The sequence below is a fragment of the Castanea sativa genome, chromosome 11, assembly GCF_040712315.1.
Source record: "Castanea sativa cultivar Marrone di Chiusa Pesio chromosome 11, ASM4071231v1".
Lineage (NCBI taxonomy): Eukaryota > Viridiplantae > Streptophyta > Magnoliopsida > Fagales > Fagaceae > Castanea > Castanea sativa.
This window is the reverse complement of record NC_134023.1, coordinates 8,127,241-8,199,329: the sequence shown is the minus strand read 5'-3', so window position 1 is coordinate 8,199,329 and position 72,089 is coordinate 8,127,241. Positions and strand designations below refer to the sequence as shown.

The 72,089-nt window shown below is 36.0% G+C and overlaps 4 protein-coding genes, 2 long non-coding RNA genes and 1 pseudogene across 6 annotated transcripts; 3 read left to right on the top strand and 4 right to left on the bottom strand.

Moving 5' to 3' along the window:
• Positions 1-32,457: 32,457 nt before the first annotated feature.
• LOC142615993 (protein EXORDIUM-like 3) lies at positions 32,458-33,463 on the top strand (annotated as a pseudogene).
• Positions 33,464-40,151: 6,688 nt separating this feature from the next.
• Positions 40,152-41,189, bottom strand: LOC142614854 (uncharacterized). Its single transcript, XR_012840579.1, has 3 exons — positions 40,979-41,189; positions 40,746-40,812; positions 40,152-40,456 (listed from the first exon to the last, which is right to left on the bottom strand). It is a non-coding gene; the product is annotated as an uncharacterized LOC142614854 (long non-coding RNA).
• A 406-nt stretch (positions 41,190-41,595) lies between these two features.
• Positions 41,596-45,007, bottom strand: LOC142615992 (uncharacterized). The gene is made up of 7 exons (XM_075788888.1): positions 44,771-45,007; positions 44,547-44,696; positions 43,910-44,175; positions 43,573-43,794; positions 43,359-43,451; positions 41,910-42,011; positions 41,596-41,814 (listed from the first exon to the last, which is right to left on the bottom strand). The coding sequence occupies exons 1-7, from the start codon at positions 44,913-44,915 to the stop codon at positions 41,596-41,598; spliced, it is 1,197 nt and encodes a 398-aa protein (XP_075645003.1). The 5' UTR covers positions 44,916-45,007.
• Positions 45,008-47,026: 2,019 nt separating this feature from the next.
• On the bottom strand, positions 47,027-48,948 carry LOC142615990 (uncharacterized). Its single transcript, XM_075788887.1, has 2 exons — positions 47,114-48,948; positions 47,027-47,033 (listed from the first exon to the last, which is right to left on the bottom strand). The coding sequence occupies exons 1-2, from the start codon at positions 48,946-48,948 to the stop codon at positions 47,027-47,029; spliced, it is 1,842 nt and encodes a 613-aa protein (XP_075645002.1).
• Positions 48,949-50,562: 1,614 nt separating this feature from the next.
• Positions 50,563-53,966, bottom strand: LOC142614520 (uncharacterized). Its single transcript, XR_012840467.1, has 3 exons — positions 53,802-53,966; positions 53,372-53,441; positions 50,563-50,652 (listed from the first exon to the last, which is right to left on the bottom strand). It is a non-coding gene; the product is annotated as an uncharacterized LOC142614520 (long non-coding RNA).
• A 10,842-nt stretch (positions 53,967-64,808) lies between these two features.
• LOC142615989 (uncharacterized) lies at positions 64,809-65,318 on the top strand. The gene has a single exon (XM_075788886.1). It carries the CDS (start codon positions 64,809-64,811, stop codon positions 65,316-65,318), a length of 510 nt encoding a protein of 169 aa, XP_075645001.1.
• A 1,865-nt stretch (positions 65,319-67,183) lies between these two features.
• LOC142615988 (uncharacterized) lies at positions 67,184-68,494 on the top strand. Its single transcript, XM_075788885.1, has 3 exons — positions 67,184-67,240; positions 67,292-67,398; positions 68,098-68,494. The coding sequence occupies exons 1-3, from the start codon at positions 67,184-67,186 to the stop codon at positions 68,492-68,494; spliced, it is 561 nt and encodes a 186-aa protein (XP_075645000.1).
• The last annotated feature ends 3,595 nt before the right edge of the window (positions 68,495-72,089 follow it).

Sequence of the window (72,089 nt, the reverse complement as noted above, 5' to 3'; positions counted from 1 at the left end):
GTAGTGATGTGGTGAGAGCAGGCAGACCAATAAAATGAGGCCTACATCAAACCCAGCAATACTTAAGATCACTAACACCTGTCCCACCAAGTTAAAGAAAATATATTACACATATTTGAGTTGTTTGAAGAATCAGCACCAACAATATAAATAAGAAACCCAAAAAAGGGCTTCAAAATTTACCTTTGAACCAATGGGATAGAAAGTGTCATTATATATAAGCTTCAGCAATTCATTTACTTGAAGACATGGCTTTCTCTATGCTCCTAATCACAACACTAAGGCTACCACCACTTTGCACAGCTTTTACTGCAGCTCGGTGTGCATGTTTGTAAGATTGAAGAACTGACCATCTTGCTTGATTTGACATCTAATCAATGTAATGATTGTTAGAGGACAAAAATGAGTATGACATCAATGGCAGATCATCCAACCAAGTAAAAGAGATACCTCAGCTACAGATAATGGTGGTTGCAGCAGAATACAGATATAAAGAGATTTTCGTCATTCTCTCCAACCTCTGCCTCACTGTAAACAAGGGCTTCAGCAGCAATGCCTGCAAAAAGTACCATGCAGTACCTAACCATTGTATCATCCCAAAAATCAGTAATCACTTGAAATGAGGAAACAAAGCAACGATTTCAGTTGCATTGATGTTGCTTAATGACATGCTAAGTTGCATTCATTTCTAGTACCCATCACTATGCAGGTATCAAAGTTTGGAGTGCAAAGGCTTAGAAGGAAAGTTTGGGATTATCATATTCATGTACAAGTATAAAAGTTTAGCACATCATTAAAAGTATTTCATGCTTTCTGGAAGATGATTTAATAATTAAAAGTGAAAGCATGAAACTAGCTTCAATGTTCACACAGAAGCTTTTCTTTTTTATATAAGCAATGTTCACACACAAGCTAATAGTAAAAGCAATTCAAAAGTATATTTAAACCAGCTTAATTAGGTAAAATAGATTCTGCCAATACAGATAAGATAGCCAGTATTGGGTAAAAATCAACCTATTATAAGTTCCTTTCATTCAACTGTATGCGGATAAACACTTAGGCCACATTTGTATCAGCCTAAAAAAACATTGTCCAACATTTTCCGCCATTTGGGGTCGCTGAAAAACTTAGTCAAACCAAAACCATTTTCCATTGATCATAAAAAATGCCTATATGAGGCTGAAAATGTTTTACATCCTTTAGAATTGTAGAACATTTTAGCAAAACATTTTCAATCTCTAGAGAAAAAAAATAATTTTGAGGTATTGGCCAAATTGTGTCTCACTTGACAGCTCCACAGGGTGTAGGAAATGCACTGAATTATCGAACAATAGTTATTATTATAACCGAAATGGACATGGATTACATAAGGTTGGAAAATTGTTCCCCCTACCTCTAAAATTTTTGGATCCCAATTTATTACTTCCAAGTTCCAACCGAACAAGCTTCGATGTATCATCACATTTACATTTTCCTGAATTTCAATTTATTACTTCCAAGTTCTAACTGAACAGGCTTTGATGTATCATCTCTTTACATTTTCCTTCAAGAACATCCAATAAAATTGGAATGATACTAGCAAAATTTTGGAAATTGGAATTTACGCAGAAAACGGATTGGAGAAGTGACCTACCAAAAGAAAATTAATGCTTGAGTGACATCATTCGACTTGATCATGATCAAGAAAGTGTGTTTTTTATTTTTATTTTTATTTATTGCAAATCAAGTTAGATCAAAGCTCAATCTGGTCAAATACTAGATATTGAAGATGTTGGGATGACGTGGGACTTCTTGTTGTTGTGTTGACATGGCAAAAACAGTTGTCGTGGCGCTTAATGTGGTAGTAAGTGCTGACATAGCAAGTGCCATAGTCTTGATGAGGTAGGTGCTGATATGGCAAGTGGCATTGTCCTGATGAGGTAGGGTTTGTTGTGGTGGCACTAAAGTGGCTCCTATGCTGACGTTGCAATCCTAAATTGCTAGGGTTGACTTGGCACAACAAAAATGTGACGTGTCAAAAAGAGATTGTTGTGTATAGTTTAACACACAGGATGACAAGTTATTAATGCTGCTAGCGTGAGGCATTTGGGTCCGCACCCAGTTGCAAGTTGATATATGTATGTGCAACAAAACAAAAATAAAAAGTGCTGGTTCAATTGAGATCAGCCCAGAAGGCCATGTTGGGTGTGTGATTGGCACTAGCTCGTTTTCCTTCCACTGCCAGGAGGGAGAGGTTGTCGCTGCTCTGTGAATCCAGCCTCACGCAATGCCCTCTTCTCTAGGAGCCACGAGACCCACAGCCTTCGCTCAAGTCCCAGGGCTCAACTCCTGGCTTGGAATGGGCGAGCCAGTTAAGAAGCCAGATTAGCACCCGGCCAACCAGAACCAAGTTAATGTTCCAGCACATTCATGCCCCCACTTGAGTTATAGGTTCACGCTACTGAACCCGGCGAGCTAAAACACATCGTCGAATGCTTATGAAGTGTTGAAGTTTTTATATTTTGAGCGATATGGGATTATTGTTGAGCTAAAACAAAGCAACGATTTCAGTTGCATTGATGTTGCTTAATGACATGCTAAGTTGCATCCATTTCTAGTACCCATTACTACGCAGGTATCAAAGTTTGGAGTGCAAATAGGGTACTGGATAATAATATCTGTGTGATTGAATAACTTCTAGAGAGTGGAAAGGCTTAGAAGGAAAGGTTGGAATTATCATATTCATGTACGAGTATAAAAGTTTAGCACATCATTTAAAGTATTTCATGCTTTCTGGAAGATGCTTTAATAATTAAAAATGAAAGCATGAAGCCAGTTTCAATGTTCGGACAGAAGCTTTTTTTATTATTATTATAAGCAATGTTCACACAGAAGCTAAAAGTAAAATCAATTTAAAAGTATATTTAAACCAGCTTGATTAGGGAAAATAGATTCTGCCAATACAGCTAAGATAGCCAGTAGTGGGTAAAAATACCCTATTATAAGTTCATTTCATTCAACTGTATGCGGATAAATGCTTAGGACCCATTTGTATCAGCCCAAAACAATATTGTCCAACATTTTCCGCCATTTGGGGTCGCTGAAAAACTTAGTCAAACCAAAATCATTTTCCATTGATCATAAAAAACTCCTATATGAGGCTGAAAACGTTTTACATCCTTTAGAAATGTAGAACATTTTAGCAAAACATTTTCAATCTCAAGAGAATAGGGAGCCAGTGGTGAACCGCAAGAAAACCCCCAATGTTGCCACCACCAAGACAGCCGCGAAAGCCGACAATGCCTTTCATCGCATTGACACCAAGATCAATGCTGCTAGTGTCGGTCTAATTTTTCCTTTACACTCTCATAAAAAATTTAAGAAGTCGATAGTAGTTTATATATATATATATATATATATATATATATATAAAAGTTTGGTTGATAGTTTTTATTAATTGTTTTAGCTTTTTTTCACTCCTATTTTGATTCTGCTTACTAGTGTCATTTTCATTAACATCAACCCCATTTTAAGTGTTATTGGATAATGTGGCTAATGTCTTTGTTATTACTTATTATATATGGTCAACGTGTATGTCTTGTAAACAAATAATTTTGTCGGTCAATTTTAGTTGTTCTGTATTAATATTTTTAGGTGGTGAAATGTTTTAATTGTTCTGTCAAAAAAAAAAAAAAAAGTTGTGATTTTATGTACAAGCCAAATGCTAGAAATGTTTATAGAGCATTTTCAATAACAGAACCAAACAAGCAGTTCTATTCATTTTACACTGAAACAGAGCCTTGATTCAATTACTCAATCAACCTTTCCCGCCCTTCATTTCATACCAACCTGTCAAAAGCAGTGCCATCAAGTCGTCCATTAGCAAGATTATTGCCATTTTCTCATCCCAAAACTGAGTTCCTGCCTATAAAATCATACTTTATACGAGCCCTCCTTGCCATAGTAAGAATGCTAATAGCTAAATTTATGCCGACACAAGGCCACAAATTATTAAATTAAAGAATTCATTCGAATATACGCTATACATGTGAAATATATGCATTAATTACACACAAACACACACACAACAAAATGAAAAAGAATAAGATATTATGATCTCAACAGAAGAAACAAGAAGCTAAACACAATTAACAAAGCCCATTAAATCTAATTGTTCATAACATAATTATCAAAGTTAAACTACACCTGTCACGTCCCAAACTCCAAAGGGTCCAAAGCATGAGAAAGACGTCTCAAATACCTGTAAAATTTCCCTTTTTGACAATCTAATTCACATAAATCCTGTCAGTAAGTATCAATATCAAGAAATATCATACTAACTCCATTGAATCTACTCTCAAAGTAAGTCAAAGCTCTAAGCAATAATTACACGGACCATTGGTCACAAAAGAATAGAGGTTTGAATAAATAATTACATATCATTAGCTTGTCCCATCAGTAGGAATAACGTCACAACCACTATAATATACAAAAGAATGAGTCAAGCCTATTCTAAGATGTACATCATTTAAAAACTTCATTACAAAAGTTCAGCCTCCATCAGTAGTTAATCTAACTACTGTTAGCCACCAAAAAAACTGTCTCAAAAGATTGTTGCATATTCTGAATAGTTTATAAAATAATGGAATGAGACAGAGCTCAGTAAGTAGCATAATTAATAGGGGTGGGGGAAATGCAAGTTTCATCTTCAATAATAATAATACGACAAAAATGATTAAGTAATGAAACAAAAAGTTTCTCAAAGTAAATACCTTGAAACTATATACCATAATCTACAATCTATGAGTACTAACAATATAATTTTCAAAGCCATAAAATCTAACATACGGTAAATTATCACAAATATACACTACCACATAGACCGGTCAGGGGATCCACCCATTCACAACTAGCATGATATTGTCCTCTCTAGTATGCAGACTCTTGGCCCCATGGACAGCAACTTCACCCATACCCTTAAGGTTTTTCTCTCCCCCTATGGGCAGCAGAGAGAGCGTGTCAAATAGGACCTCTCTTGCATGTGGTCTCTTGGCCCCATGGGCAGCAGCCTCACCTACATACAATTAAGGAACCTTTTTCCCCCATGAGCAGCAGGGAAGAACGCGTTGTTCAAAGTGAAAGGGCACTGACTTGGATTTGATTCCGTTCTCACAAAGACTACAGAAACCAAATTGGGTGATCACCGAGAAATCACACATGACATGGTGTTAAAATCACATAAAGCTCACTGGTTACATATACTTTGAAACACATAGTTTATGTCTAGGTAATTTCAAAAAAACCTTAAATACTCTAACCTCCACAAAGTTTGTAAGATTTTCAACGTCATTCTTGTCAAAAGATTTTCTATCAATTTCTCAAATAATAGGACAAAATAAGCATCTTTAGATTTCTAATAAACCATAAAATTCATAATTTCCTTATCAAAGATTAAATAAAAGATGCTCATATTTTCCATGTCAACAATTCATGCATTTCCCCAAATGCAATACCAAATAGGATGCATTTTCATATATAATCATATATAAATATATTAAGATTGCGACACAATAGTTTTTAGGACAATATAGCTTCCATAGGTAGTTTCCAAAAGCGTGTCTAACCCAAAAACAGTATTTATGCAACATAGTTATTTTTCAAAAATCCCATTAAAAAGCTATTTACCTTGCAACCACAAAAGCCTAACTCTCCAAGCTCCAAAGAGATTAGCTAAAACCTAAGCAATATCAAGTAAACCTATCATAATAAGCATAGAGCTTGAAATTGTATCTAGCTACAATTTAGGATTTGTCAAATAAGCACTTAATTAGGTAAGCCTAGTATTTAACCTCATCAATAATAATATATACCACTTCCAAAGTTTTTCAACAAATTGATTCACAAGGCATCAACTCTAATCTATAAAGTTAACCCATTTGATATCATCTCCAACATTATGACTAGTTTCCATAAAATTTACACTACATTATTAAGAGACCCACGAAAGCAAAATCAAAATATCCTCTAAGATAAGAAATGTAGGACTTCAACTAACTCCCAATAAACCCAATGGCAATGAAAAAATTAAATTTACCAACCATCACATGTTATAACTTAAAACCCCTAAATTTTCCACCATACATAAACCTTAAGTAGTCATCATTAGCACAAATTATATACCCACTTATCAAATAATTCCACCAATACAAAACCCATACATAAAAACACCTAAATATCACTTACAATGCCCATAAATCACATGGGTATCATTATTAAAACTTAGATAAAAATAACCTTAAGCAAAAGTGTAAAACCCACAAAAAATATTAGAAATTTTTACCTCAAATAAAAGGATGAAGATGCTTAGCGGTTCCTAAGGATTTTTCCAGTGATCTTGCCGGAAAAATGATGGTGAGATGGTGTGGTTTGGAGTGGAGTCTGGTGGGTGAGTGTGGAAGTGAGTGTGTGTTTAAGTAAAGAGAAAAGAAAGAAAATGAAAGAAAGAAAAGAGAGAGCCGGCCAAAAGAGAGAAGAGAGATGGGTGAAAATGAGTGGTGGGGAGTGGGGTTAGGTGGGGCACGTGGGAACTAAAAAATCTGACTTTTTTTTTTTTGGGGGCTGACTGGACGTTATAGCAGGGTGGTCGATACCGTACCGGTACCGGCCGTACTGGCCAGTGCACTGGTACCGGTACACTTCTATTTTGTACCGAAAAAAATACCGGCCGTACTGGCCGCGTACCGGCCATACTGGCCAATTTCGGGCAATATCGGCCGGTACCGGGCGTACTGGCCGGTACAGAAAAAAAAACTTTTTTTTTTTTTTTTTTAGTTTTGTAATTTTTGAATTTTTATAAGGGTATAATGGTAACTTATTTACATTAACTTATTAGTATTATTTGTTTTCTTAGTATGCAATGAACAACTAAGTTTTCTATTTTATATATATATATATATATATATATATATATATATTTTTTTTTTTTTCCTTTTAGTTGATACTAAAGTCTAAAACTATATAAAATTTGTTCTGAATTGAGGTAATGTTTTATGATAAACTTTTATATTTGAAATATTATATGTTTATAAACATAGTTCTAGAGATTTTGGTGTGTGTATATATAATAGCGGTAAACCCGAAACGGTACACCGGTATTGACCGGTATCCGAAATATATCATACCGGTGGTCAAATCGGTACAACCTCTGGTACAGTATTGACTTCCTTGTGTTATAGCACTAGTTGCATGATATTAGCCACAACCATAATGTATTGACATATATTCAATCACTTATGTTAGAAATCAACATTAACTCTCGTCTCTAGAAATTTCTAGAGTTTCACTCAATTTGCTTCTCTCTAGATTTCTCTAGAAACTTCTAGAACTTCTCACACAATCTCTCTCTCTAGAAATTTCTCTCTAATTCTAGACATTTCTCTCTTGCTCTCTTTCCAGAATTCTCTCCAAGATAGTTCTCTAGAAGCTTCCTTGCACTAGTGAATTTTAGCCACAAATTTATAAGGTGTCTAGAAGGTTGGAGAATGACATTAATTTAATGCCAATAAAAAGGAAGAAGCTAGAAGCTTCAAGTCGGTTTCCTAACCGACATACATCTAGTATAAATGGATGGAATGGTGTGAAGTGAGTGTGTGTCATAAAGCACCAAGTGAGAGATGTATGAAGTTGTATGAGGTGAAGTGTGTGCCATAAGTAGCAAGTTTGTAGAGTGAAATAGAGTCAAGAGCTAGTGTGTGTAGGTGTCTAGAAGTGAGGTGTGTGCAAGTGTATTTGGTGAGTAAGTGTCATGTTTGTAGTGCACTAGTGTCAGTGTATGTGAGTCAATAACTTGATATTTGAGCTAAGCAGCAGCCACCAAGGACGACAGAGTCCATGAATGCTAGCCCCAATATTGCTGCAAGGTTAGGCCTGACATCAATCCCTTTAGAAAGAAGAAAAGATACCCCACCAAGAAAAGTAATCAGAACAGAACTGGAGCTTCCTGAAACGCCCCACTTCTTTGGCGAAAGTTTAGTCACTGGAAAAGAAAATGGGAGGAAAGAATATCAAGACACATTTGAGGAAGACTACATGTAAAATTATGAGAATTATGCACTTTACAGGATTAGTGCCGGCTGAAGCTATAGGCGATTAAAGCCACCGCCTAAGGCCCCCACTTGTAAGAGGGGCCCCCAATAATAATAATATATTATATAATATTGGTTTTTCATCTAAAGAAGAAGAAGAAGAAGAAGAAAAAAAAAACCCGTTTCTCACAAAGCAAAAAAGCTAAAGTGACATGAAGAGTAATTCCATCACCATCATCAAATCTTTAGCTTTGCAGTTCTCATCTGAAAAAAAAAAAGAAAAGAAAAGAAAAGAAAAAAAAGGCCGTTTCTCTGAACTGACATAAAGGCTAATGCCATCACTAAATCTTTAGCTTGTAGAAGAAAAGATTACAAAAGGCAGAAAATTGAAAGAAGAGACAAATAAGAAAAGGCAGAAAAAGAGCTTTAAAAACATTGATAACTTCAACACAGGCACAACATGGCGGGCCGGAGAAGACAACACACACCTTTTAAACCAGTTGAAGATTTCAACATTGTCGGTGTAACATTTCATGAACCTAGGGGTGTCCAAGAAGACCTGCCACCCGCCTAACCCGGCCGACTCGACCCGAAAACTGGCCGATCCGACGCCGGCAACGGTCGGTAGCGGGTCTTTGCCCATAAAACCCGATATCGGCGGGTCGGTTGACGGGTTTAAGCATGAAAAATCGATGTTCAACCGACCTGACCGGAAAACGCATTGAAATGTTAGTTTTTCGCCGATTGGAGGGGTTAGCCAGCCTCATTTTGTTCGATCTGTCGAGATTCGCCGAGATCTCATCGAGATCTGGCTTGATCTCTTTGAGATCCGTCGAGATCTCGTCGCAATCTTGCCCGATCTCTTCGCGATCTCGCCCTATCTCTTCGCGATCTCTTCGCCTTACACTGATATCTCGTCGGACTCTTCGCGATCTCGCCCTATCTCTTCGCGATCTCTTCGCCTTACACTGATATCTCGTCGGACTCTTCGAGATCTGGCCTGATCTCGTTGAGATCTGCCGAGATCTCTTCAAGATCTGGCCAAATCTTGTTGAGATCCGGTCAAATCCTGCAAAAACCATAGATTTTGGCAAAATCCGGCGAGATTCACACAGTTCGAACCCGCCCGATACCCGACCGGAAACCGACGACCTCCGACCACCCGAACCGCTATCTCCGGCGGGTCGGCGGTGGGTCCAGATTTAAGAAACCCGAAATGATCAGGTCGGTTCTGGGTTGGGCACAAACCCGACCCGGACCGACCCGTGGACAGCCCTACATGGACCCTCCAAAACTGCACAGTATGAAAATATAGAAAAGAAATGGAGGTAAGCCATTTAAAATGTCAAAATTATAGCGCCTCCATGACCACTCATAGAATGGCATCAGAATCATCATTTGTAACCAGGAGCAAACTTAATGTGAAAACATAATCCTCTTTTTTGTACGCAAACATAATTCCTGAATCAGCACGCAATTGAACACACGAGAACCACTTGCAAACTGACATGACTTTAAATTTTATGAACGTATCAATAAAGACATGAACAAGAGAGCATTAATTTCCACAACTTGTAAAACCCTTTGGAAACTCTTCCAACATATTGGAGAAAGACAATTAGTCAACCCTTTGAACACTAGCCTTTTCCTACAGAGAACTGTTTCCTAATAGCTCATAAGTATCACATAGCATCAACAAAGTTGGTCTTCAAAAATCTGAAGCCATAAACACTTACAAGAGAAGCATTTTCAACAAATTTTCAACACTTTATTACACAAATTCACAACTGTACTACCATGACATGAATTGGGTAGCAAAACTTTCATAACATACTAGACAAACTAACAACTTTGCTACCATGTTATGGACAGATTGCCAAAATTTTACAGCAAGTTACACAAATTTGCAACTGTACTCATGTTATCAAATCAATACCAAGACTTTCAAGCCATATTTACCCAATTTCAAAACTTTTCTACCGTGTTATCAAATGGGTTCCAAAATGTTCACAACATAATAAACAAATTCACAACTTTGCAACCTTGTTATGAAAAGGGTACCGAAATTTCATAGCATAATACACACATCCATACAAGGTTGTCAAAATCGGAATCTTACATAGGATCGTAGGAGGTAGGTGAGATCATGGATCGTAAGATCGGATCGTGAATCGCAAGATCCTACATTATTTGAGAAAAAAAAACAAAAAAAACATATTAGCATGTTAAATAATTACATAAAGTATACATTCATTGATATAATTACCATACATCACTATATCCATTTGTAAGCATCATTTAAAGAGGCCAAAAATCTCAAAACATGACACTCTATTGAAATATTTTTTTTATTTGGGTCCAATTGGCACTCTCTCTACATTAGAGTAGAAAAACTTGGTCTATTGGGATTTTATTTTTCATTTAAGTCCAATTGAGCTTTCTGTCAAGTTAAAAAACATTACAAGAAATAAAGGTCGTTTGGGATCGTTAGAATTGTGTGATCCTACTGATCTTGAATGATTGCAACGATCCTTGGAAGATCCAGATCGTTTTGGGCAGGTGAGATCATAAAATTGTAGGATCGTAGGATCCAGATTGGGGTTTTAACAACCATGCATCCATAATTGTACTACCATGTTATCAAATTAGTACCAAACTTTCATGCCATATTTACTCAAATTCAAAACTAGTATGAGTACCAACATTTCATGTCATATTTACACAAATTCATAACTTTGCTTCTTTTCCTCTTATATTAGTACAATAGCCTTTGAAGCCTATGGCGTCCACTCAATAATGATTGCTATTTACAATCATGTCAAGGGCCCTAGACAGTGTAAGCAGTATTTGACCCCAACTCTTTATTCAGAGACAAAAAACTAAACTAGTTAAGCTAACTGAAACCCAACACAAATTCTTAACTTTGCAACCATGTTATCAAATGATTACCAAACCAAAGTTTTCACAATATATTCAACAAATTTGTAACTTCACTACCATATTCTCAACTTAGTCCCAAAATTTTCATAAAACATACCAAAAAAAATCATTTTGCACCAATTGTTCAACAAACTCCATAACCATAACTACCAAACTAAAAAAAAAGTCCAAAATAAAAAAAAGAATTTTGAAACAAATTATACCAATATTTTTGCATTTGCCAAAGTTGGACAAGAAGCCCCTATCCTTGAGGAACCCATAAGCGCTACACACAAGCTTCATATCATCAACATTGAGACACGTGTCAAGAACCTCCTAGTCCCTCTTGTACCCAACCACTAGGCTCAACTCGGCGAGTCGGGACTAAGTCGACTCAAGCGAGGCAGGCCCATTAACTATCTTAATTGGGTTGTCAATGCACTTTAAGAAGCTGAGTGCTCCAGCAGGGTCCTTGCGCTTCACTGTCTCCTCATACTCCTTCCATTCTCGAAGACCTGCACTCTACCAGCACTAGTTTTCCTTCTGTATTGCTTCAATGGCGAGAGTGTACTAGCAGATGCAACATCTGGAACACTGGGCTTAGTAACTGGAGCTGCACTAAAACTAGATTGGACAACAACTGGGGGCTTGGGGTTGCCAATCTTGGGCTTCTTAGCACTTGCTCTCTTACGCCTCACCTTTTTGGGCTTGTCTTCAAAAGGAGGTGATTTGCCACAAGATCTCTTGGATGCACCAGTGGCTGGATTAGACTCGGGGGCTCTCACTATGGTATTTTTCTCACTCCATTTAATGGGAACATTGCCCCCATGAACCACCCAGCCATTGAGGTCAGTTCGCCACTCAACAAATTCCAAATTCTGCCTAGTAGCCCATGCCAAAGCTGCTCTTGTATTCGGAGTAAGTCAAGCATTGGTAGAAGGCTTATTCAAAGGAGGACTTATCACCACTTGGTCAACTTCTTGGCTACTTACATAATCAACAAAGGTGCTCATCACCTTCCACCAATACAGTCGCATATTTAAAGTGGCATACCCCTCACAGTGCCTACTTGGAACCAAGACTGTCTCCACCTTGCTGGCCCAATACTCCATTGATGTACCATGAACCAACAGCTTCATTGCATCACTCAAGGGACATCTTGTGGCATTGATGTCCGGGACATCTTGATCAAACCCGAATTGCCTCAAAACTCTATGGGGATTATATTGTATTAGATCAAACCCTGCACCACTTGGATATGGAATGTACGAAGGGGATGTGATAAGCAAGAAGTTGGGGATCTTCTCATGATCATTCTATCCAAAGTCTTGGGATCCAGGCCTAACATTTGGAAAAGGGTTTGGACAGCAAAACCCAGCAGCAACATAAGAATAAGGCTTCTAAGTAAAGTAAGCCCCATCATCCAGCAATGTGATTGAAGGAAGATTCTAGACCTTCAACCTCATCCACTTCATAAGCAAAGAAAGACCATCTTCTAAACCAAGAAATTGAAGCTCACCATTAGGTCTAGTAGCTCAAACCACCCAATTAGTCATCTTCACATTGCCAACATCTTTTCCAACATCAACATAATCATTTGAATGCTCCCATATTAAAGTTTGCAACAATACTACATTAACACTAGACTCAACAATGTGGTATAGAGATCCGTCAAGCTCATCGCTACGCAATCTATGAAGTTCATAATAGAGGGTACCTAAACACAAGTACCCAAAGGCAAAGACATACCTGTACTCAATACTATGGCTAGAGGAAATGTGAAAGGCTTCATGAACTGTACCGTGTCAGAATTAAATACGCATTTGCTCATCCACAAAGCTAAGGAGAACTTGGCTCTAATACCTATCTAATACACGGAAGTGCCGCCAAAGGTCTCCAACAGCTTTCTAGCAATAGCAGACTCTTTATCAGACAGCCCTAGCTCTAGTGGATTCACATCTCTCATGCTAGGCAACCAGCAAATTCTTCCCACATCTTCAAGGGTGACTGTGGTCTCACCCCAAGGAAAAAAGAAAGTATGGGTATCAAGATTCCAACGGTAGGCCAAGAATCAAAGTGCTCTCATATCTCTATATATGTTCCATCCACGTGACACAACCACGGCTTCTTTTGGCATTCTTCAGAATTTGGTAGAATCCTTCATCAACAACCTCTTGCTCTACCCAATCGGACCAACCAATAGTTGTGCCGCAAGGACACAAAAACTGAATAGGCATTGGCAAAAGCTCTTTCCGCTGGAATCGCAGGTCCATTATACCAAAAGCAACTAGGACCCATGTTGTCTCATGACTGGGAGCTTCACCCTTCAAAATCCACTTCCTTGGCACACCAGGTGGGCTAACCTTAAGAGCCCCAATTGTTGGAAACAGAGAAGTTGAGCAATACCATGGGTCTTGCAGCAGCAGCAAAGGCTCTCCTCTCCTAGCCTCTACACCAGCACCCACGGTAACAGCCTCAACTTCACCCCCAGCTGCAACCTCACCTCTCTACACAGCCACTCCAATGGTACTAGCGCTACCAAAACCCAACTGTTCTTCTCTTTCAGCCATAACTCATAGAAGCAAAAATATTATTTTCTCATAAACAAAAAAGAGGCAGAGAAAACACTCACTGCCACCCCGGGAAGTAAAAGAAGTTGTGAGTCTTTCTCTCACTTGGCCAAAAGCAACAAGGGAAGAAAGAAAAACTCAGTTCCCCTCTTACCCCTGGTCGAAGCTCTTTGTTTCTCTCACTCTTGGTCAAAGGCAAGGAAAAAGAGGAAGAAAAGGCTCTGTTTCTCTCTCTGCTTTGCCAAGAATCTTAGTCACTCTCTTTGCCTTGATTGAAGTTGGTGTTACTCTCTCACCCTTGGCCGAAAGTAGGAAGAAGAAGAAGAAGAAAAGGCTCTCTCTCTCTCTGCCTTAATCTCTCCATTCTTCGGTCCAATCAAGAAAAAAAGAAGAAGAAGTAAAAAAGGTCAACCTTTTATTGGTAAACGTGAAAGTTACAAGTGACAAGACATGGGGAAGAGACTAGCATTTAGTGCAAAAAACTTGGGGGAATTACTGAAAGTGCTGAACGTGGGAAAGTTGCAAAAGCCCACTACTCACAACTGCTACCAAATTTTAAACTCGCACGTGTGACGAAAAAAAAATTGCTCACATGTGACTCGGGGGGTTAAATGTTGAGGTTCAAATTTTTAGGCCCTAATCTCATTAGCCTACTCACCAAAAATACCCATAAAGGCCCATAAACTATTTTGAGCCCACATAAATATTCCCCACATATTACCCAATCACTCTCCATATTATTACCCAACTTGGGCTCTCACAAATATCCCCATAAATTACCTTAAGCCCTCTCATAAATATTACTCATTATATCCCACATATTATCCAACTTGGGTTTTCACAAAAAATACTTATCACATTACTACCAAAATTGGGCCACAAAATTATACGATTTCTTCAAGAAAAGCCCAAACTCATTTACCTTGTGGGCAAAACAGAGAAAGCCCAACAAAACTCTCTTACAAAGCCCGTTAGAACATTCTAAAGTTGAGCTTACTACTTTTGGCCAAATCCTAGAAACAATTCTCTAAGGATTTTCTGAAGATTGAGGGTGATTTAGCAGAGATTATTTGCTAATTACCTTCTCAAACTCAATTATAAATGGAACTCTCCACTAATACTTCAACACAGACACAAGGAGCCCAAAAATACAGACCCATACACACCAATATACACCAATAGGGAAGAATTCTCTCGTAAACTTCTCTATTATCTCCATCTCTAATAATCTTTAAGCTCTTAGTGAGGTTCTGAGTCTCTGAGCTCTTAGTTTCAAACTTAGAAACTAAGTTCTTCAGCCCCTAGCTCACAAATATCCCTCACACCTCTACTTATAAGCTCTTTTCCATCCCCAGTAGCTTTGCTAAACACTCTTTCTCACCATCCATACTACCCAAAATGACCCTCACTACTCACTACATATACTATATCCACGAGCATACCCTGGCATTATAATGATCTTGCTGTGCTAACTGGAATCTCTCTCTCTCTCTCTCTCTCTCTCTCTCTCTCACACACACACACACACGCACACACACTAAGTTCCTCATTATTTGTTGTAATGGAGCCCATGATGTTTGTTTATTCATTTACCATTGAAGGCTATGATGTAATTGTCACTATAAAGTTTTTCCCTCATGTTATTGTATCAGAGGACTTTAGTCCAGAACCAGTGGATGATGATTCTGAAGATGTAGATATTTCCCTTAATTTGTGAAACAATTAACGGCTGGAAGTTCATTATGCCCTGTTTCATTTTACCGCTGGAATACTTTATTGCTGGAATATTTTACTGTTGGGCTATTTCTTTATTGCAGTATGATTTTTATTGTGCTGACGTGTTTGTTGTAGGAAGTGTTTTTGAGCCATCCCATAATTCTTGTCAGTCCTAACCTAGGCCCAAGGCATAAAATAGGGTGAATTCTTTAAAACTTCACCAATAGCCCTTGGGCCGTGCTTCAAGCCCATTGTCGAGTTTTAATTTAAGCCCCCAACTTAGCACAAATCTTATTTGTCGAAAGAAAGACATTTTCGCCCCTAACACACATCCCACGTGTTGACCTGTGCACAACAATCCTATTTTTGACACGTCACATTTTCATTGTGCCAAGTCAACCCTAGTAATTTCGGAATGCAACATCAGCATAAGAGCGTGCCACCACAATAGACCCTACCACATTAGTACTATGTCACTTGCCATGGCAGCACTTACTACCACATTGAGCACCATGCCAATAGTTTTTGCCATGTCAACATCACCACAACAAGTCCCACGTCATCCCGACGTCTGCAATATCTAGTATTTGACCGAATCAAGCTTTGATCTAACTTGATTTGCAAGCAAAAAAAAAGAAAACAAAGAAAAAAAAAAAAAAAAAAAACTCTAACCTTCTTGTTCATGACCAAGTTGAATGATGTCACACAAACACTATTTTTCTTTTGGCAGACCACTTTTCCTTTCCGTTTTTTTGCGTAAATTCTAATTTCCAAAACTTCGCTAGTATCATTCTGATTTTATCGGATGTCCCCGAAGGAAAATGTAAAAGAGATGATACATCAATGTTTGTTCAGTTGGAACCTGGAAGTAATAAATTGGGATTCAATAATTTCAAGAGGCAGGGGAAACAATTTTTCAAATTTATGTAATCCATATGTCCATTTCGATTGAAATATTAATTAATAACTATTGACCGATAATTCAGTGCATTTCCTTCAACCTGTGGAATTTCAATAGCTAATTTGCTGTCTAATTAGATTGATATTCCTCTGATGTTTCATTCCCAAAACAAAAAAAGAAGAAAAAGAATAAGAAGAAGCAAATCCCTTAGTTGAAGTGCTACACCATTGCTAACGAAATATTTTCATTGCTTCTACTTTCCTTGTTTTTTCCTTTGAAATAAATAAATAAATAAATAACCAAATATCTGCCAAAACTACCTCAAGTAAAATCAATGGGTTGCATGAACAAAGCCTAGCCAAATCTCCACCATAGCTAGGTTGCAGAATGTGATCATTGTATAATCCGTGTCACCTTTTTTCAAATTAGAAGAAAAAGAAATGGCGGATTTTGTTTAACTTGAGGGATTGGCCAGATTGTGTCACTTGAGAATAATTACACTTTTCTTGTAACACTCCATCCTAAACTCGAGTGAATGTGGGGTTTTAGAGAAGGTGGCACCTTATGAAGCTGGTTTCAAAGAGTAGTGACAAACTTGGTATATGTGAAATTTACACTGGGTGAAATCAAAGTGAAGTATAACTTGTAACTGTAATATAAAAAGAAATTTACCTTCTGAGCTATTACTTGGTTTAGATGAATAGATTGCAAGAGGGTAACTTGGACTTTCTCGTGAAGCATTTTGCACTATAGAAGTGTAGAATGTGATCTTAAGTAAACACACTGTTTTGTCTTGCCATTCCTGGGCTTGGTTCATGCAACTCGTTAATAATGCCAAGGCAGTTTTCATTAGATTTTCTCAATGCAATGAAAACAGGGAGAAAAAGAAAGAAGAATGTATTGCTAGTAAGTTTTAGCACTTTACACTGGGTGAAAGGATATTATAGCATGAGAAACATATACAATGATTTATGATTTGATCTTGGAATTTTTGGTAGCAAGGGGCAGATGATGATAAATTTTGAGATCTACACAAGCTCAAAATGTGATTCTTATACACAATCATTATTCAATTAGGCCATTTAATCTTCAATAATACACGCCAAAACATGAAGTCCGATAAATGAAATATGGACATATGGATTACACAAGGTCAGAAAATTGTTCTTCCTACGTTTCAAATGGTTAAATCCCAATTTAATCACGGAACCTCGTCTGACATGTTATTTGTCCAGTTGTACCAAAATCAATTCACAAAACAAGGTTGAAAATTGTCAAGTAGTAAATGACCCAATTGGGGCTTTTAGAGAATGTGAATGTAAATGATTGAGATTTGAGACAGGAAAGGAAATAAAATAAACATGTCTCAAAGGTCCACAATAATCCCACATTGCTCAAAACACAAAAACTTCAACACTTCAAATCATTCGACGATGTGTCTTAGCTCGCCGGGTTCAGTAACGTGAACCTTTAACTCAAGTGGGGGCATAAGAGTGATGGAACATTGCTTTGGTTCTAGTTGGCTGGGTGTGTGTCTGTGGCTTCTTCTCTGGCTCGCCCATTCCAAGCCAGGAGTTGAGGCTTGGGACTTGAGCGAAGGCTCTGGGTCTCGTGGTTCCTAGAGAAGAGGGTACAGCGTGAGGCTGGATTCACAGAGCAGCGACTACCTCTCCCTCCTGGCAGTGGAAGGAAAACGAACTAGTGCCACTCACACCCAAACATGGTCTTCTGGGCTAATATCAATTGAACCAACACTTTTTTATTTTTATTTTTTTATTTAGCTTTGAGATTACAGAAAGCTCACTTTGAAAAAAAGAAGGAAATCCCTTTGGTGAAGTGCTACACCATTGCCAACGAAATAAGCAAATATCTGACGAAGGTTGCAGAATGTGATCATTGTATAATCCATGTCACCTTTTTCAAATTAGAAGAAAAAGAAATGGTGGATTTTGTTTTACTTGAAGTACCCAAAAAATAGAAAAAAAATGAGGGATTGGCCAGATTGTGTTACTTGAGAGATGAAAACAAAACTGGCCAGACTCAGCAGAGTCTGAGAGTTTGGTTGTTTGTGATTCCGGAGAACTTGGCCACTTGGTTCGCTTTGCCTGCTTTATATAAAGTGTAGGAATCTTATATAATGTTCCGATGTGGGACACTTGATGCCTGTAAAGATTGTGAATAGGGCATTAACCTGGTATGTTACTAATTCAAGGTCATATTGAAGACCCTTCAATATCAACATTCCTTTAAAAGAAAATTAAAATAAACTTCAGCAGAATGAATATCTATTCTATTACTGTATCTTTATTATACACAGAGTTCAGCAAAATCCCATAATGCATTTCCTGACAAAAAATAGAAAAAAAAAAGAGGGATTGGCCAGATTGTGTCACTTGAGAGATGGAAACAAAACTGGCCAAGCTCAGCAGAGTCTGAGAGTTTGGTTGTTTGTGATTCTGGAGAACTTGGCCATTTGGTGCGCTTTGCCTGCTCTATATAAAGTGTACGAATCTTATATAATGTTCCGATGTGGGACACTTGATGCTGTAAAGATTGTGAATACGGCCATTAACCTGGTGTGTTACTAATTCAAGGTCATATTGAAGACCCTTCAATATCAACATTCCTTTAAAAGAAAATTAAAATAAACTTCAGCGGAATGAATATCTATTCTATTACTGTATCTTTATTATACACATAGTTCAGCAAAACCCCACAATGCATCTCCTGACAAGCAAGTCCTACTTTATCTGATAGTTTGTACTTCAAAATTGATTTATACAGTATTTTTTTTTTCTTTAACACTACCCAATAATTCAATCCTCAACCACACGTTTTTCTTGAACAATTGTGCGTCGCTACATATATGATCTCACACAAAAGGATTGTTCCCCTTAACTCTGAAATTGTTGAATCCCAATTTATTACTCATTTCTAAACTTTGAGAAAGCTCTCATACATATCATCCAATAAGCATAGTTGATGTCACATTTTAAGATGGAACAATCCATAGACATCCAGGGCAATGATCACACAACAGAGATTAATCATAATCAGAGTGTGTGTGCTTGCACTAATACCAATTATTAGAAAAAAAAAAAATTTAAACCTCAATTGATTTTACTTAGCCAAGTTTGTAAAATGAACGCTGGGTCCCCCAAGTTTGTTGGCTTTAATTAGGATCGAAACTGATGAAAGCACTAGTACTTACATAATTTCATAGGCAAATAATTTGTTTATCAAAAGCTTTATGCCTTTCGGACGAATAATTTCAATTTTTAATTTATTAAAATAAAAAACAATAAAAGTTGATACATGAAAAAAAGTAAAAGTTAGGTTTTAATTTTTACAAAACCTAGCTTTAAGATTTTCTTTTCATTTGATTTTTTAGTTTTTTATGTTTTGGGAGGAGAGAGACATAAAATGGTAACAAAAATACAAATTTACCTTTGTTTTAAACGGAGGTGGGTAATGGGAGACAAACGGAGCTAACCTCAATGGGTAAAATGTCAATTTTTAAATCACAGGTAGGCAAAGTGTTTTTGGGGCAAATCATAGGTGGGCAAAGTGTAATTTTCCCTTAAAAATTTTGAGATCACGGTGGGCCCTTGTATAAGTTGGCAATGTAATTTAGGAAAGTTATGAAATTATTGTAGTTTTTTGTTATGTCCATAGCAATACTAAAAAAAGAAAGAGTAATGCTATAGTTACAAACTATTTTACAATAATTTTACAAAATGTTGATGTGGTCAACCTCTTATTGGTTTTCATTTAGGCTCAACATTAATGTCACTTTCTCATCTACCAATAATTACTCACAATTTCAGCAGTTTGTAAAAAAAATTTGTAAAATAATTTGTATCTCTAGCATTATTAAAAAAGAAAAGACATTTGAACTTCCTTCCAAACTGTGATAATTTAATTAGATTAGATATCATTAGACATTTATGGGAAGAAATTAGGTGTGATTATTATTGTGATTATTATTGTAATTTTGGATTTCTTTCCTTATTGTATTGCATTTAATTATGGGAAACAAATTACGAGGACAGTGTCATATAATTATCTTGCTATATATGTATAATTTTAAAATCATGCCAATAATTTTTTAAATTTATTTATTTAAAAACAAAAGACTTTTGGGTTTTTTTTTTTTTTTTTTTTTTTGTTTTCAAATTGTTTTGAGTAATGCTAAGGATGAAACAAAAAGAATGTCATAGCATTACTCAACAATTGTAATACATTTAATTAGATTAGATATAATAAATGTCTCTAAAAAAAGATGAGATGTAATAAATTAGATAAGATTAAATAGATAAAATAAATTCTTTTCCTTATCCTAGATGAATTATGATTTTTTGTTTTCCTATTTCTTGTAGAACTAAGTCTTTATTATGCCCTTTTGGGAAAGGAGTAGGTGAAAATTTCTTTAGGAGGAGATGGTGATGATTAAGTTTTAATCAATTAGTTTCTATTGAGAGGTTTTGTCATATTCTTTTGCCTACTAGTCTACAATTCTTGTAGAATTTAGCTTTTGTGGAACAATTATAGTTATTGTGTGTTACATATTTACTTCTACACTCATACACTGCATCAGATGATCAAGCTTTCCTTTTTCCATTTATTCCTATTTTTTTAATTTCCTTGTTTTTGTTAGTAAAGATTTTTTTAAAATTAAAATTAAAAATAGAACATCATGAACTTTATTAACATGTTTTTTTTTTTTTTTTTGAGAATGAACTTTATTAACATGTTGGTATATGAGAAGTTACAATATTATTTATGCTTAGACGAATAAAGTCTATTTTAAGAGTGTAAAAGAAAGCCTTGTTCTTTGACAAAATGACAAGTAGCACCATTGCATACATAATCTGTTGGATTATTTTTGATAAAAATATTAAATTTTATTAAATGTTATTTTGAAATAATTGTTCCATTGATGACTATAAATATTAGTGACTAAATGGAAGTTTAGTGGCTGAATGTATATGGCAATACTTTCTTACCAAATACATTTCCTAATAAAAATGTTTTTGACCATTAAAAGCAAGTTATGATGTTTCCGTTTATATATAACTCAATGTTTTAACAGGTTATAATTCCATATTTATATATTTCTTTTTTGATACAAGATAGAATTTTTACTCTAGCTTAATCTAAGTGTATATGTGTGTGAAGCTCTCTCCTGGAGACTTGAACCTCAACTCTTGCCCCCTACACCCCACAAACACTTATACTTGTGGAGTGACTATCGCCCCAAGGGTATGTGGTGATATTCCATATAGTTGTCATATCATTTACATGTCCATCTGCCATATACATTTACTCATGGCACATATATTTTCTATATATACAACACTAGATGTACGGCCATGTTGTAGAGAGAGAAAAGCAACTCTTTTTATCCTAATATATTTTCATGAAATAGAAAATTATGATATATTTTATTTGTCTGTTTTCTTCACTTGAATATATATATATATATATATATATATATATATATATATATATATATATATATATATATATATATATCCCTACTACATTATTTTTGGGCAAAAAGAAGGTACTATATTGAGAGCTTCATATCCTATGAGAGGGTGTAGGCTTGTAAGGAAAACAACAAAGGTGATTAAGTTGTTGTATCATGGGGGCAGCACGCACAGTGTTTTAGTTTACTAGTAGATGCGTGTATCGTCTCAAGACAGTGACTTGGTTCACACCTCAACCCCACTATCTAAAAACATATATGAATTAACGGTAATTTTCTTCTAATGTTATGAAACAACTTTGAAGCATCATCAAGGTAAAATTATTCCTTTTTTTTTTTTTATGGTAAATCTAATTATGTGAATTTTAATCATTTATATGATATGTTGAATAGAATGAAATTCAATTTATTTGTCCATTATTGTTCTTAGAAAAACGATTCAATGTTTACGGGAAATATGGTGTGATCATATTCTTGTTATATATATATGATAAATTGGAGAAATTACTACATATATATTTTTGTCCATGAATAAAATCTTTCTAGATTTTTCTTTGAATTCATTGGTTATATATGTATTGATAAATTGTTTATGGTGGCATATGGAATGGTGGCTAGCTATGGAATAACAATTTCATGGAGATTTAATTTTGAAGCCTTGGAGTTCAATTGCAGAAATCTCAACAAGCCCTCAAATGAAAGGCAATCTTTTTTTTTTTTTTTTGAGAAACACACACACATATATATAGGAGAATGAGATAAGATAAGGGAATACACTCACACGTTAACATCAAAACTGCATGCGGTTGCTTCCTTATGAACATTTTTTTGTTTCGAAGAATGGTTCCTAGTAGTTAGAGACTACTGGTCTAACTACTGGTCCTATGTAGATGCAAATAAATCTACATCTCTTGCGAACGTGATTATGACTAGCCATGTATATGATGATTCTATCAAAAAGCTAATTAAGCTTAAGGTAGTGAAGAAGCAAATAGCTTAGGTTTTTGTTGTTTTAAAAAAATAAATTAAGTTTTAGTGCGAGGTATTTTGCTCATGGGAGTATTCTTGAAGCACCTATTCCTCAAAAATGTTCTTATGCATGGAGGAGTATCTTGCAGGCGCAGGAGGTTATAGAGAAATGTGCCATATGGTGAGTGGGTTGTGGTCAAAGGATCGATGTTTGGAAGCTTAGATGGCTCCCTGATGATCCCAGCTATAGCAGAATTGTATCTCCAAGAGCAGAATCTGGAATTACATAGGTTAATGAGTTGTTCTACCTTGGCACTAGGATCTAGTATCCGGGCAAACTAGCAGCCAATATCCTTCCTTAGGAAGCTGATATGGTGAGCAGAATTCAAGTCAGTGAGAGTTGTGAAGAGGATTTGTTGGTCTGGCCTTTGACAGCGGATGGAGTTTATAGTGTCAGAAGTGCATACCTATTCTTAACAATAGCAGAGGCAAGCACTAGTCCAAGCTCATCCACGGGTTTCGCAAAGAAGCCTGTGGAAGAACATTTGGAAAATAAGGACTCCTAATAAGATTCGGCATTTCATTTGGCAAGGAGCGAAGGACTCGCTTCCAACAAAATAGAATTTGCGAGCTCGACATATCCCTATTGACGAGACTTGTGAACTATGTAATGATCATTAGAAATCGTTGTTGCATTGTCTTTGGTTGTGTGATCAAGCCCAGTTTGTTTGGAAGTAGGATCCAAGCTTTGCTCCTTTGTTCCAGAATAACTATAGGAAGTTTGAAGACCTGATGGAGGAGGAGCTGCACAGATTTTCTAGCTATCAGGTTGCTTTTTTTTTTTGCACCATGGCTTGGAGTTTGTGGCAGAGGCGTGACAAGTTGAGAAAGAAGCAACCAACTGGAGCCTTCATGAGTTGGAGGGTCGAGCAAAGGAGCTTGTTCTGGAAGTTGGATGCAAACAAACAGCCACCTCGGTTTGCGCCTCGGCATGATTAGGTTCGCTGGATTCCACCTTCTGAGCAGAATTACAAAGGTAATTTCGATGCGGCTCTCTTTGATGACTCGGGCTGTGCTGGAGTTGGAGTGGTGTTTCGAGATCATAGGGGTCAAGTTATCGCTGCTCTAAGCCAGAAGATCCCTCTGGTTCAGACCGTAAAGTTAGCTAGAAGAACAGTTTTATCTGCAGACACAGATGTATTGGTAGAATCCTTATCTAGTGATTTGGACGATGTATTTCAATTGAATTTAGTTTAATAAAATTTTCTAACTTCTTTCTCAAAAAAAAAAAAAAAATCTAATTATTAAGATTCAAGTATTTTTTTTTTTCATTTTTTAAAAAAAAAGTACGTTTTTTTTTTTGGCTGAAAGATTCAAGTATGTTGAATGCTAGCTTTATGATGCAGTGAAGAGTGATACACTCTAAATAAATCAAAATAAAATAACAAATAATGTAATAATAATTAAAATAATAGAAAAGAGTGAAATTTTTTCTAAGCACACCAAAGCTTAATAACTTGTTAATTTGGATGGAGAAGAAGTAGAGTAGAGGGGGAAGAGTAAGTTAAATTACCTTAATTGGAGAGAGTAAATTAAATTACCTTATTTGAATGTTTTTTAAGGGAAGAGAGAGAGCGATTTGGAGGAGTTTGGAGAGATTCTAACCCCTCATTTTTAATTCCCTCAAATTGGAGAGATTTGGAGGGAGAGTTGAGTATAAAAATGCTTAACCAAATGAAAAACCAAATTTATCCTTACTCTTAATTTTAAAAATATCCAAATAAGATAGAGGATAACCATTTTCCTTTACTCTCATCCTCTCTACTCTCATCTCCCTCCAAACTTTCAATCATAGCATAAGGTCAAAGACCAAGCCCAGCGCCACTAATGCCTTTTGCGCCGGTGCCAACCATTGATGATTGACGAGTCTTTTTTTTTTTTTTTGGGTTCTGATTGACGAGTCCTACTATACATATACTATAATTAATGAAATGCATATTTTTTCGTAGTGCACTTTGCCTTTATAGCTTATATTCAACCTGCTCTAGGATTGGTTTCACTCGAGGTCAAATATATTATTTCAGTTTTGCAATTTGATTGATTTTGATACCATTAGTTGAAGAAGTGATCAGAGCCAGCTGGTTTTCCCAAACTGCGTTTACCGATGACTTTGATGAACTCAGATTAATTTTGTGTCTTCAATCCATATTTGTCTTTTATTTCTTTTTTCTTTTATTGGTGGGGTTGCCCAAATTGGATCGACATGAATGCTACTAAAGAACAATAAATAATAGATAAATGCAACTTTAAGTCTTGAACATTAGATGAAGTGTAAAGTCCTCGGAATCTAATAATAGAGCAGAGTTGCTGATGTTTTTGCGATGTAATAGGGTGACAATTTTATCTTATTAAAATTGTGAGTGTACGAGAAATGTGTGAATTAATATATATTGAAAGTTATTGTATTATTTTATTATTGTTTTCTAAAACTATATTTTTATCAATATAGAGAAATGAAAATAGAAATGGAAACCAATAACTATTTGTTGGAACATTTTAATAGTAAAATATAATTTTAATAAATTAATTTGGTAAATTAAATGAGAAGAAAAGTGTGTGTTTATCGTGGTAATGAGTCTTAAGCGAAGAGTTAGTGTATTTTAAAAAAATTGAATCCATGATGATAATGAGATAATAAGTCGTAAATGTTGTGAATTATTAGATATAAGTTGTAAGCGTAATGTTTAAGAAAATGGGTTTAACACATGCATTAAAAATAAGCCTATAAATAGACAATATAAGAACCATATGATATGAGTTAAAAAAAAAAAAAAAAAAAAAAAGACTTCAACTTTTGTATTAAGAACTAGTCAAATCTGCCTGGTAAATAACTAAGGTGTGTGATGAGACATCCTTCATCCACACAGAATAACCAGTGACATGACTTACATGCCTAGCTAAGTTATGAGTTACTTTATTACTTTCCCTACAAACATGAGAAAAACTAATACATTGAACATAATTTTCTAGAAAATGCTTTGCATACTCATTCAGATAACAATGTGTATGAATGAGCATGCACTGAAAATGAAAAAGAATACTAGCTAGTAGCTAGTAGCTGCAACTTGCTTGTCCATATATGTCACTGGCAACAACAATAACTATACTACCACTTGCTGACCTTTACACTTTTCTGATGGGTAAAAGCATTTGGAGCCTCAGTTCTATTACAGTACATATTACATAACAAAATGTTGCCCAGTGCCCTTTACAAAAGTGGTCAAATTTATCCCTTAAAATTAAAAGAAAAAGATTGCATCGCAAGTCTTAGAGCATCTATATTGGTGGAGTCATAAATTTAGCAATTTGGTTCCACAAAAAATTATTTTATCTATTTTATCTTTTCACTTTACAAAACACCCAATATCATTAGTTTTATTTTAACTTCCAACTTAATAAAATAATATAAATAACATAATAAAATAATATATTTACTACATTAGATAATTCATTTATTTATTATTTTTGTCTTCACCATTTTCAAGCACTCATGGCACCACCACCACCACCGTCGCCACCACAGACACCCAGCAACCCCAAACACAAACACAACCCCAAATCAACCACAACACAAACACAAGAATTGACTCCAGAGTCCTCCATTCGATTTAACACAACACAAACACAAGATATGCACGGTGGCTTCCATCGAATTGATGACTTGCCAAGACAAGTCGAACTGGTGAACTTTTCCGGCAAGATCAATCATTTTGTTGTAAGTGTTGGGGGACTGGGCCGGAATATTGTGGGCTATGACCTAGTTGAAGAACAATAGGGTTTGGAGGAAGGGGATGCCGTGGTGGACCCCACCACATTTCTTGATGACATGGTGGACGATAGAAGGCGCGATGGGATGAACGGTGGAGATTTGGGAGAAGTTAAGGGAGAGAGTGCTTGGGTCGGCAATGGTGCTTGGGTCGGCGATGATGGCTACTTGAAGAGAGAGCTTGAGTGAGCTTGGGTGAGGAGGATGATGAATCGGAGTTTGGGTGAGAGTGGAGAATGCTAGAACAGAGGACAACAAGAAAGAGAATATATATATATATATATATATATATATATATTATTTTAATGAGAGAGAAAATAAAATATATTATTTGATATTAGCTTTTGAGCTGCAATGCATAGCTATTAATGGTCGTGCATTTTGTATAGGGTGAGTAGGTAAAAATTTTTACCTATACCATCACTAATGTGTCACATTTTTTGTATAGGGTGATGGGGAATTCTAGTATTTTGCCTTTATTTTTAAAAAAATTTAGCAATATATCCATGTTTTGAAACTCGATTGGTTTAAAATCGAGCTATGCCAAATGAAACTTAAAAAATAAAAATTGTAGAACTTGAGTTCATGGAGCTTGAGTTCCTTTCAAAGAATTCGAGTTCCAATTTTTTTTTATAAATTTTTTTAAAGTTTGATCACCCCATACTCAATTTTCTATAAATTGAGTTTTACATTGAAACTCGGTTTTGAGAAAATCGAGTTTCAAAACAGGGAATTGAACCTAAATAGTTTAAAAATAGGAAGATATTGCTAAATTTTTTTAAAAATAAGGGAAAGATGCTAGAATCCCCTAAGGTGGTGCTAAAAATAGCTATTTAGCTTTCTAGAGCATCCACGTCAGTGGATGTAAACATTTGCAAAATACAAAAAGCAACAAATTTTACACATTTTATCCCAAAAATCTTTCACATAAATCATTCTAAAACTATCTATATTTACACATTTGCTACAGTAACTGTGCATATATGCACGGTTACTGTAGCTTGTGTATACATTGTTTAATTAATTTCACGTTTTGCGCCTTTTTTCTCTCCCTTCTTTGTGCAAAACAAACTAACTTCTCTTCTCATCGTCTTTTTCCTCAGATACACACAAACACAAACACACCTACACACAAACACAAACACATAGACAAATCAACACAAAGATACACAAACACACCCACACACAAACACACCCATGCAGACAAACCAACAGAGAGACAGATCGGTGTTGGCGGCGGAGATCGGTGCTTGTGGGTCAACGGAGTCCGTGCTTGTGGGTTTTAATTCTTGTGGTGTTGGTGGGTTTTTATTCTTGTGGTTTTTGTGGTGGAGATTGGTGCTTGTGGTGGATAAATTATTTGACCATGAGAGAAAAGGGAAGAAGAAGATGCTTGTAAAGGGAGGTGATTTGACCGTGAGAAAAGGAAGAAGGAGAAGTTTACAATGAAAGGAAGAAGAAAGAAGTAGAAAAAGCCAGAAGGACAAAGATTGGTCTGAGTGAGAAATGAGATAAGAACAAAGAAAAAGGGACAAGTACAAAAGAAAAAGTAGGTACTTTGGAAAAAGGGATAAGTAAAAAAGAAAAATAACAATTAAAAATTTAAAAATATTATTATTTAAATATAAAGGGTTGTAAAATAGATGAACTAATGTGAGTGTTTTAGAAAAGTGGAAGTATAAAATAGAAAAAGTATGTTTTTAGCATAACATAGACGGAAAAATTTGGTCAAACTGATGCGGTTGCTCTTAGCACTAGTAATTCTAATGCTCTAAGCAGCTCAAATCCCAATAAAGCTAGCTTAGAAAATGGCAGAAAAAAGAGTAGATACTAGATAGGTCCCTTATTTAGATATGCTATAAAGGAAAGGTTTGCCCGGAGTTGTTAGATACATTAACCAACACAGATTTAGCTGAAAATGAGACAAGTTTTATTTCTACAAGATATTTTTTTTATGAAGAGATCTTGTGAGGTTATTGTACAACAAAATAGAGGAAGTCTTCCACCAAAACATGTATAAGACTCGTTTTTCAAGCTATATATTTAGCTTATTCGGTTCATGTAGTAGAATTTTATGAATCTTTACATATTTTTGTTACCCAATGAATCAATTAAAATATGCTCTTATGCTCTAAGTCTCAAATAAACGCATAGCTAGTAACACATGAACTTTGGTGTTTTTAAAAGAGTATATCATTGATACAAAGTTTTAGCATAACTTACTCTTCCGTTTCTGAACATATTTTATACAAGTGAGATATTTATCCTCTTTTACAAAATATGCATTTTATAGTTGCGTGACATCCATGTATTATAAGAAAAATGATATATAGGTACATATATTGAATGAATAAGATAATCATACATCACCAAAATGATTTGGATGCACCCTAATTGAAATGAAATCAAAAAAATTGTGTCAAGTCCAAATCAAAAGTGAGAGCTATGAAATTTCATTATATGTTACATATATTGAATTGATGGAAAATAATTGACATTAAGTCATGAAAGAAACAAGAAAAAGAAAAAAGAAGAAGCAAAACTTCCATCTAATACTCGAGTCCATTGTATCAAAATCATGTGTCGTGTTTGTGTGACATGCGTTATAAGCCAGCCAAACCAAGAGATAAAAACGAACTATACACCTAAAAATCATTGGCAGCACAGTATAGAGAACATAATAATATAACTCCTTTTTTTTTTTTTTATGAGACATAATAATAATATAAATAAAAAACGCGGCTATAGGCTATAGCCGCGTTTTCTAGAGCCGCGTTTACAACTGAGGCCTAAGCGGCGCAGCAACAGCCCCTGCGGGTCTATAGCCGCGTTTTTATAACCGCAGCTAAAGGTCAAGCCTAAAGCCGCGTTTTTTAACCACGGCAATAGGCATTGGGTCTATAGCCGCGTTTTTTAAAAACGCGGCTATAGACCCACTTTAAGCTGCGTTTGTAACCGCGGCTATAGGTTTTATTAAAAACAAAAAAAAAAATTCTGGGTTTTTTTTTTTTCCTCCGAAAATTAAAAATTCAAACAAAAAAAATTCAAAATTAATCACAAACCCAGAAAATCCAAAACCAAACACAAACCCAAAAAATTCAAAATCAAACACAACATACCCACAATACAAACACACCCAAAAAATTCAAAATCAAACACAAACCCATTTAAAAAATTCAAAATCAAACACAAAAGAACAACCTCAAGAACACAAATCCATTTAAACATAAGCACTATAGCACAAATTCAAGCACATATCCAAAAAATTCAAAATCAAATAATTCCACCAATGTAAAACCCATACATATAAACACATAAATATTACTCCCAATGCTCATAAAGTTTAAATAAAAATAAGCTCTAGCAAAAGTATAATACCCATAAGAAGATTAGAAATTTTTTACCTTAAATAGTAGAGATAGATGAACCTTAGCTTCTCCAATGAATATTTCCGGTCATCTTTGCCGGAAAAATGAAAAGAACCATTGTGTTGTGTTGAGAGAAAAAGAAAATAATGGATGTGTTGAGAGAAAAAGAAAAGACAAGAAAAGAAGAACACGGGCATAGAGAGAAAAGATGAGATATTTTGAATTGAGTGGTAGGGATTAAATGGGGTAGGTGGGGGGTCAGGTCATTACTTTTTTATTTTTTAAAAAGTAGACCTATAGCCGCGTTTTTAAAAACGCGGCTATAGGTCCTACTTTGTTAGAAATATAATATTTGAAAACGCGGCTATAGGTCCTACTTTGTTAGAAATATAATATTTTATTCTTCTACATATCTCAGCGTACTCCTTTTTTGTTTTTTGTGTTACCTATAGCCGCGTTTTAAAAAACGCGGCTATAGGTCCTCCATTAAAAAAAAATAATTTAGTCCGCTCAAAGCTCATGCGGAATGTGTATTTGGCCTGTTACCTATAGCCGCGTTTCTAAAAACGCGGCTATAGCCCCAACTTTAAAAAAAAATTTATTGGGCTGTACATGCTATGAAGGTGAAAAGTAAGATTTGGCTGGACCTATGGCCGCGTTTTCAGAAACGCGGCTATAGGCCCTTAAAAAAACGCAGCTACACACATACAAACACGGCTATAGACCTTACCTAGAGCTGCGTTTTATAAAAAACGCGGCTAGATGTTAGGTCTATTGCCGCGTTTCCTAAAAACGCAGCTATAGGTTTGGTCTGTAGCCGCATTTCTTTGAAACGCGGCTATAGGTCAAGTATAGCTGCGTTTTTTTTAAACGCGGCTAAAAAACGCGGCTACAGCCCGCGTTTTTTGTAGTGAAAAGAATGAATGACCACACGAAATGATACAAAATCCTCTTTCTCATCTTTGTGTTTGTCGATTCCAGCACCAAAAACCTAGGGCCCCACAACTTCTATAGCAAAGTGCGCCACCCACAATGTAATGTAAAATTCTAAACGATAAAAATATATATCTTTTAAGATCAACTAAAATAATGTATAATACGTTGCCAAACTGAAGGTTTCCCATTTCACAAAATAGAGCTTTGAGATGTGTTTGGACCTAGCTAGAAGCTTTCAAAATTAAATGAATTGTTTTGCTTTGCTTTTTTTTTTTTTTTTTATATACAACAAATGAGATAGAGAGAGGGAACTTGAATAGCAGCAAACTCATTATTTCTTTCTTTTTCATTACTAAGTTACCCCTACCTCTTAGAGAAATGATATGTCCACAACATTTTTACAACATTTTTACAACAAATCCTAAGTGACAGGATGTTACTGATTGTTATTGTTGGGGCAAAAAAGTAATCTTAGTGTTAGGTTCAAATTTGAACCAATAACAACTAACCACCTATGATTTGTTGTAAAAATGTTGTAAAAATGTTGTGGACGTAGCACCTTATTATCACACCACCATTGACCATGCTCCATCTCATTATTGAGGGAGCAATTATTAGTGTCACTTAAGGCTGCGCTACACCTCATTGTGCAACCTACCTCATTTGTCTTCATAATTAATTTTAAAGCTTTCATTAAGCACCAAATAATAAAGATTTAGATTAGAACCTGATTTTCCTTTATCAAAATTAAACTCATCATGGTAAGAATCACATGACATTTGCATCTAGTATTAAGGGAGAATAATCAGACAATTTTAGATTTGCAAGCCATTTTCTTGATCACTACTCTTTTTTTCCCATAATTTTTTTTTTCCCTTCTTCTAACTGAAAGCACAAGATAGAGAAAAATAAGAATGACAACTTCTGTATATTCATCACTCGTGAATTAACACAATCTACCTTATATTTATAGACGAGACTTTACCCTTGAAGAATATCACATGGGATAAATGAAAATGAAATAACTAACTTATAACAAACTGCAACTACTTCAACAACCGTTTTTTTACAACTAAAATCTACTGCTGCTGCATTGAGCACAAGATGCAGGACTTCACTGCACGTACTGTTGCATTGTTTACTGACCTGCTGATGTGTTCAGTGTCCTGCACTGTTAGAATGCTTGCCTCGTATGCTGCCGTGTTTTCTCTCTCTCAGTTGATGACACAAGTTATGGGGAATCAATGTCCCCAACTTTAAAAAAAAAAAAAAAAAAACTATAAAGAAATAATTAACTATATTTCCAAAACAAAACCATACAGTCAAATCTCCTCTATTTTCCTTTAATATGGAGTGTCATGACAAAATCTTTTCAAAAATTATTAAGAGTTAAAAACGTGACATGTCATAATTTAACCCAAGCCGCAATTAACTTAGAAGCTCTTTAACTCAACCGGACAAACCATAGTTTGTACCGGAAAACAAAAAATAAAAACAAAACATAAAAAGTAAAAAGAGGGACAAAGGATCAGCTCTTTTAAGTTGGAAAGGTGAAAACCAAAGACACGTTCAAAGCTTCAAAAGTCCATATAAAACCTCAGTTCCATTTGCTCCAGATTTTGTAGCCTATACTGTGTAAAAACTCAAAAACACAAAAAACACTCACACACACTCTCTCTCTCTCTCACTAAAATGAAAATGCGCCAGGGCTGTGTTCCCCTGTATCCGGCGCTCCTCAATCTCAGCCCTACGATTACGTGGCGCCCATGGCCCCACAACAAGACCAAGGCTCATTTAGATTCAATCTTCGGAGACTCCAAGAAATTCGAGAGCTCATCGGAGTTTGTCCACTTGAAATACCACATGGGACCTGTCTTAACCGCCAACATAACCGTCCACGCAATCTAGTACGGCACGTGGCAACGTAGCCACACAATCTCAGCCGTCGATTCTCGGCACCCTTCGGTCTCAGGGTGGTGGAGCACCGTACAGCTGTACACGGACAAAACCGGCGCGAACATTTTCGGAACGGTGCGTTTAGGACAGGAGAAGAACGACCGGTTTTACTCGCACGGAAAGTCGCTCACGCGCTTATCCATTCAAGCGCGTGATTAAGAGCGCCGTAACGGCCAGGTCGAAACCGTTACCGGTAAACGCGGAAAGCGGTTTGTATCTGATAACGTGGTGGTTCAGAATTTCTGCGGACAAGTTTGTGGGTTCCACCATTTTACATTCCCGTCAGTCGTGCGGTACACGCTCCCATACGCGTGGGTGGGGAACTCTCAGAAGCTCTGTCCAGGCGTACCGGATTATATCCAGAGCTTGAAAGTAGAGATAGCTGATTTGTGTGAAGGAATCTATGGTACTGGTGGTGGTGGGTCCTACACGGGACAACTGCTCAACGGTGAGGATGGTGCCGCGTTTAACATGAATGGAATCCCTATTATTTTTCGTGTTTGTGGGTTTTTTTTTTTTTTTTTTTTTTCTTCTTCTTTTTTGGTGTTTTCATTAAGTGGGAGTTTGGGTTTTGGTGAGGATTGTTTGGTACTTTAGCTAATGTTTTTGATTTAGTTAAGGTTAGTTAAGTTTGTTAGGTCTGTAATAAGCATATTGTTGTTACTATAAAATTATCGTATGTACTATACAGATAGATGGCATTTCCGCCTCATTTTTAAGTGAGTTGGAGCATTCTCATCTTCTATAAAAATGTCATTTTGACGTATCAAAAAGCATACTTTATTATTTTAGTACATTATTTTATAATATCTCATACCTCACTTGTTTTATTACTTAATTATATACATTAAAATAATATTTATAACACATTAAAATAATATATTAACTCCTGAATTTAAAATACAAGAATATAACTAGTCGGTTGTGGCTACCAACAACAACCACTGCTGCAACTCTACCACCATTGGCAAAAATATCAACAACAAAATGAGAGACCTAACATGTGAGAGATGAGAGGAGAGAAAATAAAAAGAAAGAAAGAAAAAAAAAAATAGCACATGGTATCATACACTTCTATTAATAGAAGTATACTGTACCAAATGCTAATTTTTTTTATTTTTTTTTAGAATTTGAGAGATCTTACATAGGAGCGTTTTTTATGTCTAGTATGCTAAATGCTAAAAATTTATCATTTAATGCACTGTAAGGCCAACTCATCATCACCATATGGAGTCTTCACTTGACACCTTGTCATTAAGAATTTATGTATTATCTAATATTTATCTTTAAATTGTTTTCTCATTATTAGTTCATTTATTTGTATCAAAAAGAAAATAAAGATAGTGTGAAAAAATTTCTTTTTAATTTCATAAGTAATTACACTTTTCTCCCTTAAGGTTTGGAGGAATAGCACTCCATCCTAAACTCAAGTGAATGTGGGGTTCTAGAGAAGGTGGCACCTTATGAAGCTGGTTTCAAAGAGTAGTGACAAACATGGTATATATGAAATTTACACTCTGTGCAATCAAGTGAAGTATAACTTGCGACTGCAATATGAAAAGAAATTTACCTTCTGAGCTACTACTTGGTTTAGATGAATAGATTGCAAGAGGGTAACTTGGACTTTCTCGTGAAGCATTTTGCACTATAGAAGGGTAGAATGTGATCTTAAGTATACACACTGTTTTGTCTTGCCATTCCTGGGCTTGGTTCACGCAAGTGCAACTCATTAATAATGCCTAGGCAGTTTTCCTTAGATTTTCTCAATGCAATGAAAACAGGGAGAAAAAGAAAGAAGAATGTATTGCTATTAAGTTTTAGCACTTTACACTGGGTGAAAGGATATTATAGCATGAGAAGCATATACAATGATTTATGTTTTGATCTTGGAATTTTTGGTAGCTAGGGGCAGATGATGATGAATTTTGAGATCTACACAAGCTCAAAATGTGATTCTTGTACACAATCATTACTTAATTAGATCTCCAATATACGAAATATGGGCATATGGATTACACAAGGTCAGAAAATTGTTCCTGTAATACCCGGAAAAAAGAAAGGGACTTAACAAGAGGAGTATTTAAGTAAATCTCTTTGTGGGATCAATTTTATAATTAATATTACTAAGGGGTTTTCGAAAAATAAGGTTGAAGCCCTAGCTATATATAAACGAATTAAATCACAGTATAATGATAGATATTTTGAGAAAGGAGATTACCCAAAATACTCAAGTAAAGAAGGATTGATTGCACACTAGAGGTAAGATCCTAAGAATCTCATTATTTGTAATTAGAGTATATTTTTTATGTTGGTATTTTTTGCCAGTAGTGAACTATTTAAATATTCAATGAGTTTTATGATGTAAACAAAGAAGGGTTTAGCTTTACATTTTTGGTAATTTGAAAGCTAGGTACTTGCAGATTTTTCTGTCTCGGTATCGTGATTTTTTATTCTATGCCCACTGTTGTGTCATGCGTGTAAGTGTAGATGGAAGTTGCAGAAGGTGAGGCATGGTGAGTCCAGTTCTGTACAAGTTTCTGCCTTAAGAAGTTGTACCAAATTGTGGATTTGGTGAATAGGAAAAGTCATGGTGTGGGCTTGAAGTCTCTGACAATTAAAAAAAAGAAAACAAAAAAAGAAGAAAAAGAGCACACTTAAAGAAGATGGGTCTAGGCTTTATTCCCAGGGAACTATTAGCGGTAGGTAGTAAATGAAATATATATTATGAATATATGGATTTTTGGTGTGTGAGATAATAGTGGAAAATTACTGGATATTTCTTAGCAATTTTTCTTCTCGCTGAGCACCGTTATAAGTTTTTCTTAAATTATTTGATTATTGAGTAAATGGTACTTGTAAAATCATTTTAAGTGACATCTAAGGATTTTAGAGAAAGTGTTAAGGAGAAATTTCTTTTGGTATGGCTTTTGGAGGTGAATAGCCTTATTCTAATTGGTTTTATTTTGCTTATACTACTGTATTTTAACTATTGCAATTTGTTTATAATTTTTACAGTTTTATTTAATTGTTTAAGCTACATTGGTTTAAAGTAAATATTAAAGAATTATCACAAATGTATTAAATTACTGAATATATTATTAAATATATATGTATTTGAATGAGATATATATATATATATATATATATATATATATATATATATATATATATATGATTTTGGACAATTTGACTATGTTTTGACTTTGATACCCAGCCAATAAGGGTTATTTATTGGTACTCTGATATCCAGCCAATGAGGGTTATTCATTAGTTTTGAAACTAGTTCTATCTGAGGCATCACGAGCCTATCGTGTTTCCAGACCTAGCTAATGGGGGATATACATTAGTACGGAATTAGTTTCATTTGAATTTGATGCCCAGTCACAAGGATATAGTGTGACCATAGTCATAAAGATTGCTAAGAATATGAATTATGTTTGAATATTTGAACTGTTTTAAGTCCTTGAAACTGCTTATGTGTTTTTGGAACATATTGTAAATTATAGCTTTGATATATGGAAAACTACTTATTTTTTAATCCATATATGATATATATGTAAGATTAAAATATTCGATCTATATACAACTTATTATCTTACAGATCTATTTGCTTGATAGAACTTATTAGGATTTTGGTTACTTATTGAGTTGTCAATTCACCCCCCTTTTTCCCCTCCAGTTTCAGATTGCGAAAAATAGCAAGTTTTGAGAGTTTTGCTATTGTGTTGTGAGCATGAAAGAAGCTTAGTGATTTTGGAATTAGATAGTCTTGTAATAGTCTTATATTTTTTGGCCAATTAGCATTATGTACACGAGGTTTGAATTTTGTTCCTTTTGAATTATTAGAGATCTATTCATAAAGAAATTGTTGAGGTACTTTGGATTTATTTAATATAATTTTTTAGGATAAAATTTAGTTGCTAAGAAGGCTTTGCACACTTGTAGAGTACTTACTTTATAAGCGTGCGATCGTTGTCACGTGCCTATCTTTATTGTTGAGTTTGGGGCATGATAGTTCCTCCTAGGTTTCAAATGGTTAAATACCAATTTAATCACGAAACCCCTTGTCTGACATGTTATTTGTCCTATTGTACCAAAATCAATTCACAAAACAAAGTTAAAAATGGTCAAACGAAAGCTATAAATGAACCCACTTGGGGCTTTAGAGAATGCGAATGGAAATGATCGAGATTTGAGACAAAAAAGGAAATAAAATAAACATGTCTCAAAGGTCCACAATAATCCCACATTGCTCAAAACACAAAAACTTCAACACTTCATTAGCATTCGACAATGTGTTTTAGCTCGCCGGGTTCGATAATGTGAACCTATAACTCAAGTGGGGGCATAAAAGTGATGGAACGTTGATTTGGTTCTAGTTGGCTGAGTGTGTGATTGTGGCATCTTCACTGGCTCTACAGCGTGAGGCTGGATTCACAGAGCAGCGACTACCTTTCCCTCCTGGCAGTGGAAGGAAAACGAGCTAGTGCCACTACACCCAAACATGGCATTCTGGGCTGATCTCAATTGAACCAACACTCATTGCCAACGAAATCCCTTATGGCCTGTTTGGATGTTTAAAAAATGAGGGGGAGTAGAGTAGAGGGAAGGGGAGTAATTCAATTACCTTGTTTGAGAGTTTTTTAAGGAAGGAGGGGGAGGGGTTTGGAGGGGTTTTAACTACTTCCAACCCCCTCATTTTTAATTCCCCCAAATTGGAGAGATTTGGAGGGAGAGTAGAGCACATAAAATTATTTATAAAGTAAATTACCTAATTTACCCTTATTATATTTATAAAATTACAATGTTAAAAACAAGGGGAATGGCTAATTACTCCCTTCCCCCTTACTAATTATAAAAACATCCAAACAAGGTGGAGGGTAATCATTCTCCTCTACTCTCCTCCCCACTACTCCCCTCCCCTCTACTCCCCTCTACTCTCCTCATTCTCTAAACTCCCAAACAAGCCATTAGGTGAAGTGCTACACCATTGCCAACGAAATAACCCAAATATCTGACAAAACTACCTCAAGTAAAATCAATGGATTGCATGAACAAAGCGTCAAAGCCTAGCAAAATTCCCCACCTTAGCTAAGGTTGTAGAATATCATCATTGTATAATCCATGTCACCTTTTCCAAATTAGAAGAAAAAGAAATGGCGGATTTTGTTTAACTTGAAGTACCCAAAAAAAGAAAAAAAAAATTTGAGGGATTGGCCAGATTGTGTCACCTGAGAGCCCCAAATGATTAAAAATTCCAAAATTGAGCTTGAAACAAAATTGGCTAGGCTCAACAGAGTCTGAGAGTTTGGTTGTTTGTGATTCTGGAGAACTTGGCCACCGTGGTGGGTTTTGCCTACTTTATATAAAGTGTAAGAATCTTATATAATGTTCCGATGTGGGACACTTGATGCGTGTAAAGATTGTGAATAGGGCCATTAACCTGGTGTGTTACTAATTCAAGGTCATATTGAAGACCCTTCAATATCAACATTAATTTAAAAGAAAATTAAAAAAAAAAAAAAAAAAAAACTTCAGCAGAATGAGTATCTATTCTATTGCTGTATCTTTATTATACACAGAGTTCAGCAAAACCCCACAATGCACCTCCTGACAAGCAAGTCCTACTTTATCTGATAGTTTGTACTTCAAAATTGATTTTATAGTCTTTTTTTTTTTAACATTATCTAATAACTCAGGACTCGTTTGGTACATGCGTTGAAATACATGTTTTCAGTTTTTAAATAACATTATATGTATTTCTACACTTTTTCACACACACGTATTTAAAAAAAAAAACAAACAACGTTACTAAAACAACGTTACCAAACAGGTTGTGCGTTACTACATATATGATCTCACACAAAAGGATTGTCCGGATGAAATTGTAGCTTATTTAATTAATATTTTAAATCCGAAATGGACATAGATATGGATTACATATGATTGGAAAATTGTTCCCCTTACCTTTGAAATTGTTGAATCCCAATTTATTACACATTCCTAGACTTTAGAAAGCTCTCATACATACCATCCAATAACCATAGTTGATATATGTCCTTAAAATGTGGTAGATGGAACAACAAGAGAGTGTCCACAATCCATAGACATCGAGGGCAATGATCACACAACCGAGATTAATCATAATCAGAGAGTGTGTGCCTACACTAATACCAATTATTAGAAAATAAAATTTAAACCTCAGTTCATTTTACTTAGCCAACTTGTTAATTAAGTCAGTTATGCATAGGTCCAATTAAGTATATGATGGGCACAACCATAAGCGTGTGAATATCATCAAGTCAAGGCGGGGATTTAATGAGTTAAGGACTAAGAAGCTGCTGCTTTGCCAGGTACACCACCCTAGCCTTGTCCATCTAATCTGATATTGTTTTGAAGAAGGGTTCCTTGTCTACGAGTTCATTGTCAATGAAAACCTCGAGAGGCACCTCTATGGCACTAACCCTGATCCCGATCTCGATCTGGTCCTGTGGAAACAAAGATGGGTCCCCCGAGTTTGTTGGCTTTAATTAGGATCGAAACTGATGAAAGTACTAGTACTTACATAATTTCAGAGGCATATAATTTCAGTTTATCAAAAGCTTTATGCATTTCTGACAAATAATTTCAATTTTTAATTTATTGAAATAAAAAAAATTAAAAGTTGATACACGAAAAGAAGATGTAAAAGTTATGTTTTAAGTTTTACAAAATCTATCTTTTAAATATTCTTTTCCTTTGATTTTTTAGTTTTTTATGTTTTGAGAGGAGAGAAATACAAATTTACCTTTGTTTCTAATAAAGGTGGGTAACGGCAGACAAGCGGACACTACAAAAAAAAGGAGCTATAGCCGCGTTTTTTTAGACCACGTTTTTAACCGTGGCCTAAAATGCGTAACTATAGGCCTATGGCCACGTTTTTTTGTAGCCGTGGCTATAGGCAGACCAATGGCCACGCTTTTAGAAACGTGGCTACAGGACCTACTGTAGCCACGGTTTCAGAACCGCGGCCATAGGCACGTTCTATGGCCGCGTTTTTAACGTGGCTATAGGGCAATTGGTAACTTGCCCTGAAGCAAGATTGGCTGCGTTTAAAACGCGGCCATAGCCTTCTTAAAAATGCGGCTATAGAACGTGGCTATGGCCACGGTTTTGAAACCGTGGCTACAGTATGTCCTGTAGCCACGTTTTTAAAAGCGTGGCTCCAGCCCATTACTATGGCCGCGTTTTGAAAACGCGGCTATAAGCCCTGTACCGTTTTTTGAATTTTTCTATAGCCGCGTTTTTAAAACGCGGCTATAGACTTTTTCTTTTTTTTTTAAAAAACTGTACATATTCAGATGCAGCAACAAACGCTGCTATAAATTATAGAAACGCTACTATAAAAAACCTGTCACATACACAATTCAACCTGTCATCCACAATTCAACCTGTCACATACACAATTCCAACTTCTTATTCCTGTAAAATTCCAACACATGCAACAAAATAACAATCTCAAATCTGTCACAATCTCAATCAAGCTTTAAAGACTATGGAAAATTATCAACCTTCAAGGAATATGCAGTTGAATACAGGCTCTTGTCTACATAAATAAGCATCAACATATGATTTTTCAACCATCCTCAACTACAAACGTTACATAGATGCTTCTAGGGGTTCCTTCCATCTCCAAGCTCTTGTCTACATGTGAATACCCTTGTTGCCTTCCAGGTAGAATACAGTTTATGTTTCAATGGCGCTACAAAAATATAATGGCAGCAGTTAGACAAGATTTGCAACTTTTTACCCACTTTTTCGTAGTAAATAGTAAAAATTCATAACTTCTCAGTTGTCATACACTCAAAAGCAATAATAATTTCATATCATTCCCTATGCATGTCTCTTCCTAGACAATGTGACAAGTATAAATTTCACTCATCACTCTTAAACTAGCCCACTCGAAAAGCAATACAAATTCCTTTGAATACCAAAGGTCAAATTCTTTCTAAACAACAACAACAACAAATCTTTTAAAAGCGACGTCATACCTGCAACTTGCGAAGGTACTGAGGCTGACCATGTCTTGTCTTAATGGTCCTAGTGCGCTCCAAAAGCCTGTCAGCAAAGGTAGGAATTGCCATTATCAACACGAGCGATAATGGAAACTTTCCTATACAACAAAATTACAGAAATTGAACCAGCAAAAAGTACTAAAATAACAATATAGAAAACAAATCAAACCACAAATTATGAAATGGTATTGTTCAAATTTCAAACTTACAATGAGAATGCATGGCTTCACTATTTAATCCTCTTGGTCTTCTATGTTGTTAAAGCATTAATGTAGTTGTCTACATATACAAAAGATACAACTACAAGGCCGTGTGTGCACAAAAAATATTGGCCATCTTTGAATGACATGATTGACATGTGTATAATATCAAAATAATAATAATGTCTACCATACTCCTTCATGAACAGCCAAAATATTGTCACTCTGTAGATAATACAATATACAATCACAAAATATCCACGAAGAGTCTTCAATTCGATGCAGTGTTACCCTGAATACATTAAACACATCGTGTTATTTCTAACGTAACAATTCATTGCAATAAACCACTATTTCCTTTAAATTAAACTAAACACAACATTTTTAGTACCTGGGATTGCAGCTGTGAAGCAGTTATATCACTACGTAAATCACGTACCATCTCTCCCATTACTTTCATCACCTCTGCCATTTTTTCGTTATGCCTTGCTTCTGATTGGGCAATTGCTGAGGTGAGTTCCGCCTTATGCTGCTCATGTAACTCCGTGATTTGCTCCTGATGCCTCTGCTCTACCTGGGAAAGTTGGTCTTTCAAAGTTTGGTGCGAAGTTTCCAATTCAGTCATTCTATTGGCTGTTTCGATGGACGACGATGGAAGTGTGTAGCATGAACGGTTGGACCCATTTCTTCCTAATGGAGTTGGTCCAAAACCCACCCCACGAACACGTCCAGAGCGTTCTGCCCCCCATCACTTGGGCAAAAGCATCATCCTTTGACCATAGGATTCCTTCGCGTCGTGATCCTTGTAGTGAGCTCCCACGTGCCAAAATTTCAGTCATTTGTTTCTGTTATCACACAAGAACCAAATAACGTAGGCCATTGTTAGCTAAACAATTCATGCACAAAATACAAAAGAAATAAGTTACGATATACGACTTACGATCTTCTCCCCCACATCAGGAGTAACAGGATGCCCTTCTTTGGTGCTGTATACTTTCGCAAAAAGCACGGCACGCTCCACTGCCTGCCCAGTTTCTTTTGCCTACATATTCAACATTCTTATTACAATAGTGAAAATTTATGTTGGTAATATAAAGCGACAATCGACAGCCAAACTTAGCAAACGGAATTTCACTCATAACATGCAGTATAATGTATACTAAAATACTAATCATTACATTATTACGTTCAAGAAGACAAGTTTTGTTATCTTTATGCGAATGCTTAGTATGAAACGGTTTTGGTCCCTAGCTTTATGCATAGAAGCTAGCTTTGGTGTTGTATGTCATTGCATATAGAAAATTGACGAACATGTAAATATACATCTATGACAACTGTTTATAGAGTAGCAAAGTGGACAGGTTAAAGAAAAAGAGTAAATATTACGCACATGTTTATATTCATTGAAATGAACTATACACTCAAGTTGTATGGTTTGTCATTGACTCAATATTAAGTAAAATGCATTCTGCACTCAGAATTACACCGTTGTAGTATAAAATCTAAGTTTCTAAATAAACTTAAATGACAATGTACACAACTCCTTCCATATGCATATTCAGTAATGGTTCATCCACTTTCATACATTCTTCCAACTCAACTATGACAATCATTTTTTCAATACCCTATTTTCTTTTAATATGGTTCACTTATTCTTACTTCGTTTGTACGAAAATAGTTCACAAACATATTTTGAAAACACCAAAGTTGTATCCTTGTGTCAATACTCCTATCTTGTGCAAAGTGTAACAAATAGGTGTACTTTGATAGTAACAAGTTAATCGTGTGATAGCAGTGTTTATCAATCGAAACCACCAACTAGGCATCCTACAATTGTACCTTAAATATAGTCACACATTATCACGCTGCATTAATCACTCCTATGTGTTGTATGCATGCACCAATGTCACATATGCATGCCAATTGTATTGCAGTTGTCCACTTTCAACCTATTTAGTTTTCCACAGAGAATGTAATAAAGAAAAGCACATTCAAAGAACAACCAATCGCTATATACCAAACCAATATAGCAAGTTCACAATGTGTCAAACATAGTTCTTAATGAAATCACTAATTAAGAATAGGAAACACCACAAGAAATGTGTATTCACGGTCATGAACATGCATAGAAGCTAAGTCTTCCTTACCCCAACACTATGCTCTCATTTGCATCAACATGAAACCTCACATGGTCCTCTAACTGAACGTTTTATTACGGAATTTTCCTAATGAGGCAAGCAAGGCTAACAATTCCATATTAATTCACACAAAATGCTCAAGATTCTTCTGTAAATTAGTTTCAACAAACTCTTTATATTCTTTACCTTTCAATCTACATACATGAACAATATTAAAACCATGGGTAGTTGTTATATAATGCATTTCTTACCATATCGTCTGCAGTTTGGGCAAAACTTATAGGCCCTGATCTTGCGATCTCCTTCTGTTTACCACGACTTCTTTTGTTCGTACTACTTAATGTCTACGAACAAAATAAAAACTAAAAGAAATTAGTGTGTCCATAAACTGTACTCGGTAAATTCAAATACCACAATTTATGTATATTACCAGTAACAGATAAAATAGCAAGAAAATTTCCATACCCGCGTGTCTTCATGAAACCAATAGTCAACTAGCTGAATAAACTCCTGCTCGTCAGCCCAATCTGGTCTGCTTTGAATGACATCTTCTCTCAACGCATCATCTTTGTAGCATTTCCTTTTCAACTTGCCCCGTCGATTCCCCCTCAATTCCCCCAGCTGGTGCATTGCCCAAGTCATTTGATCAGCTGGTTGGATAATTTCTGGGTCAATGATCCACCGTTTCTGCAATGCAAAAATTGAGTTAGCATAGTACAATAGTCCACCCTACTGAAAAATCCGAGACTTACCACACACACGATTATACATAACAGTTTAAAGTAGCTTAATTTGATACTACCTCAATTTCCGTCCAACTATCTACTTTGTGGCTAGTCGGGACACGCGTCCAAGCAGTTGGCACAAGTGGGCAGTAGACGTGGCTGAGGCAAAAAGTGCCCAACCACCTTTTGAATGTTTTTCCACTCTCCCCAATTGGTTGGCCGCGTGCATTTAACGCACATTCAATTTTCATATTAGGTGGAAGACTCCATATTCGCGTAAGCAGCGTATTCCCACGCTTTTTACGCAAATTATTGGATGCTGGGGTTTCTTGAACTACATCATCTGCACATTCAAAAACCACCATGGTAATGAATTTCTAAGTGAACAATTACAGAAGTTACTGTATCTAGCTCAAGTGCTCAACTGCTCAAGTAACATGAATATGCTCTTCGTAAATGTGAACATTTTCATACTATATTATTAGTTACTCTTTTTTTCCCATTCGTTTTGTTAATTTACTTATTACTGAATACAATAAGTGAATTAACAAAGTTCATATTTTCAAAAATTCAAAAGAAGCAATTGACAGCCTATTGTTGTTATCTGAAGAACATAATAAAAACCATGTAAACGAACCATGGTAATAATTAAGATTAATATTAAAGGAAATTTGTATGCTAAAAATTCAAATTGTCCCTAGACATGTAAACTACCTGGGGGTTGCGTCTCATCATCATCACTTGCATCCCCTCTTGCTTGATCAGCCGCAAAGGCGGCGTCCAGCTCCTCCTGCACGCTCTGTCGTGAACGTCCATTTCCTTCGCCAACTTCAACCACCGTTAATCCACGATCCCTTCTCATTGCTACAGCCAACAACAGCATAATGATTCGTCGAGTAATAAATATCAAACGTTACATTTTAAGACGTGTCCACTACCTGGGGGTTGTGTCCCATCAGCACTTGCATCGGCTCTTGCCTGCTCAGTAGTACAGCCAACCTCCAACTCCTCCTCCCTCCTCTGTCTCAAATGCGACGATCCTTCGCCAACATGAACAAACTTCAATGGCCGTTTCCTTCCCATTCCTGCGTTCAACAACTTTAGAACACAAAGAAATTGTTAATTATAGACAATAATTAATTGCTTACAATGCAAGTGAAAAACACAAAGTAAAATAACTCATTTTAATATTTAACAACATATACAAGCCACCTATTAACGTTTAAAAGCTTATCTTTGCCAAACACTTTAACAACAACAAACGGAAACCCTAACACCACAGGATCATATATCAAAGTTCATAATAAGTAAAAATTTAAGGAATTAACAGCATTAATGTTTCATTAACAAAGAAATCAAATACTACACAGAGGCATTCCAACAAATTCATGATGGCATCCATTTTCATTAATAGTTGTAACATCCAAACACATAATACACCACTAAGCTATTACACTACTCATCATCGGTGTACTCATCCTCGTTGGCATCTTCATTGTTGGACTCATCGTCAATAAACTCACAATCGTCTAAGTTGGCCACTTCATGAAGATCTCTTTGAGCAATGATAGAGGCATCAATTTTCATTCCCTCTACATCATCCCGAGCCCAACCAAGGTTGTCACTCACAACCTCATTACAAGCCACATTGTACGGAACATTCCCAGAAAAACTATATGTGTCATCCTCATCACGTTGGGGACCAACACCGGCATCAAAGACATCCCTAGCTTTAGTTTTGACAACAACATACCAATCCTTCTGCCTTTTGTCTTCCACATAAAAAACTTGTGTAGCTTGAGATGCCAAGACATACGATTCATCTATCACTTCATCCCCACCATGTATGAAGTGTGTAAAATTCACCATAGGAAACCCAAACTCATCAGTCTTATATCCTCTCCTATTTTGGTCATCAACCCATTTACACTTGAATAACACATGTTTGATATTCTTAGAATAATTCAACTCGATTATATCACTTAAAATACCATAGTATGTAATGCCACCATCAGTAGCGACACTAACTCCACTATTTTGCGTTTTTCTGTTTACCTCATCTTTTACACTCCTAAATTTTAAACCATTTATGACATAATGCTTCAGCCGCTTTACATATTATATGGCCATTTGGACAGTGCAGCAAGGGTATCACTAACTCCCTCCCTTTCCCTATCAGCAATAGTCAATGACATTACCTAACATATAAAAACAAAATTAATCATATCAGTACAAGTAACCATAGTGTTACTACTTGAAGAAGTTGAAACTGTCATACGTACGTGACACCTAAACCAACTACAAAACTTCTCCATGTGGTGCTTATATATAATGGCCTCGGATATACGATGGTGGCCTTTTCGGAGTTCGTCCTCCATCAATCTTTTGTGCATCCTGTGCAGGCAATTGTATTAGGGTTAATAGACCTAACGTACAATGGTTTGACGTGCACTCATATTGGAATATGTAGTACTTACTCCCGAAACTGGTTGATGTTTTCAGAATTGAATAAAACATAGCGATGGGCTTGGGTCCACTCTCTATTGCTTAGTGTCACAATTGAAACAACCCCTGTTGACTCCTCAATCGTCCTGGTCGGTCGGTTGAATATAGTTTCAACTCCTTCCATATACCGTGAACAAAATGTTAAGCACTCCTCTACGATGTATCCTTCAGCAATAGACCCTTCTGGAGCAGCTCTATTTCGTACGTAAGACTTAAGGCGTCCGAGGTACCTATAAAGGAATATGAAGATTAATGATTGGCCATGGTTATTTAGCTACGCACATGAAACTCATAGTTAATCAATAATATTACATACGTCTTACCTCTCAATAGGATACATCCACCGGTAGTGCACTGGACCACCAATCTTGGCTTCAGCAGCTAAGTGCATGACCAAATGTACCATCACTGTAAAGAAGGATGGAGGAAATATCTTTTCCAATTCACACAACGTCACTGCAATGTCTGCCTCAACAGTCGCAATATCTGAAACACTAAGGGTTTTGGAACAAATTTCTCTAAAGAAGCAAGCTAACTTTATCAAAGGCCTAGTAACATGAGATGGCAAAGACCCGCGTAATGCTATGGGAAACAATTGCTGCATCAAGATGTGATTATCATGACTCTTCAACCCAGAAACCTTGCGTTCTTTCATATTCACGCGGTGTGAGATATTGGAAGCGTACCCATCAGGCACTGTTACATCCTTCAAAACTTGCAAGAAACCATCTCTCTCCGATGAACTCATATGAAAACAAGCGGGTGGTATAATATACTTATCATCACTTCTTCGTTGTAGGTGAAGTTGAGTCCTTATCCCCATGTCTGCCAAGTCAAGGCGTGCCTTGTAATTATCCTTTGTTTGATCCTTCAAGTTCAACAGTGTGCCAAGTATATTGTCCATCACATTCTTCTCTATATGCATCACATCAAGATTGTGTCGCAACTTGTGATCCTCCCAATAAGGCAAGGTGAACAATATACTTCTCTTCTTCCAACCACTTTGATCTGCCTCCCCTCTCTTTCTTTTATTGTAAGCAAGTTGACATTTCCTTCCCAGACAACGTCCAACTAAATGTTCAGTGTCCGGAATAATCTGTGACGCGACTGGTGGTACAGGAGCCAATCGTGTATCATTAGATCCATCAAATAACATACCTTCTTCCCGGAAATTGTGGTCAACATCCAACCATCGTCTATGTCCCATGTAACAGAATTTATGGCCATTTTTCAAAAACCGAGAGTCGGTCTCCGTTGCACAAGAAGGACACGCCAACCCACCTTTGGTACTCCAACCCGACAAATCTGCATATGCAGGAAAATCATTTATAGTCCACATCAATGCTGCACGCAATTGGAATATTTCTTTTGAAGATGCATCGTATGCCTGTACTCCAACATCCCATAACTCCCTTAGTTCTTCTACTAATGGTTGCAAGTACACATCTGTAGCAAGCCCTGGTGAGGTAGGACCAGGAATAACCGCTGATAGAATCAAAGATGATCGTTTCATGCACAACCAAGGTGGGAGATTGTAGGGGACCAACATGACAGGCCATGTACTGTGACTAGTACTCATAATTCCAAAGGGGTTGAACCCATCTGCAGCTAATCCAAGTCTGACATTACGAGGGTCAGACGAGAACTCCAAATACTTAGTATCAAACATTTTCCATGCCTCGGAGTCAGCAGGATGCCGCATAACCCCATCATCAGTACGACCATGAACATGCCATTTCATAGAACTAGCCAAATCGGGTGAAAGAAACAGCCATTGCAATCTTGGCTTTAAAGGGAACCACCGTAGGATCTTTGCAGCTTTCTTCTTGCCCTTAGTGGATGAAGCATTTTTACTAGCAACAGATGCCTCATTTGTTTTCCACCTTGAAGAGGTACAACAAGGACACGCATCGAGGTTAACATTGTCCTTCCAAAATAGCATGCAGTCATTGGGACAAGCATGAATCTTCTCATAACCCAAACCCCAGTCTCGGATTATCTTCTTAGCCTCGTAATGGTCTTTTGGCAACTTGGCATCTGAAGGAAGTAAATCCTTCAAAACTTGAAGCAACATTGTAAATGACTTGTTCGTCCAACCACACAGAGTCTTCAACTGGAACAACACAACAATGGCCGAGAAAATGCTAAATTTAGTACAGCCTTCATATAAAGGTTTGTCTACATCATCTATCATCTTGTAAAACTTATTGGCCTCATCATTCATCCCTTCATCCACATGTTGCATAGTAGGACCTTCTTCCATTGGTTCGGGTGCCATTTCATGCGGGGGGCACAAATCGTGCAACATCCCACGAAAATCACCATATTCATTTAGGGTTTCTTGCACATGAGAGCTCCCACATACGGTAGCCGGCGTGGCAGCCGCCGATTCCCCATGAAATTTCCAAACTTTGTAATTGTTAAGCATCCCCGAAGCCCAACAATGATCACGTGCCACATTTGGCAGTACTGAAATCAAATTCACACATTTCACACAAGGGCACAAGATCTTCCCATTGCGCACAGATAAAGAGGCAAATTCCACGAATTTTGCTACACCTTCAAAATATTCCCTTGAACCCCTTTTCTTGTCCATCCAACTTTTATCCATTGTAGCACAATAGTTACGAAATTTTACCTACACCAAGATTTGTTACTACGGAGGTAATAATTATTATATATAATATCATTTATGATTTGTTAGGAACAGACATACCCAAGTATGCTTAAAATTTCTTAGAGCACATAACACTTATCGTAGACGCATATCAGTGTGATAAGTTGTAAAAGTAGATAAGCAGTAGAGTGTTTCAAAAATATATTAACAAACACCCAATTAACGTAATTGTAATATTTATTACATCCATAATAATTTTTAACTATGTCATACCATGATGCTTACATACTTGGGTCATTGGTGAAAAGTGAGTAAATAAAATTTTGAATGCACGAGTGTAATGTTGGTTTCATACGAAATATGTGCTTCAAAATAACCTATATGAACGTAATCCATCAACAATGCGTAAATAAATGACTCATGTTGTTTCCTTTCAGTTGTACACAGTGTCATCACAGAAGTAAATAATGCAATCACACTTAATTCATGAGAAAAAGTTGCAGGTGTTGAAAAGGAAAGTACTTCATATACCAGTTGACTGTTCTCGTCTACTATCTTCAAAAAAGCTCTTCCCTAACCTGCAATCTACAAAATTTCCATCACACATATTACTATCAACAAGGGTTCATCCAAATCAAGCAAGTTTAACAATAAAGGGTTTTTTGCATTTACAAATACGAATGTGGTAGGTGTAATGTGCGTGTAGGTGCGGGTGTGTGTATATTAATATGTGTATATATATATATATATATATATAGGACAATAATGTCTCTAAGAAACCAATGGCCTTATGTGATTTTGCATCTTTTGGTGGGCCTTATGTCTCTACTACGTTTAAGCATGACTAAAACTACATCAACTTTCGGCGGTCCACAATAACTCCGCTGTATATTTATGTCTCTATTATACTACCGTTGAACATATAAAAAGTGAAAGCCAAGCATATGGCACACTCAAGTGGTTCAATAATATTACATGAAATATGATTAACATTCGCCTCCCATTTTCTATAAGTACCAATGGCATAATTTAAAAGGCTACTTCAAATTCCATACTATAGATGAGTTTTCTCCAATAAGAGAGTAATAATCAATTTCTTGTTTTAATAATAGGGTTCATGACTTAGTGCCCATCCTTATCTATTCAGTAGCCTTTGACTTGCTAATTAGTAAGTATTATAAACTCCTTCCATACTCACATAATAACATGAGTTTTGGCTGCATTTAACAAAAAACAGTAATGTACAAGAGTGAATGCATAAATGGTGTTTCACAGATATGAGTTATTATCATCATATATGTGAGTATGTTGTTATTACTCCATAAGTATTAAACGAGATGACAACAGCATTTTCGTGAACGCATGCTTTGTACAGTCATTATCCACATAAAACCAAAGTCTTGTTCATTGGTTGAGTAGATGTAATGCTTTGGTGAGTGTAAAGGGCTAAAACCTTAGTATTCTAAGTTCTATAGAACACTCCTTGAATGGCAACTCAATTACTATGAAACATATAGTAAAATCCTCCATTTTCCTTTTAGTTTTATACTATTGGAATGTTACAAGTGCAATCTGTCATTGCGAAACTACAACTCACTTGAGGAAGGATAGCCATGTTGCAAATTTGTCTCTTCAGCCTTACTATCAGAGTAATGAGAATGCTTAGTGTTCACGAGAGAGCAGGAGAAATTGAACAGCCTGCATTAAAAAGAAACGAATAGAGAAGTTAAATTCTAATTGCTTGTAGATATGCTTCTCTACCAGGCTGTGACATGTAACTATTCATGAGATGACAATGAATGAGAGATATGCTTGTCTACTAGCCTAAAGAAATTGACTTAAGAATCTCCATAACGATGCACTTGGGATCCATAAAGGAGAGAAGGACGTCCACACCTAAGTTTACTTTAAGCAAGCTAGTTTAAATCTATTTTCTACATAAGAGAGTTCCTGATGTGCACAACTCATTATACTAGTACATTGAGCATAAAGCAAGTCCTCATTATACAATTTTAATATTGCATTAGTCTCACTTATGACTTCCATAAAATACATTTAATACAATTTTAAATTCGTGGTGAGGACCATAAAATACAATTCTCAATTATGACTTCCAACACAATTCAAATGCAAAAACATAGGAGTACATCAAAGCTAGGCTCTCAATAGTAAGATGGTGGAAAAATCATTTAGTTCCCTCAAACTGTCTCAAGAAATTCATTCTTGTGTTGGCTACTACATCAAAGCAAGGCTCACAATAGTAGGATGGTGGAAAATCATTTAGTTCTCTCAAACATTAACAAAGAAATTTATTCTTGTGTTGGCTAGTAATGAGGAACAAATTAGGCAATTTAGAAAGAAAGTTGCATTGGGTTACATAGTTCATCATTCAAATTGTGTATTCTACAAATTTTATAAAAAAAGCCTAGAATGTAAAGCACACTGGTATTTTGAGACTTTTGAGTGCTCTTTCACTGGAAGGAAAAATGTGAGAATGAGAACGTACGTAGGGGGGATAAAAGTATAAATGAAGAAAATATTATTATTTTTTCTTTCATGCTTGTTTGGTAGAAGGGCATACTTCATTCTCATATGCAAGCAGTAGACTGTTACATTAAGAATATCAAATAATTTATCTAAATCATACTAGCTGTAGTGCCAAACACGAGACAATCCGTTCCTTAAAAATAATTTAAGATGTCTAAAGTAATCTTATAAATCGTTCACTTTTACGAAATTCATTTTGACTAAAAGATTTCACAAGTTAACAGTTAGATCTAAGGGGCCATTTCCAAGAGTTTTACTTCTCTAAAACATAGCAAAGAGAGAACATTGTATATGAATGCATATCCTCTCAAGGTCACAATTTAAATACTCTTCAAGCTATGCCCCCAACAAGAAACTGGAAGTTCTCCAAAGTTTTTTCATTTTCAGAAAAATACTTGTACAAAATCTCTCTATCTACATGTCCTTTAAGGCTTTCAATCTTGACAGTCTTCAAGCAATGTCGCCAACATGGAGAAGGTAGGAACTTGCAACAACTAGGATTTTCCTCTTTATGAATAGGCTTTCAATATGAGAACCAGAATACAAGCAACTCATTACAAAATTTTCAATAGAAAAATTTGTTCTTTTATGAGTATTTAGCAACATAAAAACTCCAGTAAGCATGCATCTTAGCCTCCCTAGTTCCTATCAGTCAACTAGAAAGTAAGACTCAAAACTTAAGATTGCATTTGGAAACAAGCAAGCTAATTTTGATATGGATTTTAAATAAATACATTTAAAATACCTTGATTTCAAATCTATTGATTTTACGTGTAATTTCAAATTCAAAAATTTTAAACTTTTAATATCTTTGGTGGATTTGTTAAATCCAAATTCTTGACATTTTTTGATTGTCTAAACAAGATATGTTGATTTTAATCACCCAAATCCAAATACAGCATAAAGGTTTTAATGGTTTTGAATGAGTCTAATATAGGCCCAAAACAATAATGATTTTTAGTAGATAGATGGTAGGGGGGGGGGGGTGATAGAGTTCAAACTACATCATACACCACAAAAGATGCCACCACCACTGAGCTATTACTTCAAATCCAAAAAAATAGGGGTTTCTAAATCAAAATCAAATGTGATTTATTTCATTAATTAATGTACTAATATTATAGTAGGATAAATATTGTTGAACACACCTACTAATGTACACACTTGACATGGAACCACCAATGATCAAATAACAATAACTATAAATTAGATATTATAAAAATGTGAGAATTTTCAACAAAGTCCAAAGAAAGCAGAAGGACTTTTTCATTCCTACAATCATATTTGCTTGAGATATATAACGATCGAGCATAAACTTTGTCAACCAAATTACTTTTTTTTTTCTTTGCAATAATAAAATGCAGAAAACTTCTTAATTGATATGGTCGATCCTTTGACTAAACGAAGAACCAGGCGCATAAAGTTTATTAAATAACTCACATTAACAAGTTTTCTCCACTGAAAATGACAATTGTTGGACCAAAAAAAGAAAAAACCAAGAACTTCATACTTCCTATAATATGAAACATAAAACTATTATTACTTTCCATTTACGGTGCACTTAGATTTCTAGTATTTGCTATCAATATCCATCTTTCTTGCTTTCTGAACAATCCACCAATATGGGATTTTGCAAGGGAAAAAAATCTCTTAAGTACCAAAGTTGGAACAAGAAGAAGATTATGACGGCTCCATTGGGAAGTATCTTAGTACCAAAGTTTTTTTGGAAATTAAATAAAGCAATTCTTTCCTTCTACAGAAACCTATGACTGTGTGAAAAATTCAGTTGATTTAGATACAAACACCAAAACCTCCAATCTTTGAACTAAGTTCTTGTAGCTAAGTAATCTTGAACAGAAAATTCACCTACTTGCCCTTTTTTCCTTCAAAATCAGTAGCTAACTCGGCTTGGCTCAGACGATGGCAAGATCTGGTTCAATCTATAACACGAAGACAACCTATTTAGTTTTTTAATCAAACTAGTATTCAAAAAACAGTCTTTGGAAAACTAAAAAAGAATGATAAAGAAATAAAGTAAACAACTTACATAGTAGGAACGAAAAAAAAAAAACAAAAGCAAAAGCAAAAGAACATTGAAGGTGAAGCAAACCCAGATAAGATTAAGTTAAAAAAAGGAGCAGAAGAATGTTTTTTATAGTAAAAGAGGAGGTAATGACTTGATGGAGAAGCAGTGCAAGATAAGTATAGATATTATTCTTTTCCTTTTTCTCAATTCCATTGGGCCACAGACACAGAGAGAGAGAGAGAGGGAGAGAGTAACTGGAGGGTCAATGAAATACCATTTGCATTTGGTGAAGTCAAAGAGGCCTGGGACCATCTCTCCGGAATTGTGGATTGAGTAACTGGACGACCTGCGCCCACAAAAACATGTAGTTGTTAAAACTTTTTAAACATGAGTGCAACATCATTTACCATTGCTTATGATAATGCAGATTCTTCTAGGTGCAAATCTCATACGTCTAAAGGAGCTTGTAAACCTGCATCCATGAAACAGCAAAGAATTGTTTAAGAACAAACTATTATGGGATCAAGCAACTGAGCAAAGCAACTATTCAGCTTATTGAATTATCCAATTCAGGGAGAATAGTAAATGTCTCTTCCATCATGGGAAAATTAAAGGTAAACATTGCAAAACTCATCTTATTAAACCATTTATAAGCAGCTGCATTTGGTCAAGATCATTTTTGGTAAATACAGAGATCACGTTTATTAAATATTATTTATCACTAATATTATTTTTTTATCTATCACTAACAAACATATCATAAGGTGTTAAATTTTGTGTGTGTGTGTGTATATATATATACATAAATATATTAATGTTGTTCACTATCAGGCCTTGAAATTTCATGCTTAAGATAGCTAAGCCCCGTTCATAGTGGCTTTCCCAATGAGTGAGTAAGAAAAACAAGCGTGGAAATATCGTATCACTCCCCAACACACACACAGAAGTGAAAGAGTTTTAAACATGGTAATGACGCTACAGTGATGTTAAAGGCTAAAGCACGCAATATATGGTCTTATCTTAGAAATAAAGTAAAATTTTGAGTGAATATTATGCCACAAATCTGCACTAACTGTGATGATTTTGATTAAAAAGATTATAGAGGGAGAGAAAAAAGAAAATGGTAAAATGAAACCATCATTGGTTCTAATGTCTAGCCAGGAGAGCGACTACTGGATCACAATACTCATAAGGTCAGGCATCACTTTTCTGCTCTGGCGAAAGATGACATAAACCGACTAATTTTGGAGCTTCATGAAGTGATCAGCATGGGTAACATTCAACAAAAGTTGGTAGCCACCTCAATTATCATACAGGAACCAAAATTTGTTTTTATTATGACTTTTCTGTAAATAAATCTAAGAATGAAATGAGTATTCTGAATGGCTCAAATATTTATTGGACTTGGGTTTATTCTACAGAAAAGAAACACACCCCCTCAATAATACTAAGAAGGGAATATTGGTATTTAACTTGCTTTTAAATATATATATATATATATATATATATATATATATATATTTTAACTTGCTTTTTGCTGTAGAGGTGTTGAATGTTCCATATTATTCAAACCCAAACAAAAAAGAAGACCTAATCACTGCCATATGATATGATTAACATATCATGCTTTTTGTGTACATCAATGTCACTAAAAATCCATATCATCACTAATCTAACATGTTTAAGATTTAAACCTCCCTCCCTCTATTTAATATGTGAAAGATCTTTAAAAGAAAAAGTTTTTTTAAAAAAAAAAGCCATACATTATTTTGATATCTCAACGAAAAGTATTCAAGCATGTTTTTAGCATGCTCAAATCTGGGCAACCATGTATTTAGCATATTCATTGTGTTAATTTCCTGCATAATGAATTGCAATTGAATAATATTAGAAGGAATTTATAACAATCTTATGGTGGGGTGGAATAGTAGATAAGCTCCCAACAAGCCAGAATTAATAATTTATAAAGCTGGATGTATTAATTATTCCGCATCCGGAAAATAAGCATGGTGTAAGTGGCAGCAATTAACTCTCCTAGAGATTGCCATGCAATATCTATGTGCAATTACTTTTTTCTCTCTTTACTTTTTTTTTTTTTTTGATACGATAAGTACAATTAATTAATTAGTTGAGCTATATAATTCAATTTAAACCGACATTCTAAGCTTTCAGAACCAATTTCCTTAATGTTTTTCCACGGGAGTCATTATCTTATTTTTTTCAAGTTTGAGGTAGTTATTCTAATATAAAAAATTAGGTAGGTATTTCTTACAAAGCAATGTATGCCGACATAACTTCACCGACCACATCAATGAATATCAAACTCACATAGTTTACACCAGAAGTCAACAGGAAACGAAAAAAGTATGAACTTTTAATGTCATGTCTGACGCAGAACGTAAAAGGATAAGTGGATATATAATAAAAAAATTGCAAAATATCCATATTACCAGTGAACCTACTGTCAATTATGAATGGTATTGAATTGAATCTGCTGATGCACACTGTTTGTAGTTTATCTTATTCTTCTTCCCTTCTAGATTTTTCATGATAAACTTACAGTGCAGCACAGCAGCTAATGTTGATTTTTGTTACCATATTTTAGACATAATTAATAACTATACCTATTCTCAGCCACACAAAAAAAAGACTATACCTAGTGTGAGAAGTACCACATACAAATATAGTTGCATATTTTATTTTCAACAACAATCTTAATTGTGTTTAACTTCTTCTTCTTTTTTTCTTTTTCTTTTTTTGAGAAACGTATTTAACAAGTGAGAGATCACTAAAAAATCTAATATATATTTTAGTTTAAAAAATTCAAACAATCTGGATTATTTTTAACTCTTTTTAATAGGAATTAAGGAGTTTTGTGTGTATTTGAGTACAACTTGTTTAGGGCCAACCCTAAACAATTTGGGACAATAACTAAAATGAGGCATTTTTATATTTATATATTAATTAAATTAATATTTATTTAATATTTTTATATTATAATCTATTAAATTAATATTTATTTTCAAGTTTGAGGTAGTTATTCTAATATTTTATAATCTATAATTAGTTGCACCCAAAAATAAAAAGAAGACAAAGAAAGAAATCAATATGGGTTGAAATGAAAGAAAAGAAAGAAACTTATTATTATGTGTAGTAATGCTATAGCACCTGGGAATATAAAGGGTTACCAATTATAGCTAGCATGTATTTGGTAGACCAATTTGAGAATGTCGTAAAACAAACGGGCTTTAAATTGTACAGTAAACAATATCAAATTTGACGTTACATTGGACTTCACAAAATAATAATAATACTAATAATAATACTAACATTAACATTAAATAAATGTATTGTAGACAAGAACTTACTGTTACGCCTAGTTAGAACAAGATCACCATCTGGGTCCACGCTAAATGTTTGATTTGGTGAAGCCGCTTCACATTGGCATCTGCTAGGTCCAACTTCTAAGTAATTAAATTAAAAGAAAGTAAGAAAGTAAACTACATTACTCCCATTACTTCAAATTAAATTTGAAATTCCTAATCTTTTCTCATTAAAACAAAAAAAATTAAAAAAAAAATAATAAAGTAAGTACTATATTTGTCTATTTTCATTCCTAGTTGGTCACCATAGCAAAAGCAAAAAGTACATAATTAGTACAACGTTGTTTTCAGACAACAGAGATTTTAATGTATTTTGTAGTTACCATACCAGGTGGAGTTGGAAGAGAAATGGTGAAGTGGGATTAGTTAAGCTATCAGATTTGCATGTGATAATTGTATAATTTTTAGTGTCATTGTTATAGAAAAGTGAAAACCTGTTTATAGGGGTGGGGGGGTGGGGGCGGGGGGGGAATATAAGAGTACCCAAAGAGTTGAGAGAGCTTGGTTCTATCGTCACACTAGTGTCTAGCTTATATAGTTTAGTGGATTTAGGTTAATAATACCGAAGCCTGGAGGCCCTAGACTTGGGCTATTTGGATTTGGTTTTTGGAATTCTGGAACAATTTTGACAAATTTTGAGTGCTAATAAAGGGCCAGTTTAGGTACAATTCCTTAGGTGCTTTGAATTAGGTTCCCCAATTGAAATTAGCATCATGGTTGTATTAACCACTGCAACAAAGATAGTGATATCTTTTCTAAGGAAAATTAAATTTTACCATGTGATTTATTGGGCAATGCAACCATATGGATGAATTTAATAGGGGGAACCTAAGCTTTAGCACCTGAGCAGTGGTACTTCAGTTTTCCTTGCTAAAAAGAAACATTTCATTTTCATATATGGCAAGACATTTTTTTCCTTTTCTTTTTGAGGGAGGTTACATAAAGGCTCAGAGTTTATAACATTTCTCAGATGAATTCCCAAGTTTAAATTTAGGCAGTTATAATCCCAAATTTAAATAAAGCCTTTATCAATCTCCATTGCTCATTTCTACACTTCATCAATCATGTTGACAGAGTAGAGAAAAACTGAAAACCATTTGTCAAACTCTACTCTTCACCTATCAAAAAATAAGTTCATAAATCAATTTGGTTGCCATTGAACAAAGATGGTACTTTCTATCATTAGTTTTCTCTACTTTCACAAATGAATAACATAGATATAAAGGTAACAAGTGTTTCAAATCGAAACAATGTCTTAAGTTTGAGAAAATTAGAAACCTGTCACTCAATATCAAAGCAGACATATCCACAAACACATAACACGAATTTCATTCAGAACAAGGTCTACAACATAGAATTGACAAAAACAAAAACCCAAAACTCAATCTAGTAATTACTGGTACTACTTCTTTTTCCCTCCTTTGGGGGAAATGGATTTGCGCTTACTGGGTAGCACAATCTCTCCTTTGAGCACAGGAATCTCCATGATTCAACATGCTTAAGCTGTATATATTTCTGGTAATACAGGTCCTTCAATTTCATATATTTGCTATAGGGCAATTGAATAATTAAGTGTCGATTGATTGGTCCAGAGTGAGGGGATTCCATTGAAATCAACCCCTGCAATCAAAACCCTAAACCAAAATCGAAACCCTAAAGCCCAAATGGAAACCCTAAACCTAAAATCGAAACCCTACAATCACAAAATCAAAACTCTAAACCTAAAATCAAAAACCCTAAACCAAAAATCGAAACCCTAAAACAAAAATCAAAACAATTAATTGTAAAAACTTACTGTTACTCGGCCCTGTCAGTGTCTTGAGTGAGATTGAGAGTTGGAGAGACCCAAGGCAGTGAGGGTGGAGGCGGTGCCGCGGCGCTTGGTCTGGAGGTCAGTGACGATGCGGGTGAGGGTGGCGCGGACGGTATCGGGTGGGGCGGACTTCAGTTCGAGTTGGGTCTTGCCGATTTTGCCGCCGGTGAAGGAGAGGACTGGGATGGTGGCTAGCTCAGAGGTGAGCGAGAGTGGTTTGGTTTGGGTTTTGAGGGAATTGGGTTCGAAGTGTTTTAGACAGAGCAAGGGATTTTTTTGTTTAAGCTTAAGGAGATTTGTTCTTTTTAATTTATAGTAAGGTGTTTTAGCCCCGTTTTTTAAAACGTAGCTTCAGGAATCTTGAAGCCGCGTTTAAAAAACACAGCTTCAGGGGAACTATGGCCGCGTTTCTCAATAAACGCGGCCTTAGGACAGAACTAGAGCCGCGTTTTACAAACGCGGCTTCAAGACATAAAAAAAAAAAATTTTCAGATGGGTCTGAAGCCGCGTTTTAAAAACGCGGCTTCAGCCCATAAATCACAAAACGCGGCCTAAGACCCAAAAAACGCAGCTACAGACTTGGGCTTGGGCTGCGTTCATCCCACGTGGCTATAAATTAGGTGCTGTGGCCGCGTTTCTGAGAAACGCGGCCCAATTAGGGTCTTAGGTCGCGTTTTTGCAAACGCGGCTGAAAAAAACGCGGCCTAAGACCCGCGTTTTTTGTAGTGGGAGCTAATTTCAGGTGGGTAATGTGTTAATTTTTAAACCACAAGTAGGCAAAGTTTTTTTGGAGCAAATCACAGATGGGCAAAGTGTAATTTCCTCTTGAAAATTTTGACATTGTGGAGGGCCCTTGTATGAGTTGGCAATGTAATTTAGGAAAGTTATGAAATTATTGTAGTTTTTTGTTATGTCCATAGCAATACTAAAAAAGAAAAGACATTTGAACTTCTTTCCAAGCTGTGATAATTTAATTAGGTTAGATATAATTAGACATTTAAGGGAAGAAATTAGGTGTGATTAGTATTGTAATTTTTGATTTCTTTCCTTATTGTATTGCATTTAATTATGTGAAGCAAATTACAAAAATAAATTCTAAAAGCTATTTCTATGATAAACAACTCAAAATCTATGAGGACAGTGTCATATAATTTTCTTGCTATATATGTATAATTTTAAAATTGTGCCGATAATTTTTTAAATTTATTTATTTAAAAACAAAAGACTTGTGGGCTTCTTTTTTTTCCAAATTGTTTTGAGTAATGCTAAGGACACAACAAAAAGAATGTCATAGCATTACTCAACAATTATAATACATTTAATTAGATTAGATATAGTAAGTGTCTCTAAAAAAAGATTAGATGTAATAAATTAGATAAGATTAAATAGATAAAATATATTCTTTTCCTTATCCTAGATGAATTATGATTTTTTGTTTTCCTATTTCTTGTAGAACTAAGTCTTTGTTATGCCTTTTTCGGAAAGGAGTAGCTGAAAATCTCTTTAGGAGGAGATGATGATCATTAAGTTTTTATCAAGTTAGTTTCTATTAAGATACAAAGCTGGAATACATAATCTCTGCCAATGGGATTAAAATAAGAGGACAAAGCCTCTAACAAACTGTTGGGAGCTAACAAATGGGTGAGTAGGAAGTAACCAATTTGCCTTCACCAAAGACCACACACGCAATCTCAATACAAAGAAGTTTTTGTTGAAAAGAACAAGAAACTCTTTCTTATCTCCATTGCCCCATTTTGTAGTTTACTAAAAGTCTAATAAAATAAAATAAAAGGTCAACTTGATGGTACAGTTACATGGGAACATTTATTCCAACTGGCTCTTTGTGAAATGCTTAACTTCCACAGTACCTGTAGTCCCATATTGCATGGTCCAATTGTAGACATTGGGCAATTAGGATGAATGGTGTCTTTAAATACCAAGAGTAATTCTAAAAAAAAAAAATTATTTTAATACACCAAAAAGTTATTTTATCTATTTAACATAACATTTGACAATACAAAACCGAGTCACATCTCTTGCTTTAAACGCATCACCATTAAAATAACCTAAAATAAGACAAACATTTTATTAAAAAAAGAAGAATACTCAACCACAAAGTAGAACACCTAACCTTAAAAAAAAAATTATTAACTACAAAATGAGAGACCTGACATGTGAGAGAAGAAAGAAAATGAAAAGAAAGAAACAATAATAATAATAGCACATGGTACCATACACTTCTATTAATAGAAATATATTGTACCAAATGTAATTTTTTTTTAGCATTTGAGAGATCTTACATAGGAGTGTTCTAGCATTTAGCATACTCTAAGGCCAACTCATCATCACCATATGGAGTCTCCACTTGACACCTTGCAGAAAAATCAAAACTATACATAGGAATTGTGAAAATACCAACATCTGAATTTTGTGTCAGCGAAATCGGTTTTTAATACAATAATTTTCCAGAACACATTAGAGAAAACACTATCATGTGTGACGGCATAATAGAAAATAATATTATCCCATTAACAATATCTACAACGATACAATTAATACAAAAGTTGGTCAGGTAATTTAATCTTCAATAATACACACCAAATTTGTTAAAGCTCAAGCTTCAAGTATGATTCCTTTATACTATCAGAGTTGAGTTTAATATTTATTTTTCAATGATACACACCGAATTTGGCTATCATAGTTTACTGCTCAGCCTGTATTGCTCGTACATTTATAAATATTGAAAGTCGATAAGATTGAAGATTGTATATTCATCAATATTCCCATATGTATACATTGTACAAGAAGAAGCCTATATTTGCAGGTGGTATAGAACAAGTAATACTAATCAGTTGTCAGTTGTGATTATTACTACCATATAGTTTTTGTTTTATCCGAAGAAAGTGACATGGATTATACAATAACCGCAAGCTAATGCAAATAATTAGCTATGACTCAGACCTATCCAAATAGGTGGGTAATAGATTGGTTAATAGGTTAGGGAAAAAATTACCACCCTTTGCAAATCTCAATTTACTTGTTACACTACATCGATCATTGATTTATCACTATTATTTGATATTTTAAATCCGAAATGGTCATGGATTACAAAAGGTTTGAAAACTGTTTCCCCAACCTCTTAAATTGTAAAATCCGATTCATTTTATTTGGCCTTTTGTACCAAAATCAAATTAGAAAATAACATTAAAAGTTTTTCTAACCAAAGCTTACAATGAACCTACTTGGGGCTTCAGAGAAAACGAATGGAAATAGTAGACAGGAAGGGATATAAAATTCAAATCTCAAAGGTACGACTACAATCCCACATCACTGGAAACAAGGAAACTTCAAGACTTCATAAGCTTTCTCCTACCAGTGTTAGCTTGCTGGGTTTAGTAACGCAAACTTGTAACCTATGTATAGGGACATTAAAGTGGTGGAACGTTGGATTAAAAAAAAAAAAGTCAGTTTATTGTTGCAACTTATTAGGATTCCCTTTTGGCACGTGTGCTAGACAACCCCAAATGTGGAGGTATCCACAATTCCATAAGTGTTTTGGGAATAGACTTTGATGGAACTAAGGTTAGAAGGTGCATTGATGTACCTAAGGCATACCCCCAAAAAGAAATAGGCAAAGTTGAATAACTCATCATGGACCTTACCATTTCTAAAAGAGTCCTATTCCTTCTTTCTACTACACCATTTTGTTCAGGAGTTCTACGTGTAGTCAATTGGGATATAATCCCATTTTCAGTTCAGTAATCTTTGAAATCACCAAGGAGGTATTCGCCACCACAATCAGATTGAATGACCTTTATGTATTTACCCAATTGATTTTCCACTTTAGCCCTAAACTCTTTGAACTTTTCAAAGGCTTCGGACTTCTGTTTCATTAGGTACACATAACCAAATCTAGAGTAATCATTAGTGAAAGTAATGAAATACTCATAGCCTCCTTTAGCTTGAGTTGACATAGGACCACATACATCTAAATGCATTAGCTCTAGCAAATCATTAGCTCTATTTGCTTTTGCATTAAAAGGTCTCTTTGTCATTTTACCTTCCAAGTAGGATTCACAAATTGACAATTCATTAAAATCTAATGGTTCTAAAAGCCCATCTTTCACTAGTTTTTGGATCCTATTTGAATTAATATGACCCAAACGCAAATGCCAAAGATATGCATCACTAGTAGAAGGAAACTCACTCTTTAATGATTTTACATGTGAATTATTATCTAATTCAGAATTGTACAATTCATGCTTATCGAGAATTAAAATATAAAGACCATCAACAATATTGTCAGAACAAATAAACACTTTATCCTTCTTAATTACAACACTGTCTTTCAAGATAACACAATATCTATGTCTACTTAAATAAGTTGCAGAAATCAAATTCCTAAGAATATTAGGTACATATAAACAGTCTTCCAATATTAAAATCTTAAAACCAAAGCACAAATTAAACACCCCAAATGCTACAACTAGAATTTTGCTCCCATAAGCCAAAGTAAGGAACATTTCCCATTCATTTAGCCTTCTAGTCTCCTAGAACCCTTTTCTTCTTGGCAGCTAAGAATTTTCGACAGTTCCTCTTCTAGTGACGTTTCTCACCACAATGGCAACATTATCCTTTGGTGTAGTCCTTTGCTTTCTTCTTTCCCTTATTGGCAACTCCTAAGGCAACTTGCTTACCTTCTTGTTTGGTGAAATTCTTCTTCTTCCAACCACCCTTGCCTTTCGACTTAGGCTTAGAAGAAGATGTTTCAGCCATATTAGTATCAACACCGGCTTTCACAAGAATGCCTTCTGCTGCCACCAATTCATTCATCAATTCAGACAAAGTATAAATCTTTTTGTTTATTAGCATAAATCTTTTTGTTGTTAGTTGTGAAGTATTAGTATTGTTTATTGTTAGATGTAAAGTGATCAGTTTATTGTTAGCGTTCTTGGCCGATCCCAACTAAACCATCACTTTAAAAAAAAAAAAACTACACCTAAAGTTATCAAAACTTTTCTCTAAATTCTAAACTAATTTGTCATGTGACAAGCATATGCAATTGTGGAAGTGGAGAACTTGAGAGGGTCCACAGTATTCTTGGTTTCGTTTTGTATTTCATTTGGGTTGGGTGTGGTAATGACAAGGCTGGTAAACCTTAGTGTGTGAAAATTGGGAAAAATTAGTGTAGTGGCCATGACATATTTTAAAATTTTGTTTTGGCCAATTTACTCTATGAACTTTCCACAAAAACCAAATTAATACCACTGTTACTCTTCTATTAGTATACTAACAAATCATCACATGAGACTCACGTGGACTTAAAATATTCCATCTAATTAGGGATGGTAATGGGGCAAGGTGGGTCCGAAGGATGGGGTCTTCATCCCCATCCTGCATGGTTTTGTCTTCCTCCATCCCCGCCTTGCTCCGCATGACGGGGAAAATTTTCTTACCTCATCCCAACCCCTTGGGGCCTCGTGAAGCCCTGCCCGACCTTGTGAAACTCAGAAGACGCGATTATTGTCAAGAAAAAGAAGAAAGGTGAACGACTGGAAAGTTGTTATATACACCATCTAGAGCAAAGTCCTTATCTAATGAAAGCCAAAGTAAGGGAGAAAAGGGATCGCGATGGCAATGAAAGCCAAAGAAGACGCGATTATTGTCCTCAGGACGATATTCCAACTACACTCCCTTGAATACTCTACTTGACCATTTGTTAATGCAGATTAAAGACGATCCATCCTTGAAGTGGCTCGAGAGGATGAAGGGAGACCCTAGCAAGCGGAACTAAAGCAAGTACTATCGTTTTCACCGCGACCATGGATATGATACGGACGAATGCTATGACTTGAAACAACATAGTGAAGCTCTTATTAAGCAGGGAAAGTTAATAAATTTTCTTGGGCGAGACCACAAGGATGAGAGATAGCCAATGTAGGGTAAAGTAGAAGATCCAGCACGTCAACCGCTTGGAGAAATAAGGATCATCGTGGGAGGTACATCAACAGGAAGCTCGTCCAAAGCCAAGAAGACTTACCTGTGAGAAGTCCATAATGTTCAAATATCTGGATGACCACCAAGGATGATTAGAGAAGATGAGCCAGCCATTATTTTCACGAATGAAGACGCAAGACAACTGCACCATCCTCATGATGATGCAATTGTCATTACTTTGACGATTGCAACTTATACAACTAGAAAGGTGTTAATAGATAATGGGAGTTCAGCAGACATCCTCTACTATCCAGCCTTCCAGCAAATGAGGTTCAATAAAGAATCACTTCATCCAGTGAATAAGCCATTCATCGGGTTTGGAGGAATGAAGGTTCTACCAGTAAGCACCATCTCCTTACCAGTCATGGTTGGCTCTTATCCACATCAAGTCAATAAGGAAGTGAATTTCCTTATTGTAGACTGTTCGTCCTTGTACAATGCCATTATTGGACGACCAACATTGACCAGTTGGAGGGTTGCAACGTCCACCTACCAGTTGTCTATCAAATTCCCAATAGAGTATGTCATTGAAGAAGTACAAGGAGATCAATTAGCTGCTAGAGAATGTTACTTACCAATGTTAGCTACGGACGGGTAGATGCAGACAATGAACAATGAAGAAAGGAGAACATTGGCTGAGCCAATTGAGGTATTTGAAGATGTACTGTTGGATGAGTCTAACCTAGAGAAGTTTACCAAGATTGGGACGAGTATGTGGGAGAAAACGAAGCAAGATCTCGTTGGATTCCTTAAAAAGAGCACAAATGTTATTGCTTAGAGCAATAAGGACATGCCTGAGATTGATCCAAGTGTGATTACTCATCATTTAAACATGTCTCCATCCTACAAGCCCGCCCGTTAGAAGAAAAGAGTGTTTGCCCCAGAATGAGATAATGCCATCAAAGAGGAGGTTCATAAGTTAGTCACTGCTAAATTCGTTCGCAAAATTTACTACCTTAATTGGCTAGCTAATGTAGTAATGGTCAAAAAGGCTAATGGCAAATGGAGGATGTGCGTGGATTTCACAGATTTAAACAGAGAATGCCCCAAGGACAGCTATGCCCTTCCATGCATTGATTAGTTGTTGGATTCAACAGCTAGACACCAGCTGTTAAGTTTCATGGATGCATTCTCAGGTTACAACCAAATTATGATGGACGAGGCAGACTAGGAGAAAAACTTATTCATCATAAGCCAATGTTTGTTTTGTTATAAAGTGATGCCATTTGGTTTGAAAAATGTAGGAGATACCTACCAAAGGCTAGTCAACCATATGTTTCGTCCACAAATTGGGAGAAACATTAAAGTGTACGTGGACAATATGTTAGTCAAAAACGGGAGGGAGACATAATCTAGACGACCCTCAAGAGACCTTTGATACACTTAAGCAATATAAGATGAAGCTGAATCCAAGGAAATGTGCCTTTGGAGTTGCATCAGGGAAATTCCTTGGTTTTATGGTTTCACAAAGAGGGATTGATGCAAATCCTGATAAAATCCAAGTGATTCTGAACATGGAGCCCCCGAAGAATATTAAGGACGTCCAAAGCCTTACTCGATGAGTAGTTACCCTTAACAAGTTTGTTTCAAAAGCTACTGACAAGTGTTTACCATTTTCCAAAGTACTAAGGAAGGTGTTCAAATGGACGAATGAGTGTCAATAAGCATTTGAAGACTTGAAGGCTTATCTCGCTTCAACTTTGCTGTTGAGCCTGTCTCAACTAGGAGAAGAGTTATATCTCTACCTAGTAGTATCTCCTCATGCAGTAAGTTTAGCTTTGATTAGAGAAGAAGGAAAGGTACATAAGCCTGTCTACTATACCAGTGAAGCTTTAAGGGGGGATAAATGACGATATCCGACTATGGAAAAAAGCTTGCATTTTCATTAGTGACAGCAGCAAGGAAGCTCAAGCCTTATTTTCAAGCTCATGTAATCAACATCTTAACAGATCACCCACTAAAGAAGGCCATGAACAAGCTGGAGGCTGCTGGATGACTAATCTAGTGGGCAGTAGAACTTAGTGAGTTTGATGTGCAGTACAGACCAAGAGAAGCAATAAAAGCTCAAGTCCTAGTGACATCATTCTCGAATTCACTCCTGCTAGTAGTTAGCAAAATGAAGACTAGGGGGCAAAACAGTGGGTCGTCCATGTGGATGGCTCATCCACACAACATGCAAGAGGAATTGGAATAGTTTTATGCTCACCAGAAGGGGATCATTTGGAGTATGCAGTCCATCTACAGTTCCAGACAACCAATAATGAAGTTGAATTTGAAGCCCTACGCTTGGAGTTGGCTAAACCACTTGGAGTAGATTTAGTCCTCATTTAGGGAGACTTATAGTTAGTGATAGGCCAAGTAAATGGAACATGTGAAGCTAAGGAAAAGCGGATGAAAAAGTACTTGGGTAAAGTTAAGCAGTGCATCAAAAGCTTCACAACAGCTCAATTTCAACAAATACCAATGGAGGATAATATGGAAGCTGACGTCCTAGCTAAGACGACATTTGCAGATGAAATGGTGAGTGATCAAATCAAAATCTAGTACATCCCAAGTATTGACATTCATTAGATAGATAGAGTATCCAATTGGACTACTCCAATCGTGTCTTATCTTAAAGACAAACTCCTCCCAGATGATACAGAAGAAGCAAGGAAGCTAAATGTGAGAGCAACGAGGTTTGTCCTTATGGACGAGGTGTTATACAAAAGGGATTTTTCTCAGCCCTACTTGAGGTGTTTAAATCCAGACGAGTCCCTTTATGTCCCAAGAGACGTCCATGAAGGAGCTTGTGAAAACCATTCAACGGCCAGGTCCCTCGTCTATAAAATAGTCTACACAGGATATTATTGGCCGTCCATGCAAGCAGATGCTAAAACTTACGTTAAAACATGTGACAAGTGTCAGGGCTACAACAACATACCTAGACAACTATTAGAGCATCTCACCCTAACGGTGGCCCCTTGGCCATTTACTCAACGGGGGTTGGACATCCTTGGTCCCTTTCCCATGGGGACGTGGCAAATGAAGTTCTTGGTGATAGGGATTGATTATTTTACTAAATCGGTGGAAGCAGAGTCATTGGCAAAGATCACTGAGTAGAACGTCAGAAGCTTCGTTTGGACGAACATTATTTGACGTTTTGAAATCCCTAAGGTGCTCATCTCAAACAACAGATGTCAATTTGATAACACACCTTTCAGTGAGTTCTATGAGCAGTTAGGAATAAGGAATCACTACTCCTCACCATCCCACTCACAAGCTAATGGACAAGCAGAAGTTACAAACCGGTCCTTGTTGAAGATCATCAAGACTTGGCTTGAGGAGCCAAAAGAGATATGGCCAGATGAATTACCCAGTGTCCTATGGGCATACAGGACGACAGTAAGGACTCCAACTGGAAAGACTCCTTTTAAGTTAGCATATGGAAGTGATGCAGTGATACCTGCGAAGGTTGGTCTAACTAGCTATAGGGTGACCCATTATAATAATGAGGAGAATGAGAAACAGCTTCGTCTAAGCCATGATCTTATTGACAAGGTAAGGATGGATGCGGAACAAAGGGTGTCACGTTACAAGAACCTGATGATTAAGCACCATGATTCATTTGTAAAGCCAAGACAATACAATGTCGGAGATCTTGTCCTAGAAAGGGTGTCCCTGGCTACAAAGGACCCCACTCATGGAAAGTTGGGGCCTAACTGGGAAGGACCATACAGAGTCATTAATTCCGAAAGGCAAGGATTATACTACTTGGAAGCACTGGATGGATGAAAGTAGGAGCACCCGTGGAATGTGGAGCATTTAGGGAAGTACTACCAGTGAAGAAGACTCATCGGAAAGGTCAGCATGGATGAGATTAAAGATTACTAGTGATCTTTAGTAGTTTATTTATGTTATCTTTTAACATTTATGTTTTTCAGCAGTGTCTGATGTTTTCTAGCATTTGAATTCCCTAAAAAGCACTAGCTTCTAGCGTATGCTATGGACGATGTCATGAACAAAGTCCTTTTGTATATAAAGTAATTTGAATTCCCTAAAAAAAGGACTAAGTACTAGCATGGACAATGTCTTTGGATGATGCTATGTATTAAGTTCTCTGATGGTTATGGACGATGTTATGTATAGTTATTGTATATAAAGCAGCTTGAATTCTCTAATTATTAACGTTCATATTAAATTAAAGACGTTAAAAATCTCTAGACGTAGAGATGTATTGTCATGAGCCATCCTTAGACGAGGAAAAGAAAAATTGCCATAAAACCTAAGGCAATAATGTTAAGTACAAAGGGAAGGAATAAACCTCCTAATACACTCCTCCAAAAATAAAGGACGAAGAAAAGCATGCATGGAATACGTTTTATATGGACGACACGTCCAATTTGCTAGGCAATCCAAGCTATAAGAAAACACATAGCCAAGTAAAACTCCCAGAATAAGTCTTAAGGATGAGGAAAATATTCCTCCAAAATATTCCTATCTATGGCAAAGAAAACTTGGAATTAAAATTGGCAATAAAAATGGACAAAAACATGTTCATAAATAAGGGTAGACAACTATTGTCCAGAAACCCTTAAATTGTGTCAAGCCTAAAAAAGGCAATTGTATCGATGCCTGTCCTCAAACTTGGATGAGCTAAATGTCCTTGCATAAATTTAAATGGTCCAAAACAATGGACCCCTTTAAAAAAAATGGGAGAAGAAAGGTGAAAAACAAGAATAGTAAATAAAGAAAATTACAAATTCCTTTATAAACCACTGGGGGTATTATGCCTAGACTTTAGGTTGTCCTTGGCTAGCTGGGTAGAGGTGTCGTCTTCCACATTAATATCTTCAGAGCTCGTCTGGAGAAGAGAGCTCTCAGTAGCAATGTGAAGCTTAATAGGACTGAAATCCACCCTAGGGAAATGCTCAATTGTGTCCATACGGAAGTCCTCAAACCCTGCAGCGTAGTTCTTGTCCAAGAGGTCTGTAAACTCCTTAGACACCTTGAATTCCCTAATAGTTGCTACACTGTTTACTCCTAGAAGAGTGTAGAGCTCGTCGCCTCTCTTTTGCAAGTGGTCGAGACGAGTGTCCTTCTCGACGGCGTTTGCCTTTAACTCTTCGATGAGATTCCTCCGCTCTTTTACTTCGTCCTCCAGCTTAGCCCTTTCTTCAACTCGATGGCTAGATTCTCTCTCCATCTTGTAAACTTTTGCCTCTAGTCTAGCCCTTTACTGGTCCAATTCATAAGCCTGTCTGGACGCTACCATAAACTTGGTCATTGCTTGTATAAAGAAATATGGATGTGAGATAAATGGACAAGGATATAAATGAATGACTAAGGATGAAGAAAAGTACCTTGAAAAGAACATGAACTATAGAACGTTCAAATTCATTCACAGACATATCATAACATATAGCAACATCCTCTTCAGACACGGCTTGTTGGAACCTTTCCCAAGCAAGACCTTCACTCTTGAGAAGAGTCATAGGGCTGCTACTGGGAGCTTTGGGCTAGGTGGACTCAGGAGGATTGGACGAGTCCAAATCAAGGATTTGCACAGGTGGTTGTTTAGTAGGAGCAGTAGGGATGACAAAACCAACCTTGGCAACTCCAGATTTGGATGACTCATGCTTCGACTATTTATGGCCTCAACGACTAGGAAGAGACCCCATATCTACTGTCTTGGATAAGATCTTCCTTTTATCCCCTGTAGATGGATGAGGTTAGGAGTGGACTTCCTTCTCTTATATAACTTCCTCATCTGCCAAGTCTTTCCCTTTGTTCTCTTTCATGGTTGCCATTCCTGTAAAAAGAAAAATGTTAGAATTTGGACGAGGTAAACAACTAAGACGCAAGGTAGACAACTTATGTCTGTGCGTAGTAAGCTCATGGGCAAGTGCTTCCTCAGTTAATTCAGGTCCCAACCTCCAAGTAGCAAGACGATGTAAAGTAGCTAAGGAGTTGAAACCCTTGTTTGTGAATAAACGTGCGTGCTGGACGCGTTCAAGGTAGAACCTATTCAAGGATGGTCATCTTATAGCTACAAAAAAAAGAGAGTTATATATATATATATATATGATAAAAGAAACAAAATAAGTAGTGAAAAGTCACATACCCTCTGGAAGAAGATTTGCCATCTTAACGGTGTAAGGAGGGACTTGACCAATCTACAGTTTGAGCCCTTAGTTGAAAATTGGTAAAACCCTAAGGATTGACTGATTTCTGAAGGTTTATAATAGTATAGGAACTCGTCTAGAGTAAGAGGACAGTTCCCGTCAAACACTTCCCTCCACAAAACTTGCATGGATATAATGAGTCTTCATGCATTGGGGTTAAGTTGGTTAATGCCTATGCCTAACCTATGAAGTATCTCCCTAGCAAAAGCATTAAAAGGCAACCTAAGTCCCCCTAAAAGATAAGCTTCATAGATACCTACCCCAAAATGAGGGTTATAACACCATTCACCACGGACGGCTAAATGAGGGTTGAGATCATCAGGGATTTGGTACCAACTCCTAAGAGAGTTAAGCTTTTTCTCATTAGTTGAAGAAGGGATTTCTACAGCACAGTAATATACGTCTCCTCTTCAATTAAAGAGGTAGAAAAGGGGGCACTGATGGATGTACCAGCGAGTGAACCAGAGGCCATCCTCGTTCTCATCTTCTCTTGGAAGACCTCTAAGGGAACTCTAGGAACCCCAGACGTATATTGCTCATTTGTGGTGTTTCCCCCACTACTAATATTATTACTGCTAGTATTACTACCACTAGAGCTATCATGGTACTCGTCTATCGTCCTATCATCACTATTACTAGATGAAGACACTATGATTTCAAACATTTTGAAAAAAACTCAAAAAACCTAAAGACAGAAAGAAGAGGATACCTGGCTCTAAACAAGGATGACTAAAGATGGTAGAAGACTCCTAAACGAGGCGCTGGATGAAAGAAGGCAGAGGAGAAAATATGAGAAATGTAAAAGGGTAGGAGAGGAATTTCACTATTTATAGGTGACATACCTGGTCACTAAAATGATGGAAACCAACCAAAAGGAGCCACGTGGAACTTCTCTTGAAAAACGAAACGATGCAGCAAATGAACCCTAAGATCACACCACGTGTCAACATGAAGAGCAGGGTCCATATCACAAAACAAAAACAAAAAAAATTCAATCAAAATCAAAACGACTACATAGACGACACAAGGACAAAAAAGGGCAACTGATAAGGACCAATTTAAGGTCAATTCGTCCATAGTGGTCGTCCAAAGAGTCAAACCACTTCTATAATAATAGTATCAGATAATCTTAAGAGAAGTCCAACAATAGTGTCATGTATAATTGATACTCGTCCATTAGTAACAAGACCATTCAATCTCATGAT

Coding starts and splice junctions, on each gene's coding strand:
- LOC142615988 (XM_075788885.1), top strand. CDS start 67,184: ATGGAGGATAATATGGAAGCTGACGTCCTAGCTAAGACGACATTTGCA. Junction 67,241..67,291: donor CGACATTTGCAGATGAAATG/GTGAGTGATCAA, acceptor GACATTCATTAG/ATAGATAGAGTATCCAATTG. Junction 67,399..68,097: donor CTAAATGTGAGAGCAACGAG/GTTTGTCCTTAT, acceptor ATGGGCATACAG/GACGACAGTAAGGACTCCAA.
- LOC142615989 (XM_075788886.1), top strand. CDS start 64,809: ATGATTAGAGAAGATGAGCCAGCCATTATTTTCACGAATGAAGACGCA.
- LOC142615990 (XM_075788887.1), bottom strand. CDS start 48,948: ATGGATAAAAGTTGGATGGACAAGAAAAGGGGTTCAAGGGAATATTTT.
- LOC142615992 (XM_075788888.1), bottom strand. CDS start 44,915: ATGGGAAGGAAACGGCCATTGAAGTTTGTTCATGTTGGCGAAGGATCG. Junction 43,795..43,909: donor ATAGTTGGACGGAAATTGAG/GTAGTATCAAAT, acceptor TTTGCATTGCAG/AAACGGTGGATCATTGACCC. Junction 42,012..43,358: donor CCCAAACTGCAGACGATATG/GTAAGAAATGCA, acceptor TTGAATATGTAG/GCAAAAGAAACTGGGCAGGC.